The sequence below is a fragment of the Sminthopsis crassicaudata genome, chromosome 5 (genome assembly GCF_048593235.1).
Source record: "Sminthopsis crassicaudata isolate SCR6 chromosome 5, ASM4859323v1, whole genome shotgun sequence".
Lineage (NCBI taxonomy): Eukaryota > Metazoa > Chordata > Mammalia > Dasyuromorphia > Dasyuridae > Sminthopsis > Sminthopsis crassicaudata.
In genome coordinates, this window is record NC_133621.1 from 88,820,451 (window position 1) to 88,892,539 (window position 72,089).

At 34.8% G+C, this 72,089-nt stretch overlaps 1 protein-coding gene and 1 pseudogene across 1 annotated transcript; both read left to right on the plus strand.

Moving 5' to 3' along the window:
* The first annotated feature begins 13,393 nt into the window (after positions 1-13,393).
* Positions 13,394-51,427, plus strand: XRCC2 (X-ray repair cross complementing 2). Its single transcript, XM_074267411.1, has 3 exons — positions 13,394-13,555; positions 31,100-31,181; positions 50,449-51,427. The coding sequence occupies exons 1-3, from the start codon at positions 13,517-13,519 to the stop codon at positions 51,171-51,173; spliced, it is 846 nt and encodes a 281-aa protein (XP_074123512.1). The 5' UTR covers positions 13,394-13,516; the 3' UTR covers positions 51,174-51,427.
* On the plus strand, positions 32,981-41,824 carry LOC141542681 (sialomucin core protein 24 pseudogene; annotated as a pseudogene).
* Positions 51,428-72,089: the final 20,662 nt, after the last annotated feature.

Here is a 72,089-nt window from a genome sequence, read left to right on the forward strand (position 1 = left end):
CATATATGCACAAAGTGATGTAGCATCTAAATTCTTAAAAGAGAAATTAAGAAAGGTGCAAGAAGAAATAGACAGCAAAACTATAATAGTGGGAAATCTCAACCTTGCACTCTCAGAATTAGATAAATCAAACCACAAAATAAATAAGAAAGAAGTCAAAGAGGTAAATAGAATACTAGAAAAGTTAGGTATGATAGATCTTTGGAGAAAACTAAATGAAGACAGAAAGGAGTACACTTTCTTCTCAGCAGTTCATGGAACCTATACAAAAATTGACCATATATTAGGACATTAAAAACTTCAAATTAAAATACAGAAAGGCAAAAATAGTAAATGCATCCTTTTCAGATCACAATGCAATGAAAATTGCATTCAATAAAAAGCCAGGGGAAAATAGACCAAAAAATAATTGGAAACTAAATAATCTCATAGTAAAGGATGATTGGGTGAAACAGCAAATGATAGACAAAATTAATAGCTTCACCCAAGACAATGAGAATAATGAGACATCATACCAAAATGTGTGGGATGAAGCCAAAGTGGTAATAAGGGGAAATTTTATATCTCTAGAAACCTACTTGCATAAAATAGAGAAAGAAAAGGTCAATGAATTGGGTTGGCAATTAAAAATGCTAGAAAAACAGTAAAGTTGAAATTCTAAAAATAAAAGGAGACATTAATAAAAATTGAAAGTAAAAAAAACTATTGAATTAATTAATAAAACTAAAAGTTGGTTCTATGAAAAAAATCAACAAAATAGATAAACCCTTAGTAAATCTGATTAAAAAAAAGGAAAGAGGAAAATCAAATTGTCTTAAAAATGAAAAGCAAGATCTCACTATTAATGAAGAGGAAATTAGAGCAATAATTAGGAGTTACTTTGTCCAACTTTATGCTAATAAATTCGATAATTTAAATGAAATGGAAGAATACCTTCAAAAATATAGCTTGCCCAGATTAACAGAGGAAGAAGTAAATTGGTTAAATAGTTCCATCTTAGAAAAAGAAATAGAACAAGCTATTAATTAATTCCCTAAGAAAAAATCCCCAGGACCATGTGGATTTGCATGTGAATTCTACCAAACATTTAAATAACAATTAACTCCAATGCTATATAAACTATTTGAAAAAATAAGATTGAAGCAGTCTTACCAAATTCCTTTTATGACACAGACATGGTACTGATACCTAAACCAGGTAGGTTGAAAATAGAGAAAGAAAATTATAAACCAATCTCCCTAATGAATACTGATGCTAAAATCTTGAATAAAATATTAGCAAAAAGATTACAGAAAATCACCCCCGGGATAATACACTATGATCCAGTAGGATTTACACTAGGAATGCAGGGCTGGTTCAATATTAGGAAAACCATTAGTATAATTGACTATGTCAATAAACTAATTAACAAAAACCATATGATCATCTCAATAGATGCAGAAAAAGCATTTGATAAAATCCAACATCCATTCTTAATAAAAACACTTGAGAGCATAGGACTAAACGGACTTTTCCTTAAAATAGTCAGGAGCATATATTTAAAACCATTAGTAAGAATCATATATAATGGGGGGAAACTGGAGCCATTCCCAGTAAGATCAGAAATGAAACAAGGTTGCCCACTATCACCATTACTATTCAATATTGTATTAGAAATGCTAGCCTTGGCAATAAGAGTTGAGAAAGAGCTTAAAGGAATTAGAGTAAGTAATAAGGAAACCAAACTATCGCTCTTTATAGATGATATGATAGCATACTTAGAGAACTCCAGAAATTCATTAAAAAGCTATTAGAAATAATTCACAACTTTAGCAAAGTTGCAAGATACAAAATAAATCCACATAAATCCTCAGCATTTTTATACATCACCAACAAAATCCAACAGCAAGAGATACAAAGAGAAATTCCATTCAAAATAACTGTCAGTAGCAGAAAATATTTGGGAATCTATCTACCAAAGAAAAGTCAGGAATTATATGAACCAAATTACAAAACACTTTCCACACAAATAAAGTCAGATTTAAATAATTGGAAAAATATTAAGTGCTCTTGGATAGGCCTAGCAAATATAATAAAGATGACAATACTATCTAATCTATTTATTTAGTGCTATACCAATCAGACTCCCAAGAAACTATTTTAATGACCTAGAAAAAAATAACAACAGAATTCATATGGAACAATAAAAGGTGGAAAATTTCAAGGGAAGTAATGAAAAAAAAATTAAATGAAGGTGATCTAGCTGTACCTGACCTAGAACTATATTGTAAAGCAACAGTCACCAAAATCATTTGGTATTGGTTAAGAAATAGACTAGTTGATTAGTGGATTAGGTTAGGTTCACAGGGCAAGATAGTGAATAAAAATAGCAATCTAGTGTTTGACAAACCCAAAGATCCCAACTTTTAAGATAAGAATTCATTATTTGACAAAAACTGCTGGGAAAACTGGAAATTAGGATGGCAGAAACTAGGCATAGACCCACATTTAATACCACATACTAAGATAAGATCAAAATGGGTCCATGATTTAGGCATAAAGAAGAAGATCGTAAATAAATTAGAGGAACATAGGATAGTTTACTTCTCAGACTTGTGGAGGAATAAGGAATTGGTGACCTAAGGAGAACTAGAGATCATTATTGATCACAAAATAGAAAATTTTGATTACATCAAATTAAAAAGCTTTTGTACAAACAAAACTAATGCAAACAAGATTAGAAGGGAAGTAACAAATTGGGAAAACATTTTTACAGTTAAAGGTTCTGATAAAGGCCTCATCTCCAAAATATACAGAGTATTGACTCTAATTTATAAGAAATCAAGCCATTCTCCAATTGATAAATGGTCAAAGGATATGAACAGACAATTTTCAGATGATGAAATTGAAACTATTTCCACACATATGAAAGAGTGTTCCGATTCAATATTGATCAGAGAAATGGAAATTAAGACACCTCTGAGATACCACTACACACCTGTCAGATTGGCTAAGATGACAGGAACTAATAACGATGAATGTTGGTGGGGCTGTGGGAAAACTGTGACACTGATGCATTGTTGGTGGAGTTGTGAAAGAATCCAATCATTCGGGAGAGCAATCTGGAATTATGCCCAAAAGGTTATCAAACTGTGAATACCCTTTGATCCAGCAGTGCTACTACTGGGCTTATATCCCAAAGAAATACTAAAGAAGGGAAAGGGACCTGTATGTGCCAAAATATGTGTGGCAGCCCTTTTTGTAGTGGCTAGAAACTGGAAAATGAGTGGATGCCCATCAATTGGAGAATGGTTGGGTAAATTATGGTATATGAATGTTATGGAATATTATTGTTCTGTAAGAAATGACCAGCAGGATGAATACAGAGAGGCTTGGAGAGACTTACATCAACTGATGCTTAGTGAAATGAGCAGAACTAGGAGATCATTTACTTCAACAACAATACTCTATGAGGATGTATTCTGATGGAAGTGAATATCTTCAACATAGAGAAGCGCTAATCCAAATCCAATTGATCAATGATGGACAGAATCAGCTACACCCAGAGGAGAAACACTGGGAAATGAGTATAAACTGTTAGCATTTTTTGTTTTTCTCTCCAGGTTATTGTTACCTTCCAAATCCAATTCTTCCTTTGCAACAACAACAACAATAACCGCAAAATTTGGATCTACACATATATATTGTACCTAGGATATACTATAGCATATTTAATATGTTTGGAAATGCCTGCCATCTAGGGGAGGGGGTGAAGGGAAGGAGGGGAAAATTCAGAACAGAAGGGAGTACAAAGGATAATGTTGTAAAAAATTACCTATGCATATGTACTGTCAAAAAATGTTATAATTATAAAATTAAAAAAAAAAAGTCATGGGGAAAGGAAAAAAAAAAAAAAAAAAAGAATTTCAAGGGAATTAATGGAAAAAAAAAATCAAATGAAGGAGGCCTACCTGTACCTGATCTAAAACTATATTATAAAACAGCAGTCACCAAAACCATTTGATATTGACTAAGAAATAGATTAGTTGATCAATGGAATAGGTTAGGTTCACAGGACAAAATAGTCAATAACTATAGTAATCTACTATTTGACAAACCCAAAGATCCCAACATTTGGGATAAAAATTAACAAAAACTGATAGGAAAACTAGAAATTTGTATGGCAGAAACTAGGCATGGACCCTCACTTAACACCGTACATCAAGATAAGATCAAAATGAGTCCATGATTTAGGCATAAAGAATGAAATTATAAATAAATTAGAGGAACATAAGATAGTTTACTTCTCAGACTTGTGGAGGAGGAAGGAATTTGTGACCAAAGAAGAGGTTGAGATCTTTATTGATCACAAAATTGAAAATGTTGATTATATCAAATTAAAAAGCCTTTGTACAAATAAAACTAATGCAAACAAGATTAGAAGGGATGTAACAAATTGGGAAAACATTTTTACAGTTAAAGGTTCTGATAAAGGCCTCATCTCCAAAATATACAGAGAATTGACTCTAATTTATAAGAAATCAAGCCATTCTCCAATTGATAAATGGTCAAAGGATATGAACAGACAATTTTCGAATGATGAAATTGAAACTATTTCCACACATATGAAAGATTGATTAGAGAAATGCAAATTAAGAAAACTCTGACATACCACTACACACCTGTCAGATTGGCTAAGATGACAGGAAAAAATAATGATGAATGTTGGAGGGGATGTGGGAAAACTGGGACACTGATGCATTGTTGGTGGAGTTGTGAAAGAATCCAATCATTCTGGAGAGTAATCTGGAATTATGCCTAAAAAGTTATCAAACTCTTTACCCTGGCTCCCTAGCCTGGGCGGCCAAGCCAAGATGGGTAGCCAAAAGAAGTAAGGATTTTGGTAGTGAACACATGGGTCTTCTGACCAGGTGTTCACTCAGGAACCAACAAGTCAGGGCATCAGTCAGAGCATTACGTAAGTAGGTATAATAAAGGCTTTTAAGATTACATGTGGCTGTTCTTGAGTGCGCTACCGGTTATTAAGCTATAGATTCAAGAGATCGTAGCCAGAGACCTTTGAAGGCCTCAGAGGAGGTGAGCCGGGTAGAGTTCACACTGCAAAGGTCAGTGGTCAAAGGTACTCTGTTGGGCCTAGGGCAGACTAGTAATTGTAACTGCCAGGAGAGCACGTTACAAAAGGCCAGCTTTGATCCAGCAGTGCTACTACTGGGCTTATATCCCAAAGAAATACTAAAGAAGGGAAAGGGACCTGTATGTGCCAAAATATTTGTGGCAGCCCTTTTTGTAGTGGCTAGAAACTGGAAAATGAATGGATGCCCATCAATTGGAGAATGGTTGGATAAATTATGGTATATGAATGTTATGGAATATTATTGTTCTGTAAGAAATGGCAGGATGAATACAGAGAAGCTTGGAGAGACTTACATGAACTGATGCTGAGTGAAATGAGCAGAACCAGGAGATCATTACACACTTCAATAATAATACTATATAAGGATGTATTCTGATGGAAGTGGATATCTTCAACAAAGAGAAGATCTAATCCAGTTCCAATTGATCAATGATGGACAGAATCAGCTACACCCAGAGAAGGAACACTAGAAAATGAGTGGAAATTGTTTGCATTTTTGTTTTTCTTCCCAGGTTATTGTTACCTTCTGAATCCAATTCTTCGGGTGCAACAAGAAATTCGGTTCTGCACACATATATTGTATCTAGGATATACTTATACCATATTTAACGTGTATGGGACTGCCTGCCATTTGGGGAGGGGGTGAAGGGAAGGAGGGGAAAATTAAAAATAGAAGTGAGTGCAAGAGATAATATTGTAAAAAATTACCCATGCATATGTACTGTCAAAAAAATTGTAATTATAAAATTAATTTTAAAAAAAGATAGGAACAGACAAATTTTAGATGATGAAATTGAAACTATTTCTACTCATATGAAAGATTGTTCCAAATCACTATTGATTAGAGGAATGCAAATTAAGACACTACACACCTGTCAGATTGGCTAAGATGACAGGAAAAAATAATCATGAATGTTGGAGGGGATGTGGGAAAACTGGGACACTGATTCAGTATTGGTGGAGTTGTGAAAGAATCCAACCATTCTGGAGAGCAATCTGGAATTATGCCCAATAAGTTATCAAACTGTGTATACCCTTTGATCCAGCAATGCTACTACTGGGCTTATATCCCAAGAAATACTAAAGAAGGGAAAGGGACCTGTATGTGCCAAAATGTTTGTGGCAGCCCTTTTTGTAGTGGCTGGAAACTGGACAATGAATGGATGCCTGTAAAGTTCTGTTGTCTCCAGAAACTGCTGATTGCTCTCTGGAAGGAGATCTGCTGTCTCAACTCAATCTCTTGGCCAGATTCTTCTTCCTGAAGAGAGCCGCCAATTCTGACCTAGAGTAGAGACTTCTCCTCCTCCAGAGTGCAGCCCTCTTTTGTCCTCCCAGAGAATGGGGGTGGGATAATGCAAGGGCTTGTAGGAAGATTACTTCTACCAATGAACTTGCTCCTTTCAAACATTAAGCTCCTCCCCAGAAGTTCAAAGAGGTAAAATTCCCTTTAAAGGCCGGAACTAGAGAATTGTTAAGTACCAACTGAGCACTTAATAAGAACCTAATATCTCATTATCTCATTAGCACTTAGTAAGAACCTAACATCTCCCCCTTTCTTTTGATTTAGAACATAGGGTGGTCATGACCTTGAAACATAAATCCATCAATATGGGAGGTATTACACTAATTACATAGATTACATAAGCACATAGTACATGCTAGAAGTATGTAATAAATAACATAATCAAATAATCATAAATTGAGAATTTATAAATGTCCATAAGTCCATTGTCCATTAGTCTCATCTTGTGTTAGGAAATCCAATGATTCCTGATGGTTTTAAAGTTCTTTAACAGTCTTCTTATTAGCCATGCTCTTCCATTATCAGATGTTTCTTAGATTTTCTCCTTTGTTTTGAGGTCTTTCTCTTTTTCTGTCTCTCTTCAGGTGCTTGTTGCCACCTATCTGTTTCCTTCTTCATCTGTTTCCTTCTGTCTTTTAAAATACAAGCTAACTCTCTCTCCCAGGCAGTTAACCTATCTAATTTCCTTCTATTTACCACTTTCTAAATCTCTTCTCATCATCTGGCAATTACATTGGAGTTGTTTGCACTGGACACAGCCCTGTTGATTTAAAAGGCCTGAATTCTCCCCAACTGTAATCCATTTTTGCAATCTGATTGCCTTTTGGCTGACTTATTAGGTAATCCCTTTCTGCCATGTGATTGCTTTTCTGCTGGTTGATCAAATCAGAGTCCTGATCTTCTAAAGGCTCTTTGAATGTAACATCAGCTTCCATCATGCTCCAAGTCTTTTTTGCCTGGGGCCCTGGACCTGGCCCCTCATCCCGTTTCCCTGAATTAGTCTACACTCTGATGCCCAATGGAATCCTCTGTTGTATTTTGGACGTGGGGTATTGGGTCTTGTTCTCCTACCCTGTCTTCTCACTCTATCTCCATATGTACACTGAGCTCTTAGATGTCCAATTTTTCTACATTGGAAACATTGACGAATTTCTCTAGAAGTCCTTTGCCAAGAGGGACCCTGTCTTTCCATGTTCATCATAATCTGGGTGTAAAAAGCATTTATTCCCACTGTAGCACATCGTCTTATGATTTCCTCTAAAGGAGCATCTTTGTCTAATCCCCATATAATTCTTTTGCAAATCTCATTGGCATTTTCCTTAGCCAGATGTCTGGTCATGATTTCTGTAGCTACATTTTCTCCAATAGTTCTTTTGACAGCAGTTTGCAGACGTCCCACAAAATCCGCAAAAGGTTCATTAGGACCTTGTTCTATTTTAGTGAAAGCCTTTCTCCGATCTTTCTGTCCAGGGAGGACATTCCAAGCTTTTATTGCAGCCTTAGCAATTTGTTCATACACTGTCATAGTATAATTAATCTGTTTTGAATTCTCTCCATATTGACCTTCACCAGCTAATTGCTCAAAAGTGAATTGTGTGTTAACTCCTGTTTCTATATTGCATCTTACTTGGATTTTACAAAATTCATGAAACTCCGCAAGCCATAACAAATTTTGTCCAGATTCTAAACATGTCCTTGCTATGGATTTCCAATCATTCGGGGTTAGAACTTCATAAGACAAACCATCTAGTAACATTTTAACATAAACTGAGGTAGCCCCATAAAGGGTACAACCTTTTTTCAAATCTTTAATTTTATTCAAATCTAAAGGTGCATATCTTCTCCTTTTTTGACCTACAGAGTCAGTCTCTTTAATCACAGGATATGCATGTATAAAATCACTTATATCCTGTCCTTCTCTCTTAGCTTTAACCAATGCTTTTTCTCATCTTGTCATAGGCTGCTTCACAGGTGATTCTGTTTGTATTTCTGCCTCTTCCCCTCCTCCTTCTTGCTCCACTCCTGAAGGGTTAATTGAGGGAGGAGATGGAAAATGCTCCTGTTGCTCAGAATTGTACTTACCTTCATTGTTATCTGATTCATCCTTTTCACCTAGTTTAGTTGACACCTCCCCATTTTGCTCCTTCTTCTCTTCCTTTAGAATAACAATTTTTAAAGCCATTTAGATTAAATTGTAGGTATGAAGTGTATCTTTGGAAATTAAGTTTGGTTTGGAATTGTAGTGTTCACCTAATTGCTTTCCTACTAATTCCCATTCATCTAGATCCAATTCTTCTTCCAGAGAAAAACAAGGACATATGACCTGTACAGTTTTTAAAAGTTCAGTAATCTCCTCCAAAATTATAATCAATCCTTGGCTTTTCATAACCTTGATAATGCTCTCTAAACATTTTCCTTGAACAGAAGGCATTTGCCCCATTTCACTGAAATTCTACTTTAGTGCTTTAACAAAGTTAAACAAAGTTTAACAAAAGTTTAACAAAGTTTCCTTGTTACTCACGCTTCTGGGTCAGAGACTTTTCCACTGAAATCTGGATCGGAGGCTTTTCCACTTGAATCAGGATCTTGTCTGTCCCTGTTCGGGTGCCAAATTGCAAAGGTCTGGGCTAGCTCCTCTGAAGGGCTCAGAATCAGTCCTTGTCAGGATAAGCAAAAGTCCTTGCCCCACGTTGGGCGCCAATATGTAATGTTCTGTTTTATATATATATATATATATTCTGTAAAGTTCTGTTGCCTCCAGAAACTGCTGATTGCCCTCTGGGAGGAGATCTGCTGTCTCAACTCAATCTCTCGGCCAGATTCTTCTTCCTGTAGAGAGCCGCCAACTCTGACCTAGAGTAGAGACTTCTCCTCCTCCAGAGTGCCATCCTCTTTTATCCTCCCAGAGAATGGGCATGGGATAATGCAAGGGCTTGTGGGAAGATTACTTCTACCAATAAACTTGCTCCTTTTAAACATTAAGCTCCTCCCCAGAAGTTCAAAGGGGTAAAACTCCCTTTAAAGGCCAGAACTAGAGAATTGTTAAGTATTGACTTAGCATTAGTAAGAACCTAATATCTCATTATCTCATTAGCACTTCTTAAGAACCTAACAGATGTCCATCAATTGGAGCATGGTTGGATAAATTGTGGTATATGAATGTTATGGAATATTATTGTTCTGTAAGAAATGACCAGCAGAATGAATACAGAGAGGCTTGGAGAGACTTGTATGAACTGATGCTGAGTGAAATGCACAGAACCAGGAGATCATTGTACACTTCACCAACAATACTGTATGAAGATGTATTCTGATGGAAGTGGATAACTTCAACAAAGAGAAGATCTAATTCAGTTCCAAATGATCAGTGATGGCCATAATCAGCTACACTCAGTGAAGGGAAATGAATTTGGACTATATGCATTTTTGTTTTTCTTCCCAGGTTATTTTTGCCTTCTGAATCCAATTCTTCTTGTGAAACAAGAGAACTGTATGGTTCTGCATTAACTCCCGCTGCTCACTTCAACAGGGTCAACTGGCTCTTAGATTCACCAGGTCTTCAGATGTCACGGTTTCGATTATCTGAATGAAGAATGACTTCAAGAGGTCCCTCACAGAACACCTGATACACATGAATATGCAGCAACAAATCTTTATTCTACTACTTCACTACATATAGTTCCCTCAATCCTAATGCTCTAATCCTAAAGCATAATGAATCTAATCTATTTTCTACAACTCCTTTTTCTATAGTCCCCAGGTCACATGTCAGAGAGTATCAGAGTCAAGTGCATAATCAATCAAGAGTGAGGAGGGCTTCCACCTCGTTGGATGAGGCTTACTCAATGCCATCAACTCCCTGTTGGGCTCAGGCAGAGGAAGCCTCGGAGTGCCTCAAACTCTGCTCTTGAGATTTGCCCTCAACCCTAACAGTTCTGCATATATATATTGTATTTACGATATACTATAACATATTTAACATGTATAAGACTGCCTGTCATTTAGGGGAGGGGGTGTAGGGAGGGAACGGAAAAGTCAGAACAGAAGTGTGTGCAAGAGATAATGTTGTAAAAAAATTACCCATACATGTGTTCTGCCAATAAAAAGTTATAATAATAAATAAATAAATAAAAGAAAAGCATAATTTTTAAATTCAGTGGGTCAGAATCACAGAATCTCAAGAGCTGGAAAGAATCTTAGAAGGCATCAAATCTAAACAGCATCTAAACAAGAAATTCTAGGATATATGAAAGAAGTCTTTATCCAAACTTGGCTTGAAGGAAAGTTAGAATTGTCCTTAATCAATCAACTAAAGAACACAAGCTCTTCTTATGTGTCTGATATAATGCTAGCCCCTGAGGCTATAAAGACAAAAAAGGAGACAGTCCAAACCCTTCAGGAGTTTACTATGATTTTTAAAGAAGTTGACATAGGAAATATATATATATACATATATATATATATATATTTTTTTTTTAATTCAAGATAATGGGAGGGGAACTTTATTTGGGAGAATGTTTTCAATACTTTTGGGCAACAGTTTAGGATGGAATGGAAAAAGGAAAGAGAATACTGGGAGACCTGGTATGAGTTTAGTGCAAAAGTGCAGATGAAAGATAATGAGAGTAAAGTAGAGAAACACTTTTGTGAGTAGAGAGAAGTGGAGGTAGGTTTTATAAGACCTTATCTAAAACAGAAAGGATATAGAAGGTTGATGAAAAAGAAAAAAACAAGAATTATTTTAAGGTTACAAATTTGGGTGGCCAAAAAGACAGCAGTGCCCTCAATAAAAATGAGAAGGAAAGGATATAGGCAGATTTACATAAAATAATGAAGAGCAAAATGAGCAGAACCAAGAAAATGTTATATACAGTAACAGCAATATTGTTTTTAGAACAACTTTAAATAACTAAGACTTTTTTTTGAGGCAGTTGGAGTTGTGACTTGCCCAGAATCACACAGCTAGGAAGTGTTCAATGTCTAAAACCATACTTGAACTCAGATCCTCCTGACTCCAGGGCTAGAACTCTATCCACTTCACCATTGTACTGTCTCATCCATGGACAATGTCATTTTGACTATTATAAATACTTAAAGACAAAGGACCTATGAAGAATAATGCTATCTGTATCCAGAGAAAGAACTAATAAACAGCACTGTATATAGTATGGGTTTACATATATATATATATATATATATACTATACACATATATGTGTGTGTGTGTGTGTATGTGTGTGTGTGCACTTATTTGTGTCTAATGGTTGCCATCTAAGGGGAAGAGGAGAGGAAAAAGAAAGTTATATGATAACTATGATATATATTTAAAGGAAAAGAAAGTTTTATATATAATAGATTTATAGTTTCATGTACAGTCCCCTTTTTTTCTAGCCTAACATTGTTATGAAGCTGCTTGGTTTTTTTCCCTTAAGCTTTCTTAAGTTTTTAAGGAAAAAAAACATAATTTGCAGCTCTAGTTTTTGCTCAGCAATTTTCATTCACTAAAAAAAAAAAAAAAAAAAAAAAAAAGTGATGTTTTGGAAGGTGAATAAGAGTTCAGAGGTCTTTGGGTTATGGTAGAGGTATTTACCAGACAGTAGATAATACAGAACTGTAGTTGAGGAGAGGTCAATATAGGCTAAAGACATTTAGGAGTCACTATGAGAGATGACAATTGGACCCATAAGAGCTGATGGAATTACCAATTATAGTTTACCAGTATAAAGAGAGCAAAAGATCTAAGATTGATGGAGGTAGTTGAAAACTGTGATAGGACATTCAGTGAGTCTGAGGAGGATGATGCGAAAACACATAGTTGTTACAGTGCAAAAGTGTCTTAAGAGGGATAGTCTTCAGTCAAAAACTACAAATAAACCGAGGGCAAAACCCTTCAAGAATTGGACAAAGGATAGGACAAATGCATCATATATGGTGGATCCATTTTCCCCCCACTTAATAGTATCTATCAATATAGTTTTCAACATACCTTTATTTTAAGATTTTTAGCTTCTTTTCTTCCTTCCTCCCCTTTACTCCTCCCTAAGACAGCAACAATCTGATTTACATTATATACAATTAATTTAAATCTATTTCCGTATGTCATGTGAGAAAAACCAAGAGTAAAATTCAGATTCCATAGTTCTTTTTCTAGATGTAGACGGCATTTTCCATGAGTCTTAATTCAGTGTGTTGTTGAGAACAGCTAAGTCTGTAATAGATGATCATTGCAGAATGTTGCTGTTACTGTGTACAATGTTCTCCTGGTTCTGCTGGCTTCGAGTAACATCAGTTCAACACATGGTAGATCCTTAACAGATATGTATTGAATGAATGCAAATAAATAGGACACATTGACTGGGGAAAAGGGAAGTGGAAAAACCTCAAACTGGAATTTTTTTTCTTTTAGTCTAGGTACAAATGAGTTCTAAAAGCCATTTTGCCAGGCAGGTACTTCTCTAATAATTAACCACCATTTTTTTCCCCTCTAAAAACTCCAATGTTCCATGTCACTCTGGAAGTGAAAGGCATGGTAAAGTATGTGCAGTTTCAATGGTGTGGGGATATCTTGTGAAAGAAACTTTATATGTAAATTATATACATATATATTCTTATTTTTTTTTAAAAGTAACCATTTCACATGCACATACAATTGCTTTTATTAAGAATGGAGAAAAAAAGACCTACTTGTTTATGGAGCGTATGTTAAATGGTAAACATTCATAAAGCTCCTCGTCTTATTCAAGAAATATTAGCTGATACTGAGGACGAAAAAAAGGAAACAGTATCACAGTCTGTTTCAGTTCATCTACCCAGGAAACCGACTACAATTGCAGCTGGGGAGCAGAGCCAGATGTCAGGATAGGGGTAGGAGGAGCCAGCGAGGCCAGCGCTGGGGCAGAGAGGGGGCCCAGAATTCGAAAACGCGCGTGCGCAGGACCCCTCCTCCCAGGGCATCGCTCAACGCAACGCGCATGCTCGCCGCAGGGCTGCTGCGCTTCCCGGGGCTCACCCGCCCGGGAATCAATAAATGGCGCAGAAGGAAGGAAAGTTGACTCTCGGGTCTCTAGAGCCGCTGGGGCGATGAGCGGCGACTTCCGGAAGGCGGAGTCAGGGACCGAGGTGAGCCCCGGAGTGTTTGTTTTTTTTTTTTCTTTTTTACGTGGTGAAGAAAGGTTAAAATCCAGAGCTACGCGCGGTCCCCCTAGAGCTTTGAATCAGTCGCCTCGGTCCCATCCCCGCCGCGGGGCACCTTGGGAGAGACCTGCTGGGGGCGGAGGCGGGAATTGTAACCCCTCCTAGGGGAGCTTCCGAATGGGAGGGGCTGCAGCTCCTTTCCTCCCCTTCCTCCCCCACTTCTGCCCCGCCCTTTCCCCTTCGCTCCGATCTCATCCCTCTAGTCCTCCTCTCTTTTCCCTTTCCATTCTCTCTTTTTCCCCTTCTCCCTCTTCCTCCTCCTCCTTTTATTTCCTCATACTCTCTTCCCCCCCCCTCCTCTCTTCTCTCGCTCTCCCTCTCTTTTCTGCCCCTGTCTTTCCTCCGCACTGAGACTTGAAACCTCTTGCTGCGCTCTAAGCTGCTTCCGTGTGACTACCTGAGGGGAGAGGAGATATGGTGCCATTCTGCTTCCACTAAGATTTGCCCCTCCCCTTCCCCCGAGGCATCCTGGGTGCAAGTGGATGAAAATTGGAAGGAGTGGGGAGTGGAGTGGGGAGGCTAGGGAAGAGACCGGGAAAGAGCTAGTATTAACGTACTGAGCAGTTATCCATCGAGAGTGTGCTCTGTGCAAGGGCGCTGTGCCAGATGAGGCAGATCAATAATCTATTTCACAAACGTTTCACAGAATCATAAAGTCTGGAAGAAGTCATAGAATGTTACAAAACCTAACCAGACGTGGTTGTGCAGATAAAGAAATGTAGTCTCAGGACCTGAGACTTGGCCAGCGTCGCGGAAGTATGAGTCAGGTTTTGAACACAGCTCTTCTGGCGTCCAAATACATCGCCCTGTCCACATGCTAGAAGTACAACTTTGAAAAATGACGTCACTGTCCCTAGGGAACCTTCTGTGTAGTGGCTGGTTAGTAAGATTGACACACAACTAGAATAAAAGTTATTATGGGACAAAGTTTTTTTTGGGGAAAAAAAAGGATGAAATATAAAGGAAAGATTGCCCGTGCCGAGAGTAATCAAGAAAAGTTTCATGGAAAAAACTGAAGTTCCTAATCTTATACTGAAGAGGAAGATTTTGATTGGATGGGAGGGAGGAGGAATATGATACTGCCCCTCCCTCAAAGAGTTACATTCAAATATTTACTGTTTATTGAACCTTTTGTGATCACACAAATCATAATTTTTGTCATATTCCTCAATTCTTCCTTTTCTCTCAATCCCCATTGAGTGGGACTGATTGGATGAAGTATTTCTTAGCATTGTCACATGATCCCTGTTACCTGAACTCTGGGACCTTGGGGAGGTCATTTGATCTCTGAAGGGATAAACTTTGAACCCTGTGATACCGGAAGTTGCAGGAAGTGACATGACCTTTGGGAGGCAGCCAGCATTGGCGATTATTGGTCAGGGATGGTAAGGCCTTCCTTGTTGTGTATCCAATGAGAAGCTCTAGTCTTTTGCTTTTAAACCCTGGACTAGCCGGAAGCTGGCCAGGTTCCAGGAGCACACAGTGGGAGTTGGGATGGCTCCCAGGTGTGTCTGGGCCTCTCCCAGCAGGGATTAAATAAATGCTTTCTCTTTGTACCTGACGGTGTCTCTGATTAGTTCATTGGGAAGGAGGGGAGGGCCAGGGGCCTTGCACCAGATCTGCCCCACACATTATTTTCTAACATTTATGAAAGGTGTGAAGTAGGGGGAAACATGTCTAACTTGGGGGTTTCCAGTTTCCGAGAGTTTAGTTTACTTAAGCACTCATTAAGTACAAAGGAAAGTAGAAGGAGGAGATGGGCAGAAGGAGTTAATAGCTTCCCTGTTGCCTCTAGAATAAAATCCAGATTCTCCTCTTACTGTTTAAAAGCCTTCCTAATTTGGCTCCCATCAGCATTACCATTTGTGTTTCATTATATTTGCAATGCACTATGTCAATTCTAGTCAAACAGGCCTGCTAACATGATGTTCCATCTTGCTTTTGTGCCTTTGCATATTCCCTATGATTAGAATGAGTGAAATTACTTTATATGACTATATATTTGCTTTTTTTTTTTTTCTTTTGTGTCTTGTGTCCACTTCTCCCTTCAATTCCTTGAACAGGAGGACTGTAGCTTTTTTCTTTATATTCTGAGTGCCTGCCACAATCCCTTGCACAAAACAGGCATTTCATAAAATGTTTTTTGAATTGAGTTTATGGAGGGATTAACAACTGAGCTAAATTTTGAAAAGGGGAATGGTGTGAAGGGCAGAGTTCCAGGTTAGGGATGAGGGGATGGCATAAGCACATATACAAAGTCTGAAAATGCAAACTTTATAGAGAGAATGGACAGTAAACTCTGAGTCACTGGACTCATGTACTTGGAAATAAGACTTGAAGGAGGTAAAACTTACACTTTTCAAGTAACCTTGCATGGTGACCTAAGTAGTGTGTAAGTGGATAGATTTTATTCAATGAAGGAGAGATTTGAAGGAATTTAGAGGTTATTTGATAGGTAATAGGAGCCTTTGGAGGTGTTTGAACAGATTAATATGAATTGCTAAAATTTTACCTTCTCTTAGCAAGTCCCAGGCTTTCTCCTTCCATGCTAGAGATGGCTGCAGTAAATCTACCATTTTTATTTCACCTTTCCAACTCTAGTTTCTCTTTACAAAGAATTGTATTAGAATATGAACTTTTTAAGGCTGTTTTGCTTGTTTGTTATTGTAACCCTCCCTAGCTCTTAACACAGTTCCTGACACCATATGTGTTAACTGGTATCATTATAAAGAAGTGGGAAAAACTTCTTAAAGTAGGTGGAACTTTAGCTGATATTTGAAGGAAGCCAGGAAAACTAGGAGAAGGTGAACAGGAAGTGTTCCAAGCATGAAGTATACCCAGTGAAAATACTCAGAGACAGGAAATGATTTGTCTTCTTTGAGAAATAGCAAGGATGCCAGTCACAGTCAGGTACTGTTGTAAGCACTGGGAGTTCAAAGAAAGACAAAAACACATTGCTTACCCTAATAAAGTTTATTAGAGGAATGAAAGACCAGAGGCAGGGAGCAACTGGAAATCCAGGGGAGAAGTGAAGAAGGTCTGGACCAGGGTGTCAGAAGAGAGGAGGCATATATAATAAAGAGTGAAAGTAGAACCAACAGGCCTTGGCAAAAGATTGAGTACGGGAAGAAGGGAGAGTAAGGAGTCGATCCCATGACCCCTAGATCGCCCAGCCTAAGTGACTGAAAAGAGTGGTGTACCGGAGACAGTAAGTCATAGGGGATGTTACTGTCTCTTTCCTTTCCTTCTTCCCTTCCTCTCCCTCTTTTTTTCCTCTCCTCCTCCAGTGGCTCCTTATTGCCTCCAGGATCAAATATAACTTCAACCTCTTACTATCTTTTCAGTCTTAAACCTTAATTCTCTCCATCTACTCACAAATCCAATGACGAGTCTCCTTGCACAGTTCACTCTGTCTCAGAAATGTTAGATAAAATCTCACCTTCTCTAAGAAGACTTTTCCAGTTCCCCTTAATCCTATCACCTTCTCTAAAATTTATATTCTTAGTTTCCTAGAGCATTGAACTATTAAGTGAATTATCCAGGGTCATGAGGCCAATACTAAATTTCTGATAGATGTTGGATTAAATTGGAATTTTGTGGGTTGACCTAGGAAAGAACTGTCCAGTGTAACATTTTTTCAAGGAGAAAATGAATTTAGAGTTCCAAAATTCACTTGCACACAAACTTTTGGAACAGAACCCTTTTGTAAGCTAAGCATAGCTGTACTTCATTAACGATTGAGTTAGAACTTAGCAAAAGTGTAAGTAAGCATGGTTTCCTCACCATTTGCCTCTCATGAAATTGAGCTAATTGAATTTGCTTTAAATTTATTCTGTCATCTGTGTCTTCATAATTATATTCTTTCTTTTATCACTGCCCTCCTCAAAACAACTACTTTCAATTCATTTCAGTTTTATCTTCTTTTCTTCTTTGCTCATTCTTTTTTTGCCTTAGAAATTTTGCTGATAAGTCATATGAAAAAATGTTCCAAATCATTATTGATCAGAGAAATGCAAATTAAGACAACTCTGCGATACCACTACACACCTGTCAGATTGGCTAAGATGAAAGGAAAAGATAATGATGAATGTGGAAAGGATGTGGGAAAACTGGGACACTAATATATTGTTGGTGGAGTTGTGAAAGAATCCAGCCATTCTGGAAAGCAATTTTGAATTATGCCCAAGGGCTATCAAACTGTGCAAATACCCTTTGATCTAGCAGTATCTCTACTGGGCCTGTATCCCCAAAAAAGTATTTTCATCTTTTTTATTGTTGTTTGCTTGCTTTTTTTTCTTTCTCTTTTTTCCCTTTTTGATTTGATTTTTCTTATGCAGAATGATAATTGTGGAAATATATAGAGAGAAGAATTGCACATGTTTAACAACTAAGGGGAAAAAAAAAGTGGAGAGAAGAGAAGGGGAAAAAACTCTAGAACACAAGGTTTTGCAAGGGTGAAAGTTGGAAAATATGCATATATTTTTTTATTTTTTTTATTCATTTTTCCAAATTATCCCCTCCCTCCCTCAACTCCCTCCCCCCATGGCAGGTAATCCCATACATTTTACATGTGTTACAATATAATCTAGATACAATATATGTGTATAAATACCATTTTCTTGTTGCACATTAATTATTAGCTTCCGAAGGTATAAGTAACCTGGGTAGATAGACAGTAGTGCTAACAATTTACATTCGCTTCCCAGTGTTCCTTCTCTGGGTATAGTTATTTCTGTCCATCATTGATCAACTGGAAGTGAGTTGGATCTTCTTTATGTTGAAGATTTCCACTTGCATCAGAATACATCCTCATACAGTATTGTTGTTGAAGTGTACAGTGATCTTCTGGTTCTGCTCATTTCACTCAGCAACAGTTGATTTAAGTCTCTCCAAGCCTCTCTGTATTCCTCCTGCTGGTCATTTCTTACAGAGCAATAATATTCCATAACCTTCATATACCACAATTTACCCAACCATTCTCCAATTGATGGACATCCATTCATCTTCCAGTTTCTAGCTACAACAAAAAGAGCTGCCACAAACATTTTGGCACATACAGGTCCCTTTCCACTCTTTAGTATTTCTTTGGGATATAATCCCAATAACAATATGCATATATTTTGAAAATAAATAGCTTTAATCAAAAAAAATTTTTTACTGATAACACTAAAGCTATATTCTTTCTGTTTTCTCAGCTGTGTTTCTCCATTTCTTTAAATCTTTCTTTATCCTTAGCTATCTTCTTTCTTTTTCCCATCTCAACAGATAAGTGACTCTTCTGGTCAAAGTCCTCCAAAAAAATATCCTTTTGATGCTGAAGGTCCCTTAAACTGTTACCATCTGTCTCTTATTTTTTAGCCACATTTCTAGAAGAAGTAAACTATATAAATTGTGTCTGCTTTCTTTTTATCTACACAATCCTTAAGCCTCATCATATCTGATTTCCCAGCCAACCATTCTTTTCAAGATCATTAATGACTCAAATTGCCAAATTCTGTGGGTTTTTCACTCATCTATCTTGATCTTTCTTCAGTATTTGACACTAACAATCCCTTTTTGATATCATCTTTTTCCAGGGGCATTGTTGGCACTGCTTTGTGCTGGTTCTTTTTTGATAACCTCCTTGAAAACTCATCTAATTTTTTCTCTTTCTAGTCCCATTGATTGTGGGCAGCTTCAGGCTTATCCTTAGTCTTTTTATATCTTTCCCTTGGAAATTCTGTTTACTTCTACCTCCTTACTACTTGTAAGTAGATGATAACTTGTAGCTCTACTCATTATTTTTCTCCTGAGCCTAACTCATTTAGTTCTCTTTGTTAGCTCAGGATGTCCAACAATCTGAAACTGCATTTGTCCTTCCCAATTTTTTTATTAGATTTTTTTTTATTAGACCCATTAGATATGGGTCTGTTTTAGGGCAAAGTTTGACCTGGTTAAAGAAGAGAGTTTTTTCAGAGATGATCTCTAGTGCCTTTCTCTTATTTAATTCTGAATCCTATTCACTTCCTACTTATAGTTTCTAAGATCCACACACAAAAACACACACACACACACAAATAATGGATAAGTTACAATTAGATTGAACATTTAATCTCATGTAATAGTCTATATATAGGAATACATGTAGGAGTATCAGAAAATAATTGGTTTTTTCCTCTGTCTAAACTGGAATCCCTCTTTAGCTTGGATTCTGTGCCAATTCTCTTCAATGACAGTAAAATATCTTTGACAGGATGATATTAGGCAATTCATGAATGCTTAATTAATTGAATAATTGTCTTTTTTTTTTTCCTAAGAAAAAAGATTGACTTTTGTAACTGGGGGTTAAGTTAACCACACACAGGCTTAAATCTAGGCAAATAGAAAGGCTGAAAGTTAAGATAATTAATTCAATGGTATGCTCTTGTTGTAAGATCAAATAATTGTTTGTCTTCTTTTGTTTCATTTAGCATTTTTAAAAAAGGAAAAAATAGATAAAACTTTTCTACATCATTTTTCTTTGTGAATCTTCATATATATGATTGAGACACATACACATACACACAAAAAAAAAAACCCCTGTTACTGTATACGTCTGTTATTTTTGATGTTATAGTTCTAGAAACAACATTTTAGAGTTGAGTTTGAGAAATACTCTAGGATCAGAAAAAAAATAACAACAAAATTCATCTGGAAGAACAAAAGGTCAAGACTTTCAAGGGAACTAATGAAAAAAAAAAAATCAAACGAAGGCGGCCTAGCTGTACCAGATCAAAAATTATATTATAAAGCAGCGGTTACCAAAACCATTTGGTATTGGCTAAGAAATAGACTAGTTGATCAGTGGAATAGGTTAGGTTCACAGGACAAGATAGTGAATAAAAATAGCAATCTAGTGTTTGACAAACCCAAAGACCCCAGTTTTTGGGATAAGAATTCACTGTTTGACAAAAACTGCTGGGAAAATTGGAAATTAGTATGGCAGAAACTAGGCATTGACCCACACTTAACACTGTACTCCAAGATAAGGTCAAAATGGGTTCATGACCTAGGCAAAAAGAATGAGAATATAAATAAAATTAGAAGAACATAGGATAGTTTACCTCTCAGACCTGTGGAGGAGGAAGGAATTTGTGACCAAAGAAGAACTAGAGATCATTTTTGATCACAAAATAGAAAATTTTGATTATATTAAATTGAAAAGCTTTTGTACAAACAAAGCTAATACAGACAAGATTAGAAAGGAAGCAATAAACTGGGAAAACATTTTTATAGTCAAAGGTTCTGATAAAAGCCTCATTTCCAAAATACATAGAGAATTTACTCTAATTTGTAAGAAATCAAGCCATTCTCCAATTGATAAATGGTCAAAAGATATGAACAGACAATTTTCAGATGAAGAAATTGAAACTATTTCTAGCCATATGAAAAGATGCTCCAAGTCATTATTAATCAAAGAAATGTAAATTAAACAACTCTGAGATACCACTACACACCTGCCAGATTGGCTAAGATGACAGGAAAAGATAATGCTGAATGTTGGAGAGGATGTGGGAAAACTGGGACACTAATACATTATTAATGGAACTTTGTACGGAGCCAACCATGCTGGAGAGTGATTTGGAACTATGCACAATATGTTATCAAACTGTGCATACCCTTTGACCCAGCAGTGTTACTACTGGGCTTATATTCCAAAGAGATCTTAAAGAAGGGAAAGGGACCTGTATGTGCCAGAATGTTTGTGGTAGTCCTCTTTGTAGTAGCCAGAAACTGGAAACTGAGTGGATGCTCATCAATTGGAGAATGGCTGAATAAATTGTGGTATATGAATGTTATGGAATATTATTGTTCTATAAGAAATGACCAACAGGATGATTTCATAAAGGCCTGGAGAGACTTACATGAACTGATGCAGAGTGAAATGAGCAGGACCAGGAGATCATTTTATACTTCAACAACAATACTATATGATGATCAATTCTGATGGACGTGGCCCTCTTCAACAATGAAATGAAACAAATCAGTTCCAATAGTGCAGTATCGAACTGAACCAGCTACACCCAGCGAAAGAACTTTGGGAGATGACTATGAACCACTACATAGAATTCCCAATCCCTCTATTTTTGTCCACCTGTATTTTTTATTTTCTTCATAGGTTAATTGTACATTATTTCAAAGTCTGATTCTTCTTGTGCAGCAAAATAACTATGGATATGTGTATATATAATTATGGACATGTATACATATATTGTATTTAACATATACTTTAACATATTTAACATGTATTGGCCTACCTGCCATCTGGGGGAGGGGGTGGGGAGAAGGAGGAGAAAAATTGGAAAAAAAGCATATATTTTGTAAATAAAAAGCTATAATAAAAATAAATAAATGGATAAATGAATGAATGAATAAGTAAATAAATTAAAAAAAATTTTTTTAAAGAAATATTCTAGGATCTGATCCAACTCCTTATTTCACAGAAGAGAAAACTAAAACCCAGAGAAAATATGACTTGTCCAAAGTCCTGTAGTGGCTTATGGAATGAAGTCTGGAATCTATGGTTCAAATCTCACTTTTTTTTTTGTTTTCCCCCTGAGGCTGGGAGGTTAAGTGACTTGCCCAGGGTCACACAGCTAGGAAGTGTTCATTGTCTGAGACCAGATTTGAACTCGGGTCCTCCTGAATTCAGGGATGGTGCTCTATCCACTGTGCCACCTAGCTACCCCCAAATCTCACTTTTTTAAAGTGTCTTGTGTCTTTAGTATTTAGCAGTAAACTGCCCAATACATTATAGGAATAATGTACATTGTTTTTTTGAAAATAAATACCTTGGGGGGCAGCTAGGTGGTGCAGTGGATAGAGCACCAGCCTTGAATTCAGGAGGACATGAGTTCAAATGTGGTCTCAGACACTTAACACTTCCTAGCTGTGTGACCCTGGGCAAGTCACTTAACCCCAGCCTCAGAAAGAAGGGGGGGGGGGGGAACATATATATATATATACCTTGTATAAACCTGAAGGGGTAAGAGTCAGAAAAAACTAATGAGTATAATTTATTTTTAATTGTCAGCTCAGAAATTGCTCTCAGAAAATATTATACTTTATGAAGTCTGATTATTAAAATTCATGTTGATAATTACTACTTCTTTTACTACCTAGAAACTAGCCTTATGGAAAGCTTCATATAATTTTTTTCTTCCTCTAGTAGCTTGCAAATTACTAACTATATATAAAATGTTTAACAATTTTCTTTTTTTAATCTCTTTTTTTAATTATTAAAGGTTTTTATTTTCAAAATATATGCATAGATAATTTTTCAACATTGACCCTTGTAAAACCTTGTGTTCCAAATTTTCCTCCTTTCCCCCCACTTCCTCCCCTAGATGGCAAATAATCCAGTATAGTTTAACAATTTTCTATTTGGGTCTTTTAATGAATCCATTTTATTAGAATAGTTGGGGTTTTTTTTTAAGGGATTTTTCAAACTAAAAAGAAGTGTTCAGTTTTTTTTGAAGTACCAATGAAAATTTCTATTAGAAAATTTTGCAACCTAAAGTTACCTCAGTTTTATAAACTGATAAATAGGTTACTTTTATTTTTTTCCTTTTCTATTAAATGTTCCATGAACTGTCCTCAGAGTATATGCTTAGAAACAATGCAGTTTAGCAGTGTAGTCAGAGAGTATTGATTTCCATCTTATTTAGATAAAAACTGTTTTGAACAGATGGTCTTATTCAGTACCCTGAAGGCAAATATTCTTTAAAGCAGCAAAGGAAACCTAAATTCAAATATATAGATCATGCCTTAAAAGGTAGAGAAGTATTATTAGAGCAGCCAAAAGTTAGTCAGCTGTTATTAACCATTGCCTGCATTCTCCCTTCCTATTATTTATTGCCACTCCACTTAGCTTTCCCCTATTACAAGGCTCAGAGAACTTGAACTTCTGCCTGTTATAAAATTTCCTCAGCTAGGATCTTTCCCCTTATCCCATTTACTAAATATCTTCAGTTATCCCATTTCCAACATCTAGTACCTCAGTCTTACTCTATAAATAGTTTATTTTTCTAATTCTACCAGTTATGTACTTTTTTTTTTCCCCTTTTCTGCCTTCTTTTCAATTCTTTTGTGAGACTTTCTCAACTTTTATAAAAGTAGCAACTTCCCTTTGGTCATGTCTATACATTTAACTCCTATAAGATCATACTTCAATTTTAAAATGTCCTTTCATTAATGTGATGCAAATTTTAACTTTATGCTTGTTCATTGTTTTAGGGATAGTCTAGATTTGTATCTTCCTTCAGACACAGTACAACTAGATGAATCTAGAAAGTCCCTTAATTTCTCTAAACATCAATCTTTTGTTTTTAAATTATTTTATTTACTTTGTTAAATACTTCCCAATACATGTTTAAAAAAAACTTTTTAAGTAAAACATTAAAAATAAAATAACAGAAGTATGCAGCAACCTGCATTCAGAATTTATCAGTACTGTTTCTAGAGGAAATATCATTTTCCATCATGGATTCTTTGCAATTGGCTTAGATGATTGTTTTAATCAGAATAGCAAAGTCTTGATCATCATTTCTATATTGCTATTACTATGGACAGGGAACCTCAGTTTTCTTTATCTATAAAGTGGGAATCATAATTCCCACTTTTCTTCACAGGATCATTTTGAGGAACAAATATGAGAACTATATATAAAGAACTTTGTAAATCTTAATGCATAATCTGAGCTGTGACTTACAGTTTATCTCATTCTTGTCTCTTTTGAAAGAGTTCAGTTAGAATAGGTGCTAGAACAAATTATTTATTCGGTTATTTTTTAACTGTTTTTATTGATATTGTTTTATCATCTAGTTTTCATTTTTCAACCCTTTTCCCAGAAAGTTAACCTTCATAAAAAGAATAAAAAAGAGAAAATTAGTTCAGCAAAACTAACCAGTACTTCAAATAAACATTATTTCACACCCATAGTTACCCTCCTCTGAAAAGAATTGGTGCCCTCACATATTTCCTCTTTAAATCCATTCAATCTTGCTTATTATGTTTTTTTAAATTAAATTAACTTATTAATTTTGTGTGTGTGTGTGAGGCAGTTAGGGTTGAGTGACTTGCCCAAGACCACACAGTAAATATTATGTGTCTGAGGCTGAATTTGAATTCCGGACCTCCTGGCTGCAGGACCCGTGCTATAGCTGATACGGTATCGTCTAGGTACCCCTTATTTATTTATTTGTTTGTTTAAATTTTTTTTACTTATGTAAATTAACACAAATGTATTTTCTTTTCTTCCTACCTCCTTATCTGACTCTACAAAAGGATGCGTTGGGAGTATCTCTGTATTTTCTGCTTGTGGTTTAGTGTTTCACAACATTTACTTTTGATTATGTGTATATGGTGCTTTCTTTTACCTCCTTACCTTCCTATCTGTTAAAAAGGAAACCCTTTTAACAAATGTGCTTGATCAAGCAAAACTAATTCCCATATTGGTTTTGTCCAAAAAACATCTCATTCTGTTCCAAATCTGTCATAACTCTCAGGAATCAGGAGGTGTGCAGCTTGTCTTTAACATGATTCCTTTGGGGATGATCATTGCATTGATTAGTGTTCTTAAGTCTTTAAAAGGAAACAATCATTTATTGAATACCTACTATGTGCTAGGCACAGTGCTAAGCACCTTAAAAATATTATCTGATTTGATTATCACAACTCTGGACGGTGCATTATTAAACTAAATTTCCAGTTGAAGAAACTGAAGCAAACAGAAGTTGAGAAATTGATTTCCCCTGTGTTACCTAGCTAGTACATATTTGAGACAAAATTTGATATCAAGTCTTCCTAATTCTAGGCCCTGCGTTCTATCTCCTGGGCCATTATTGCCTCTTTACATTGTCTTATTATTAGATAAGTTGTTCCAGTTCTGCTCACTTTGTTATTTATTGGTTCATACAGATTGTTTCAGGTTTCTCTGAAACTTCTCTTTATCATTTCTGATAGCACAGTAATATTCCATTACATTCACATACTATAATTTGTTCCCGATTTGTTTTAATTTTGAGCTCTTTGTCACCATGAAAAGAACAGTTACAAATATTTTTATACATATAGGTCCTTTTCATCTTTCTTTTATCTCTTTGGGGTATAAACTTATTTGGTTTCACTGGATCAAAGATCAGACAAGTCAAGTAACTTTTTAGGCATAATTCCAACTCTGTCTCTTTTGATTGTTACATTATTGTGGTCTTTGTGTGTTGTTTTTCTAGTTCTGCTCCATTTTATATCATTCATATATTTTCTCTTGTCTCTGTATTTTTTCCTTCTAGCTCAGTAATATCCCTTTACTAATATATATATATATGTACATATATATATATATATACTTTAATATATCACAATTTGTTTAGTCATTCTCCAATTTGTTTCTAGTTCTTTCCCATGTGCTACTTTTTAAGTATATGGAGCCTTTCTCTTTGTCACTGATATCCTTGGGGTATACACACACACACACACACACACACACACACACACGCATATATATTCCTAGCAGTGGAATCTCTATCTCAAAGAGTATGAATGTTTTATTTACATTCTTTTCATAATTAAAAAAAGTTTTCCAGAATAATAGTTCACAGCTCCATCCATAGTGTATTAGTTGGCCCGTCTTTACAAAAATCTCTCTGATATTACTCTTACTCTGCCCTTTTTTTCTAGGTAAAAATTCAAAAATTTTAATTTGCTAAGTCTATAATGACATTTACATTAGACTTTTAAATTTCCAAATATTATAACCTTTTCTTAGTATTAATCCTCCTTGATCATCTGTGGTCTTTGTCACTATATATCATACCCCCACACCATCTTCCTGGATAGCTCCCTTCCTTGGTCTTTGTGATATTGCTTGCTCATAGTTTTCCTGTGTGCTCCTTATTCTCTTTTAGTGGTTCATTGTCCTCTTCTCACCCCCAATTTGGGTATTCCTATGGCATTTATACCCTGATATAATTTGGCTCCAACCTACTTTTCAAGCTTTACTTCATATTATTTCCCTTGATGTTTTATCATATATATATATATATATATATATATATATACATTTCCTGAAAATCATTATTCTATCTCCTAACTTCATACATTTGCACAAACTGTTCTACACCTGCCTGAAACACATTTTGTTTTGTGCCTTTCACAGTCTGTCTCTTCCTGAAAAATGCACTCAGGTGCTGCTCTCCCTCATCTCCCCTCATCCTCTTTCAACTTAAAAAAAAATTCCTCTCCCCAAATAAACTTTCCTAGAGCTCTTTGACTGGATCTCTCCTTTGCTCTTATCACACCCTACCTGATATTGTACTTCTCTATGTCTTATCTCTCATACAGTATAACACAAGACAAGACAAGACAAGACAATACAGTTCATGTGGGGGAAACCGGGTAATGTTTCATCATTGCTTCCCTTATGACCACTTGTTAACACAGTTCCATAGTAGAAAATTTCTATTTTGAGAACTCATTTTATTAAAATAGCTCAGAGATTAAGTTTCTGTAACTCAAAGGAGTTTCTTGAGGCATATAGAAGTTAAAAGACTCAGCTAGGGTCACATATCTAGTCTGAGGAAGTGCCCAGGCCAACTATAACTCTTGGCTCCATTCTTGATTTTCTGGACTTTACCATCTTCTTCCTCTTGCCATTCTTTCTCTTTTCCCATTCCATATCATACCCCCTACCCCTATTTTCCAGCTCTGTTCTGTTTAGAATGTCAGCTGCTTGAGGAGAAGGACTGTCTTTTTGGTATTATATTTGTATTCCCAGAGTTTAACATAGTTCCTAGCATTAGTATTTAATGAATATTTTTTTGGCTTGTTTTCCTAATCTTCTCCATACTCCTATACCCAGCTTCCAGTATTCCCCCTCCCAAACAGTCTTGTATTCCTTTTGTATATATATTCTCTATATATTTAGACACATGTGGTGTCCTCCCTTTTAGAATGTAAGATGCTTGAGGGCAAGGAATGTTTCAATTTTGTCTTTGTTCCCCCAACACTTAACACAGTGACTCGTAGTAACTGATTAATAAATCTTTGTTGACTGATTAATAGTAATGATATTACTATCAATTATTACTACTAAATAAATAATATTTATAGAGAACTTTAAGAGTTGTAAAATGTTTCATATATCCAATTTGAATATCTAAAGAAACCTGAGGGAGGTATAATATGGGATGATATTATACTAAACTATTAATATTTGATAAATGAATGCCTTAAATTTATTTTTACCTTTGGTAGCAAAAATTGCCTGTAGTAAAGGCTAAGTTCCTTTTAACAGTGTTATTATATTACATTTAAAAAAAACTTCTACTGCAATAAATTATTTACCTTTACCAGATATTTATTTAGTGTCTATTTTAGTGCAAAAAATATTCTCGAAGTTCATTGCTGAGATTTAAAGAATTTATTTAGTCAGATATATCTGAAAATAATAGATCCTTTTATTTGGCCTAAAAACTAAAAGGCCAATTGGTTTAACTGGAGGCAACTAGGGGGTCAAGAGACAGAAATTAAAAAGGGGAAGATACTAAGGTAATAGCGATCTCCTTATGATAGGACTGTTTGATGAATTCCTCACATGAGGGCCATGACTACCCCAATAAACCAGAGCTTTCCAAGCTGGACTGGGGAGATCCAACAGAAAGAATTATAGCTGTGAATACGAGAAGAACTTTGGACATGATAGGCTAAAGGCCATGGCAGAAAGGATTCATAGGCCAGTTTCAATGGTCTTGTGATGGAGAGAGCTATCTGCACCCAAAGAGAGGACTTTGGGAACTGAGTGTGAATCACAACATAGTATTTTCATTCTTTTTGTTGTTGTTTGCTTGCATTTTGTTTTCTTTCTCATTTTTTTTCCTTTTTGATCTGATTTTTCTTGGGTAACATGATAACATTGGGCTACTTGCCATCTAGGGGAGGAAATTGGGGGAAGGGAAAGAAAAATTTATAACACAAGATTTTGCAGGGGTGAATGTTGAAAATTATCCAAGCATATGTTTTGAAAATAAAAGGCTTTAATCAAAACAAAAAGAAGGAAAGGAAGGAAGGAAGGAAAGAAGGGTTTTTTTTTTTTGTTGTTTGTTTGGTTTTTTGGTAAGGAGAAAAAGGGAGTTCCCCCACCTCCACCCCATCCCCTCTGATTGGTTTTTCATTTCTTAAGTCTCTGTTAGGAAAGCCCTAATCATTCAGGAGAGTATAAGTTTCTACTGTGATATTGTCCAAGTTTCTAAATATAAGGATTCCAGATAAAAGGTAAGTCAGAAGGGAGAAGAGGATACCAGGCAAGAGGAATGAACATGGGGGAAATGAGGAATAAGACTTTTCTAGACTACAGGTTAACTTTAACCTGTTTCAGAATTTTTCCAAACTAATCTGACCACAGAACACTTCTAAACTTGAATAGATTGAGAGAACCTGCACTTGCAGGTTTTTAGAAAGTTCAGAGCAAAAGAAAAGAAAATAAGCTTATTTTCACATAGAAAAACAAATATTATAGTACTAGGATACTTTCACCTCAGGGAAGGTGTTATCCTTTAGAACCTTGAACTTGTAGGTCTTCATATGGCTATGTAATTGTTCCCAGGTCGGGTCTGCAACATCTCTTGGTCTAAGAGAAGATATAAAGCTCTGTGATCCTTCCTTTTTTGCAGCTTCTTCATCTGCTTCTATTATCAGGGTATCTAGGCTACCAATCCAGTCTATCTGTACATAAGATTCATTCCCCAAATTTTGGAGTCTTTGACCAATGTAAAATTGTTGTCTCATCTTTTAGAAGTATTCTTTACTGTTTTAGTTTGTTGCCAGGACCATACTTGAGGGCTTCCCAGCATGATAGATACAATTGTATATGTAAAAAAAATTAGTATAGCAAAAGTAATATGGAAGAAGGAAGAAGGGCCTACTACTAGGGAGAATCTATACTAGTGAGAGCCCTCTTAAATGTGACACATCAAGACAAAGCCTCCTTTACCATATTTTAAAAAAGAAGAAAAGAAAAATCAGAATAAAAGGGGAAAAAAACAGGAGAAAGAAAAGGCAAACAACAAAAACAGGTGAAAATAGTATGCTTTGATCCATACTACATCTTCACAATTCTCTTTCTGGATACAAGTAGCATTTTCCATCTCAATTCTCTTGGGATTGTCTTAAATCACTGTATTGCTGAGAAGAGCTAAGTCTATCATAATTGACCGTCACATAATCTTACTGTACAATGTTCTGGTTTTGTCACTTCACTCAGCATCAAGTCACATAAATTTCCAGGCTTTTCTGAAATCAGCCTGCTCATCATTTCTTATAGAACAATAATAATCCATCATACTCATATATCGTAACTTATTCAGCTATTCCCCATTTGATAGGCATCCACTCTTAATTTCCAATTCCTTGTCACTACAAAAAGACTTTTGAATATTTTTGCACATGTTGGTCCTTTGCTTTCTTTTATAATCTCTTTGGGATACAGACCCTGTAAAGAATATTGTTAGATCAAGCAATAAGTAAAGTTTTATAGCCTCGGGCATAGGAGAATAGGATTGGTTTTGGAGGGGTTTTTTTGCCACATAAATCCCTTGTTGCTGCACTACATGTTACAGTAATGATGAGATTGATGAATTTGTTTTCTTGTTTGACTCTGAGGATAATTTTTAAAGAGGTTTCTAGGAATGTTTTTGAATGATAGAAGAATTATTGTAACAAGTTTATAATCTCTCAAGCTAAGTACTTTGAAGTGGAGTACTCATTCAGGTTAATAAATACTAGTGTGATTTTTAAAATCTCCTTTAATATTCTGTGTATGTATACAGTCACCTACAGAATATTGAATAACCTAATTTTCTTCAATGGTTCACCTATCTGTGATTTTACTGGTGAGTCCTTACTCTTGTAATGCAGATTGAAGCCCCTACAGTAGAGTTGCTGGGCTTCCTCTACCCTTAAAAAAAAATAATCACATTGTGCCTAACCTTCTGGATAGGGAGTCTCCCAGACTTGGCCAGACTGGTCCTGGAAAAAAGAAATAGAGAATCCATCACCAGATTAATACTCAAACTCTTCAATTTCACTCTGTTCCATAATGAGACCTCATAATAAAATTTTATTAGAGTTATAAAATGTTTCACACCTTTAAATATGCATCTGCTTCATGGCCAAACTAATGATTAGATTCCTCTTGATTGTCTAAAATGAAGAAAGTTCATAATCTTTTTCTCCCTCCTGGTGGTCAGTTTTTATTGTTAATGTTTTGGCATGACAAATAGCCTCCAAAATTACCTTATCATTTTACCTTGCTTTATACTTTTAGTATCTACATCACTTTATCCCAGTCCAAAGTGTAAAAAAAGGCATTGCTAACAGTCATTCACTACTCATAAATGTAGTCATTATTTATAGCTTAATGAGCCTTTTTTCTCTTTTTTTTTTTTTTTTTGAAAGCTACTTGCTCGACTTGAAGGAAGAAGTTCCCTGAAAGATATAGAACCTTTTTTGTTTGCTGATGAAGGCTCTCCTATCCATGGTAAATATATATATATATATTTTTTTTTTTTTAATTGGGGGAGGGGAGTAGATATTTTTGAAAATGTATCCTTTATGTTATTTTTGTACTTTCATTTATGAGGATGTCAAAAGTTACAAATTCTAAAGCACATAAATATCTAGCAGGTAGCAGGCTAGAAGATAAAAAGGAAAAACTAAGACAAATTCTTTATTATAACCAATACTTAGGCTAGTTTAGCATTTACTACAGTATCTCAAACATAGTATACATTTAATTAGTATTTGTTGCCTGACTTTTTGTTATTGTTTAATAATCTGTTTTTCCATTTTTTGTGGGTAGATAATGTTAATTTTATTTTTTTCTGGGGCATAATTATAATTAATAATTATTAATTATATTAATTATAATATAATATATTATAATATATTAATAATAATAATTTTGATTGTATTTTATATTTTATTTGCATTTTCATAAATTGCTATTTTGACATTTATTATACTTTACTAATATCATCCTTTCTCCAAACCAACTTTTCCTTTGGAATGGGGGATGTGAAATATTTCAATAACTCATCATTTGTAAACAAACTGTGATCTAATAGAGGAAACATTACCATTTACTATTTTCTATTCCAGGAAAACTTTGTAAGAAATACCTTTGCAAGAAAACCTTTGCATATTTGTATTAATTTAGTTTAAAAGACTTATTTGTTCTCAGAATTTTTCACTGTGATCCTCTCTGGATCCAGATGTCTCTCTCCATCACAAGTCAAACTGTGTGAATAGATAGGATAAAATACATACAGTAATACTTCATGTATCTAGGCGTCATTTATTTGGGAATTTTATGTATTTGAAAGAAAACTCAAGACCTGGACTGCCTTCCTCTTGAATATCTGCATAAAAATTCAATTCAAATACTGTCTGTTTCATGAAACTGATTCCATCTAGTCATCTCTTATACCACTATGCTTATGTTTTGCTTACAAAGTATTTGGTATTATACTTGACTGTATGTCATGTTCTTAGCCATAATGATGCCATGAAGACCATGGACCAAAGTAATGCACTTACCTTAAAGGAAAGCTAGTAAAAATTTCCACATGGAGTTTATTTGCTTGTTTCATAGATTGCCATGATCCAAGAATTCATTACCAAGTGGCCAGTTAACTGGTGTTGAAATCCTACTTAGTCAGATTGATCTTATTCTTGTTTTAGAGATTACTCTAATAGACTTGAATATCTGACTTCCCAGTTGATGATATAGTGAAACAATTGAAACCTCTTCCTAGTGAAAGAAATGATTGAAAAAAAAGTGGAAATAAGCCCCAAAAGTACAGCATTTTGGGATTATTTAGTGTATTGGAAAACAACTTTGTGTAGTTTACCAGACATTGAGGAAATTAACATATATTTCAATACGATATCCTGAATCATCAAGAAAAGGTGAGATTCTATTTTATGAGGAAACAAATTGTGTAATGCATTTTAGGAAGATTTCTACCACAGAATATATTTATTTATTTTGGTGATTGTTTTTTATTTTTCAAAATACATGCAAAGACAATTTTCAACATTTCCCTTTGCAAAACCCTATGCTCCAAATTTTTCTACTTCCCTATTTCCCCTCCCCTAGACAGTAAGCAATCCAATATAAGTCAAACATATGCAATTCTTTCTAAATATATTTCCATATAAGTCATAACTGGACAAGAAAAATTCAAAGTGGGGAAAAATGAGAAAGAAAGAAAAAAAGCAAGCAAACAACAACAGCAAAAGGTGAAAATCTTGTGATGTGATCCACATTCAGTCCCCATGGTCCTCACTCTGGATGCTCCCTACATCGCAAGTATATTGAAATTGCCCTGAATCACCTCTCATTGTTGAAAAGAACCAAGTCCATCACAGTTGATCATCACACAGTCTTGTTGCTATGTACAATGTTCTCTTGGTTCTACTCACTTCACTTAGCTTTAATCTAAATCTCTCCAGACTTTCCTGAAATCAGCCTGCTGATTGTTATAGAACAATAATATTCCATAACATTTGTATTTACCATAACTTATTCAGCCATGGCCCAACTGATCCGCATCCACTCAGTTTCCACTTTCTAGCCACTATAAAAAGGGATGCTACAAACATTTTTGCACATGTGGGTCCTTTTTCTTTTTTTAATGATCTCTTTGGGATACATACCCAGTAGGATCATTGCTGGATCAAAGGGTATGCAGTTTGATAGCCCTTTGGGCATAGTTCCATATTGCTCTCCAGAATCATTTCACAATTCCACCAATAATGTTTTGGTGTCCCAGTTTTTCATATCCCCCTCCAACATTTATCATTATCTTTCTCTGTCATCTTAGCTAATTTGAGAAGTGTGAAGTATCTGCCATAGAATTTAGAACTAAAAGGAATTCTGGAAGTGAGCTAGCCTAAACCCCTTTATTTTTCAAAGGTAATTTTTAAGGGGGACAGAGTTTAGTTATCTAAAAAGTTAATTCCATATTAATATTTTTAAGGCTTGCTTTACTAGCTCCTTATGCATTACGGTATATTCAAAAAGTACAGAAACAGTATGAATAAAAACATAGTTGGTTTTTTGCTATTGATTTGATTCTACTTATAAATAATGTATATACCTTTATACATGTTAGTGTGGGGGAAAAAAACAACAGGAATTTAAAACATGCTCTCCGCCTGTTGAAATTCTATCCCTATTTTAAGACCAAACCAGTTGGTAAGTGTTGGCTTGCTTTATGCTTCTACTTATTTTATGCATTTAAAAGCATTCTAAAGAGGGGTTCATGACCTCTCCCAATTTGAGAGTCTCAATGTGATAAGCATATTATACATGAATAAATAGCATCTGAATCTTATTGAATAAATGAAAACCATTTGTTTAAATAGTTGCTAGTAGTTACTTGTGGAAAAGGAAGAAACATTATCCAAATGCTGTTAAGAAAATGTCAATAACTGTTACCTTTGAGAAGAATTATGAAATAACAGGGCATTGTACTAGGAAATAAATGCCAAGTTTAGATAAGATGTCTCTCCAATCATGAAGCATTATAGTCTAATAAGGGAGTATAACGTGTAGTCAAGCATAATACAAAATGCCATATAAGTGAGTATAGGGCTCTTATTGTTGTTTGTCCCTCATTCTCAAAGAAGACCATGACATCAGGGAGGTAATGTCATGACACACAAGTGAATTGGATTGAAGTGAGGGAAAGCTGTGCAGTCACCTGCCTCACTTTCCCTCCAGAGCCATCTGGGGCCAGTGGAAAGATGTAGATCAGGACAACTGGAGAGGGGTCTGGATGTAATGGGAGATTTTGGCCTTTTTTAAGCTGAGGTTTTTGTCTGAGGCCACATCCATTCACTGATTAAGGATAGGTAGCAATTTAGGCAAAAAATGGCCTGCTTCACCTGTCAGAAAAAAAAAATACACACACACACACACACACACACACACACACACACACACACACACACACACACACACAAAATCTGGGAGGGGAATACTCCCAGGGTTTCTGGCCAAAATAGATTTCCATTCACTCTATCTGGACTCAAACTCTGATCCACTGGGGGTTGGCCTGGGACCTTTTGCTGACCAATCAATGAAACTCAAAGTGGCTTTGGTTTAAGGCTTGGTTCTTAAGAAAGAAATCTAATCAGTAAACCTGTGTTGAGGTGGGTAAAGGATGAGAGAGTAAAAGTCACAACATATTTAGAGAGGGTATTAGGAAAGGCTTCTTCAAAAAAATAGCACTTGAATTAGATTTTAAAGGAGGTATATGTGGGGCAGCTAGGTGGTGCAGTGGATAGAGCACCAGCCTTGAATTCAGGAGGACCGGAGTTCAAATTTTGTTTCAGATACTTAATACTTCCTAGCTGTATGACTCTGGGCAAGTCATTTAACCTCAGCCTCAGGGAAAAAAAAATAAATAAAGGAGGTATATAGGGGAGGAGGGCATTCCAGGCATAGATAATACAATGAGCAAATACAGACATATAGACGAGTACTAACTGTTGGAGAAAAGGGATGATCAGTAGTCTAGTTTTGACTGAAGTGCAAATGTCATGGACAGATGTAATTTAAAAAATAGAAAAGTAAACTGGATGAACAAGGATGCCCATTATCCCCACTATTATTCAACACAGTACTAGAAATGTTGGCTTTAACAATAAAAAAAGAAAAAGACATTAAAGGAATTAGAATAGGCAGTAAGGAAATAAAACTCACTCTTTGCAGATGATATGATGATGTACTTAGAAAATCCTAAAAAATCATTCAAAAAACCTACTAAAAACAATTCACAGCTTTAGCAAAGTTGCAGGGTATCAAGCAAACCCAGAAAAATCACCAGAGTTTCTATATATTATTGGCAAAGTCAATTAGCAAGAGATTTCTTTTTCTATCAGTTGGAGAATGGCTGAATAAGTTATGGTATATGAATGTTATGGAATATTGTTCTTCTATGAGAAATGATCAAGAGGATGACTTCAGAGAGATCTGGAGAGATTTACATGAACTAATGCTAAGTTAAGTAAGGAGAACCAGGAGATTGTTGTACACAACAAAGAGATTATATGAAGATCAATTCTGATGGACATAGCTCTTTTCAACAATATGATTCAATCCAGTTCTACTGATCTTGTGATGATGAGAGCTATCTACACCCAGAGAGAGACTGTGGGAACTGATGGTGGATCACGACATAACATTTTCACTCTTCTGTTGTGGTTTGATTGGATTTTATTTTTTTCTCATTAAAAAAAAAAAAAGTTTAATCTAATTCTGATGGATGTGGCCCTCTTTCAACAATGAGATGAACCAAATCAGTTCCAATAGATCAGTGATGAATTGAACCGGCTACACCCAGCGAAAGAACTCTGGGAAATGAGTATGAACCACTTCATAGAATTCCCAATCCCTCTATTTTTGTCCACCTGCATTTTTTATTTCCTTCACAGGTTAATTGTACACTATTTCAAAGCCAATTCTTTTTGTATAGCAAAATAACTGTATGGTCACATATACATATGTTGTATTTGACTTATACTTTAACATGTGTAACATGTATTGGTCAACCTGCCATCTGGGGGAGGGAGTGGGGGGAAGGAGGGGAAAAGTTGGAACAAAAGGTTTTGCAATTGTCAATACTAAAAAATTACCCATGCATATATGTTGTAAATAAAAAGTTATAAAAACAAATGTTTGATCTGATTTTTCTTGTGCAGCAAGATGATTGTATAAATATGTTTGCCTATGTTGGATTTAACATATATTTTACCATGCTTAGCATATATTACATGCCATCTAGGGGAAAACTGGGGGGGAAATTGGAACATAAGGTTTTTCAAGGGTAAGTGTTGAAAATTATCCTTGCCTATGTTTTGAAAACAAAAAACTTCAATAAAAAAAAAAATTCATTTAAAATTACTGGAGACAGGATAAAATACTTGAGGGTTTACCTACCAAGACAAACCCAAGAACTATGTGAACAAAACTACAAAACACTTTTCACACAAACAAAATCAGATCTTAATAATTGGATATATATATATATATATATGATAAATGATATCACAAGGCAGTGTTTGATAAATGCCAAATGACTGGCACAACTTTGGGAGTTCAAAAGAGCGATGATTTCTATATAAGGAGAGGAAATAAGATTTAAGCTAGCTCTACTCATGCATAACTATTGGAAAGTATTATGTTGTTATGCACAAACAAAACCAACAGAAACAAGATTAAAAAGGAAGTACAAAACTGGGGAAAAAATCTTTCAGCCAATGTTTCTGAGAAAGGTCTCATTTCTCAAATTTGAAGAACTAATTTCATTTCTAAGAACTAACTCATTTCTAAAAAATGAAGAACTGTGTGAAATCTATGAGATTACAAAGTCAAACCTCAATTAACAAATGGTCAGAGGATATGGACACAATTTTCAGATGACAAAATTAAAGCCATTTATAGTTATATGAAAAATGCTCTAAATCACTCAGTTGGAGAAATGCAAATTAAAACAATTCTGAGGTACCACCTCACACCTCTCATATTGGCTAAGATGACTGGAAAAGATGATAAACATTGGAAGGGATGTGGGAAAACTGGGATGCTAATGCGTTGTTGGTGAAGTTGTGAACTGATCCAACCATTCTGGAGAGCAATTTGGAATTATTAGTTGCCCAACAGGGATAGAAAACTGTCCATACCCTTTGATTAACCAGTGTCACTTGAGGGTCTGTATACCAGGGAAATCATAAAGGAGGGAAAAGGACCCACATGTGCAAAAATGTTTGTAGCCGCTTTTTGTGGTGGCAAAAGATTGGAAAAAGAGTGGATGCCTATTAACTGGGGAATGGCTGAACAAATTGTGATGTATGAAGTTAATAGAATATTATTGCTCTTTAAAAAATGATGAACAAGCTGATTTTTAGAAAAGCCTGGAAAGATTTACATGAGCTGAAGCTGAGTGAAACAAGCAGAATCAGGAATACATTGTACACATTAACAGCAAGAATGTGATCAGCTATGAAAGACTTGTTTCTTCTCAGTAGTTCAGTGATCCAAGCAATCCCAATAGCCTTGGGACAGAAAATGCCATCTGCATCTAGAACAAGAACTAAGGAGACTGAATATAAATCAACACGTGCTATGTTCTCTTCTTTTTTCACTCTCTCCCATGGTTTTCCCTTTTACTCTGTTCTCTTCTAACATGATTCATTAAGCAATGTGTATTAAAAATAAACTTACTATCAAACTGTGCATACCCTTTGACCCAGCAGTACTACTAGGCTTATATCCCAAAGAAATACTAAAGTGCGGAAAGAGACCTATATGTGCCAAAATGTTTGTGGCAGCTCTTTTTGTTGTAGCTAGAAACTGGAAGTTGAATGGATACCCATCAATTGGAGAATGGTTGGGCAAATTATGGTATATGAAGGTTATAGAATACTATTGCTCTGTAAGAAATGACCAGCAGGAGGAATACAGAAAGGCCTGGAGAGACTTACATCAACTGTTGCTGAGTGAAATGAATAGAACCAGAAGATCTCTGTACACTTCAATGCTGTATGAGGATGTATTCTGATGGAAGTGGATATCTTCAACATAAAGAAGATCCAACTCACTTCCAGTTGATCAATGATGGACAGAAACAACTACACCCAGAGAAGAAACACTGGGAAGTAAATGTAAATTGTTAGCACTAATATCTGTCTGCCCAGGTTACATGTACCTTCGGAATCTAATACTTAATGTGCAACAAGAAAATGGCATTTACACACATATATTGTATCTAGGTTATATTGTAACACATGTAAAATGTATGGGATTACCTGCCATCGGGGGGAGGGAGTAGAGGGAGGGGGGATAATTTGGAAAAATGAATACAAGGGATAATATTATAAAAAATATATAATAAAAAAAATAATAAAAATTAAAAAATAAACTTACTACAAAAAAAAAGGTAAACTGGTATCCTATTGTAGGTAACTTCAGATGCCAAAATAGGTGTTTGAACTACAAAGATAGATCAATAGTAATAGACTTTACCAAAACCAAATCACAACAATGTGATTTCTTTGAACATAGAAAAATAATAAATTTCTGGAGGCGGCACCGCAGGGGGACGGAGCTTCTTCCGCAGCAGCGGCAGACCGTCTCCTGAGTACCAGCGCCATGAGCGGAATACGGGCCTTCCGGGCCGCTCTTCTGGGGCGCTGCTACCTGCCTGACCGTGCTTTGCATGCTGAGCGCCGCTGAAAACTCTGCATACGGCCCACTTAACTGTGGAGTCCGCATGGCCAGGACCACCGCCCACGACGAAATCCACTCCCGAAACCACGACCCTCACTCCCGAGCCCAAGACAGAGCCGGCCACGACCTCCGGCACAAGAAAGCTGTGCAGTACACACTAACTGCACTTCTGTGTTGAGAGCAAAAATACCACAAGCTTTTGGACAGTATGTAACAGTGGTGGCTACTGCTCAGAAAATGCAACAACTCCAAATTGTACTGTAGTTAACATCTCAAGTAACTGTTTAGTGGAACCTGCTACCAGTCCGTCTCCCACTAATTCTACAGCTAACCCTTCTCCTGCAGTCTCAGCCGAGCCAACTGTCACCGCAATTGTCACATCAGGTGCACCGAATACTGCTGTGATTGCTACCCCTGCTACAAGGAAATCTGCTTTTGATGCAGCTAGTTTCATTGGAGGAATTATTCTTGTGCTGAGTGTACAGGCTTAGTTTTCTTTCTCTATAAATTCTGCAAGTCCAAAGAAAGAAAATACCACACTCTTTAAGAACGACATTATAAAATGCACTAGTAGTTTTACGTGTGTTGTTTATTGAAACCGAAATATTATCTTTTGAGATATCCTACATGGAAGACAGTGTTTCAAAATCTTTAAATCTCCAAAGGATGCATACTAGGATATTTTGGAGCATCTTCCTTTAAAGAAAAAGCAATTCAATCACTTGTACTCAACAGGAGAACTTAAAATATTCTGCCTGAATCCTTGTGGCTATCTTATTTTAAGTGGCTGCTGCTGTGGGATTTTTTTTTTTTTCTCTTACCATAGCATCCCTGATATAGATTTATTTATTTGTTTGTTTGTTTGTTTGTTTGTTTATTTTTGAGGCTGAGGTTAAGTGACTTGCCCAGGTCACACAGCTAGGAAGTGTTAAGTGTCTGAGACCAGATTTGAACTGGGGTCCTCCTGAATTCAGGGCTGGTGCTCTATCCACTGCGCCACCTACCTGCCCCCCTAATATAGATTAAAAAAAAAAAAAAAAATTAGTGGATTCACTGTCCTGAGCTGATAGTTTCGTAACTGTCAGTGATTTAAATTTAGTCATTTTAAAGCTTGAAAGCTGCATTATTCCCATTTTCACTCAGGATGTATGTCTATAGACTAAATTGTGAAAAGAATGTGCCAAATGATGAGTTGATGGATTTTTGACTATTGGTTCAAAAGTAGAGTTAATTGTGGGAAAACAATACTATTACTGTTTATCCCTGAAATGGAATTTAGTACTCGACAAACCTGTATTTTTTTTCCTACATTAGAAATAAGATGACATGCAGGAAGTAACATTCCAGATTTAATGCAAAGGGTACAAACTATAAACATGTAGCAGGTATTGTCCTTTCTTTAAAAGCATCTTCTCATTGGGAAAACAAATAACAGTGCCTTAAAGACAAGACAAAAACAAGATAGTGTAACTTTAAATGTTTATGTGATTTCTCATATTCTCATTAAGAAAGGTAATTTGAGCTTAACTTTATGATCAGTAATGCATACTCAAATTTGGTAGAAACTCAACAACATACTATTATGTAATTTATAAGTCTCAGCTACTTTTTTTTGAAACTTAAGGAATGTTCTAGGAAGTTAAAAACATTCATAAGTTAAATTCTTCAATATTTTGTGTGTATCTGCTAAAACATTTTGATGAGATTTTATTTTTAAAGGTACAGGATAATTTCAGGAAAATATTAGGCATAACTTGCTTTACATTTATTTAATAAAATTTAATAAATAAAAATTTTATTTAATAAAAGTATGTAGCCACTGTACCTTTTAAGCATTCCAATTAAATTGCTTTCATAGAAATTTTCAATTTGTTTTATAAGGCAAAGAGGAAACAAGTACTAAAGTTTGGGAATCATTTTCAAGTTCATTCCTTATTAAAAAGAAACAATCAGAGTTTTCAGACAGCAGGTATAATTGGTGAAATTTTAGGAAATGACAGCTTTTTTTTTTTTTTTCTGTTGGAGCAGATTCCTATAAGTCTTAAAATTGTTTTCGTGGTGATTTCCCTTAAGATTATCTTTTTTAATCTTTGTACCTGTAAGGAAACACATACACTTTAGAATACATCTTTTGTTAAATACTAATTTTTTCAATCTTGAAACAAATTAGTGGTTTTTAATAATGGTTTTCTTTACAGTTTTTTTTTTCCATTGATACTCAATTGTATTTAGCCAATAAGAGGCTTAAAATAGGTTGGGGATTTTTTTTTTCCTAGTTCATTATTACACTTGTCATTTGGTCCTTGGTGGTTTGTTTCTAGCATTATCTGCAGCAGCAAATGGTATTACATTGATTTATTTTTTGTTAGGGGTGGTAGAACAACTGAAAACTTTTGCTCCAATTAATGGAATTACATTAAAAGCTTTAAAATGAAGTTTTACTGTTTTCTGTGTTACTTGCTGATACAGATTTGTATGTCTAACTTGATCAAGTGCCTTAATTGTTTGAAATTTCTGGTTTCAAAGATTTTTTTGAAGGGAAAAGTTAGAATGGTTTACCTGACTAAATTATGGCTTTGTTGTCATGAGTGGAAACAAATACATTGGGAAAATCTGGGTTTTGGGATCCATGAGTGTCAGAATTTTATTCAAGTGCTACTAGACTTGATAAGAAAATGTGATACAATTCCATGTGTACACTGGAGAAAGGAGTAAAAATTAGCAGGAACCATGAGTCCTTGTTATTTCTAAAACCTCTTAAAATTCTTGCCTAAAAATTTTGGTTTTGCCACATAATTTATCAGTGCTAAATGTAGCAGCTTAATAAAACTAGTTTGGTTTGAAGGACTTAAACTCTTATTCCGGGTACTACTGCTTTGATTATTTAAGAAACTGTGCAAAAGTTAGTTTACAGAATAGCTCTTAGTATAGAGCTTTGCCTTTCTAAAATCCATTTCTCTCTCCATGTAATGGTTTGGTATTTTCTTAAGTCATCAAGACTTTGTAATTTTTTTTAATTTATAAGATATGCAATGACCTTTTCAGACTTTGGTTTTGTTCCTAAAGCCAATTCAAACAAATGTTTTCTTTCCCATGAGACCTTGTACTTTACAGTTGTTTGTTACATAGTCAGATTGCTATATTTTGACTTTCAATTTCATGTTTTCGGTGAAGACAATGATAAATCAATCTGTAGTCATGACCTGACTGACTTAAAATAAATTCACATGTTGAATTTAAAAAGAAAAGAAAAGAAAAATAATAAATTTCTTTAAAAGTTCCCCATTTGAAGCAAAATATGTGTATTATGTGTATAAGTATATGAAGTAATGGATTATATAAATATAAGAAATATGATTTTTTAAATTAAGAGTAGACATTTTCTAATAATGCTTTTCATATGGAAATGTTAAAATTCTGGATTTTTTATATTTTGTTCTGTATGTAAATATTTTATCTTCTTAATTTTCTTGATACTCCTACAAGGAGTTATTTTGTTTTGATATATTGTTATTCAAAGGATTATAATGCTAATTATTTCTCTTACATTTCTGTATTTTTTAAATTGAACTGAAAGATGTGAGATATTAAAAATATTAAAGCTAAACAGCAAAAATTAGTCATATTAATTTCATCATCGTGATGTTTAATTTTATTTGCACTTAAGATTTGGCTTTTTTAATATAAATGTTTCCCTGATGAGAGAGGGTTTTTATTTAATTATTATTTAGTTGGAATGGTGATCTCATTGGTGTGGGTTTCTCTCATCCATACATATTTCAACTCCTGCTTCTCCATCTGCAGACTTCCATTTAGAACATTAGTCAGCGTGCTATATGCTAGGTACTTTCCTCTGCTTCTTTTAACATCTCAAAAATACCATTGTAGCAATCAGGTTGTGCATCTTTTCATCTTTTTCGCACTACATAATCAAATCATCTTCCTTTTCTGGTGATATATGTCCTTGACACATAACTAGCAGGTCAGGTTGGATATGAACTCAAGACCTCCTGACTCTGAGGGCATTGTTCTATCCACAATATCACAGAATTGCCCCTGAGTTTATAATCTATAGAGGAAAACAGTATGACTATAAAGACAGGGCCAGATTTGTGGTTTTATTGATATAAGGAAATATAATTGATTCCATTTTTAGTAAAATTGGACATACAAGCTGAAGCTCATGCTAATGAATTATGATAAAATATTAAAATTACAAAATTTATATATGTTTTGGATAAGAAATTAGTCTCCTCCATCGTACAAATAGCATACTTATTTACACCTTAGTATTTTTGTGATACTACCTGCTCAGATTGTTTTCTTCTCTAGCCACTCACTCCTTCCTGACAAGAAAAATCAAATCAAAAAGAAAAAAAAAAATGAGAAAGAAAACAAAAGGCAAGCAAACAACAAAGATTGAGAAAGCTATGTTATGATTCACACTCAGTCCCCATTGTCCTCTCTTTGGGTATAAATGACTCATCATCACAAGATCATTGGAACTGGCCTGAATCACTTCACACATCCATCTGAATTGATCATCATATAATATTGATGTTGCTATGTACAATGATCTCCTGGTTCTCCTTACTTCACTTAGCATCCGTTCATATAAGTCTCTCCAAGCCTCTCTGAAATCATCCTATTGGTCATTTCTTACAGAACAATAATATTCCATAACATTCATATACCATAACTTATTCAGCCATTCTCCTTTTAAAACATTAATTCATTATCTGTGATTATATCAAATGAGAGGGGGCTGAAATCATGTAGCCTAAAGACCACATATAATTTGTACCAACTCCAACTAAAGATGTATTGAAAGAGTTATTGTATATGCACTTTATCAAAATGAAATTAGCAGAACAAGGAAAATAGTATCTATAGTAATAATACTGCCATACATAAAGAACGAGATCATAAATAAATTAGAGGAACATAGGATAGTTTACCTCTCAGACCTGTGGAGGAGAAAGGAATTTGTGACCAAAGGAGAACTAGAGATCATTATTGATCACAAAATAGAAAATTTTGATTACATCAAATTAAAAAGCTTTTGCACAAACAAAACTAATGCAAACAAGATTAGAAGGGAAGTAACAAATTGGGAAAATATTTTTACAGTTAAAGGTTCTGATAAAGGCCTCATTTCCAAAATATACAGAGAATTTACTCTAATTTATAAGAAATCAAGCCATTCTCCAATTGATAAATGGTCAAAGGATATGAATAGACAATTTTCAGATGATGAAATTGAAACTATTTCCACTCATATGAAAGAGTGTTCCAAATCACTATTGATCAGAGAAATGCAAATTAAGACAACTCTGAGATATCATTACACACCTCTCAGATTGGCTAAGATGACAGGAAAAAATAATGATGAATGTTGGAGGGGATGTGGAAAAACTGGGACACTGATGCATTGTTGGTGGAGTTGTGAAAGAATCCAACCATTCTGGAGAGCAATCTGGAATTATGCCCAAAAAGTTATCAAAGTGTGCATACTCTTTGATCCAGCAGTGCTGCTACTGGACTTATATCCCAAAGAAATACTAAAGAAGGGAAATGGATCTGTATGTGCCAAAATGTTTGTGGCAGCCCTTTTTGTAGTGGCTGGAAACTAGAAGATGAATGGATGTCCATCAATTGGAGAATGGTTGGGTAAATTATGGTATATGAATGTTATGGAATACTATTGTTCTGTAAGAAATGACCAACAGGAGGAATACAGAGAGGCTTGGAGAGACTTACATCAAGTGATGCTGAGTGAAACGAGCAGAACTAGGAGATCATTATACACTTCAACAATGATACTGTATGAGAATGTATTCTGATGGAAGTGGATCTCTTCAACATAGAGAAGAGCTAATCCAATTCCAATTGATCAATGATGGACAGAATCAGCTACACCCAGAAAAGGAACACTGGGAAATGAGTGTAAACTGTTAGCATTTTTTTTTTCTTCCCAGATTATTTTTACCTTCTGAATCCAATTCTTCCTTTGCCACAACAACAAAAAAATTCGGTTCTGCACGTATATATTGTACCTAGGACATACTATAACATATTTAATATGTGTGGGAATGCCTGCCATCTAGAGGAGGGGGTGGAGGGAAGGAGGAGAAAAATTCGGAACAGAAGGGAATACAAGGGATAATGTTGTAAAAAAATTACCTATGCATATGTACTGTCAAAAAAAAAGTTATAATTATAAAATTAATTTTTTAAAAAAGTACAGTTAGGTTCTATGGGGAAGATATTCTAGGAAGCTATGGAGAGATATTTTCATCTAATAGGTATGATTTATTGATATAATTAATCTAAACTTTTCTCTTAAATGATTTTAGTTATCTATGTTATCCTATATCATTTTATGTTGTTATGTTATGTTGTATAAATAAAACAATAAACACCAAAAAAAAAAAAAATGGAAAAAAAAAAAAAACCACTGCCATAAAAAGAAAGAACAGCAACAATTGAAACTGAACACTGAACTTTTGAGGTAACAAAGAACAGGAAATGAATAGATGTCTACAAATTATAGTATATGACTTTAATGGAATATTAATGTGCTGTAAGAAATGACAAATACAATGAATACAGAGAAGCATAGAAAATTTATAGAAACTAATATGGAATAAAGTGGACCCCAGAAGACAATTTACAGAGTATCTGACAATTTAAGTGCAAAGAACAATAACTACGGTTTAATTGAAAATTAATGCTGCAGAATTACAAAGAAATAGCATTGTCCCAAATAAGATTTGAAAATGCCTCCCTCAACTCCTTTGCATAGGTAGAAAGTGCATGGATATGGAACATTTTCTATATTTTAAAACTTTTCCAATGTATTGATAGATTTTGCTGATTTTTTTTTCCTTTTTCTTTTTTTAAAAAACATTGTTATATAAAATGACTTTCTAGAAAGGGAGTGTAAGAACTGTCAAGAGAAAATTTAGACAGTGTACAAACAAAAGATATCAATAAAAGTTTATTTTTTAAAAACTCAAATATCATGAAATTATAATGATCAAATGTGGGCCTCCCCCCATATATGTAAATGTGAGAGATTTATATCTACCTTCTTTATAGAAAAAGGCTCTGTAAGGGAATATTACAATGTCAGACTTTTTCCAAGTTGATTAGTTTTGCTAAACTTTTCTCTTTGTTATTGTCTATTATTAGTGATGGTTCTTTGGGAGGGAGAGAGTGGTTTAAAAATATGATACAGTACTGATACAAGAACATGTTATCTGTAAAAAAAATTTTTTTTAAAGTATACTTTGAAATTACTTAATGTTTTAAACATGAAGTGTTTAAGACATTTAGGTATTTAAGGTAAATGCTTATGCAATAATGTGTTCTTATTAGCCTCTATTATGATGTTAGTAATTAATAAATTCATAATAAAGATATGTTAGATTTAATAGATATATACACTTAAAACACTTGAGAATTTTAAAAATATAATTACAGGTATGTAATTATTTGTAATCAATAAATGTTTGTGTAATGGGGAATAATATTTGATGTAATCTTACCTTGTAAGATCTTCACAGTAATTTTCACCCTCAAATTTACTTAGATAAGCCTGTTTGGAAGGGTATTCTTTAATTCACATTTTCTGCTAAAAATGTTTCTAAATTAGTTCTTTGTCAATCATTCCTCATATAATTTATGTACAGTTGGGAGTGGTGGGAAATAGTGTATCAGGATCCCATGAAATAAACCTCATATGAAAATAGCTCTTTTCATATTTATATTTCTTCGGTAGTTGAGATTTACTCTTCAAATTCAGTTTATGTATATTTGTTTTGTCTTAAAAGTCTTTATTTTTAAAACTTTTACAACTTTTTCATTTTCCTGTTTCTTCATACTTCCTAATTATTAAAATTAGTTGTTAGTACAAAATTTATATGAGTTTAAAATACTACAGAGAATGAATATAAAGGAGCATAGATTATTTTATACATGCTATATATACTATTTAGATAAGTACCTGGGTTTTTTGGGGGGGTTGCATACAGTATTAAATTTTAGGCCAATAAGAAACCAATTTTTCATTCATGTTTAATTTTAACCAGTCCCTAGTGGTTATCCACTTCATCTTAATTTATACATCATGTGAAAAGTTTGTAGACATCAGAGTGAATGGATTTGCCTTGGATCCTCAATCCCCATTACAACTTTTTTTTCCCCTTCAGAATCTCTTGGACTTGTTCATGAAAATCCATGATACTGTAGCTTCTGATTTTAGTTGTTTAAAAACTTCAGGTTTATTTATCTCTGTTTGTATAATTGAAAAAATGGGGAGGGGAAACTTGTTTCAGCTGAATCAGGATGAAAACATCAGCCACATGTGATACGCCTTCTAATTCTAAAAGTTCTTTTGTGTTTATTGTTCTTTGAGTGAACAATACTCTGGACTGTGTGGTCAGAAGAAGTGCCTTGATAAGAAATAATGCAGAAATAACTTGTCTGCCTCAGTGTCTTCAGCTGTAAAATGGGAATAATGATAGCATTTACTTTCTTTCTTTCTTTTTTTTTTTTTTTTATTTATTTCTCTCAGTTTCTTCATTTTTATTTTTTTTTATTATAGCTTTTTATTTACAAGATATATGCATGGGTAATTTTACAGCATTGACAATTGCCAAGCCTTTTGTTACAGTTTTTCCCCTCCTCCCCACCCCCCTCCCCCAGATGGCAGGTTGACCAATACATGTTACATATGTATAAGTATATATAAGTATAAATTAAATACAAAATATGTATACATGTCCAAACAATTATTTTGCTGTACAGAAAGAATCGGACTTTGAAATAATGTACAATTAGCCTGTGAAGGAAATAAAAAATGCAAGTGGACAAAAATAGGGGTATTGGGAATTCTGTGTAGTGGTTCATAGTCATCTCCCAGAGTTCTTTTGCTGAGTGTAGCTGGTTCAGTTCATTACTGCTCTATTGGAACTGATTTGGTTCATCTCATTGTTGAAGATGGCCACTTCCATCAGAATTGATCATCATACAGTATTGTTGTTGAAGTATATAATGATCTCCTGGTCCTGCTCATTTCACTCAGTATCAATTCATCTAAGTCTCTCCAGGCTTTTCTGAAATCATCCTGTTGGTCATTTTTTACAGAACAATAATATTCCATAATATTCATATACCACAATTTATTCATCTATTCTCCAATTGATGGGTATCCACTCAGTTTCCAGTTTCTGGCCACTATAAAGGGGGCTGCCACAAACATTTTGATAGCATTTACTTTCCAGGGTTGTTGTGAGGATCAAATAAGATAAAATTTGTAAAATGCTTAAGCATATTGCCTGGTACATAGAGGCACTAAAAAAATGCTTGTTCTTTTACGCTAGTAAAGACAGTAGACACTTCAAATGAACAAAAATTGTTTAAAATAAACTTTTGTAGTTTTGATATTATTTACATTTGATCAAAAATTTTCTTTACATAAATTCTTTAGTATCTTCTCAGTCTATAGTTAAACAGCATTAGAAACCATATAGTCAGCTCCAGCATCTTTTTTTTTTTTTTTTTTTTTCCCTGAGGTTGGGGTTAAGTGACTTGCCCAGGGTTTCACAGCTAGGAGCTCCAGCATCTTTCCATGAGAAATTAAAGATCTGAGTTTATTGACTTTGATATGATCACATAGAAGTGATACAGCCAAGATTAGAACCCAGGTTTTCTTTATTCTTTTAATCCAATACTTTGTCAAATTGAAGGCTATCTTAGTAATGGAGCTACTAGTCATTATCATGTTAAAGTTGTCATGATTATATTTCAATGTATTGGATATATTCAATGTAACTCCCCCCCCCTTCCTAGAAATTAAATAAGTAATAGCACATAAGCTTCCTGGGGGCAGGGGCTATTTTTGTTTCTGTCTTTATTTTTCATACTATTTGGCAGTACTAGCACAGTTTAGCTGCTTAATAAAGTTTTGTTGAATGAACTCTCTAATTCTTATCTTTTAGGGGAATTAGCAAAGAAGCTTGGGGTCCTTTCAGGTAGAGCTTATTCTATTATGCATAAAAATTTCTTCATTTGGTTTTATTTTTTTTAACTATTAACTAGGAAGTTATCAAAATGGTAACCTCAATTGAAATTCTGTCAATTCTTATTTTTTTTATGCTTGCAAAATGGAACAGAGATATAAATGATCAAAACAGTAACAGTCTCAAAAAATTGTATTTGTTATGTTGATTCTGAAAACTTACTTTTATATGATGGTGTCATATATTTTAGGAATTAATATGTGTACTCTGAGTACATGCTGTCGTTTTTCATTCTGGCTTGTCTAAGACCCGAGAACAACATATAATTGTCATTTTAGTAAGAGACATAAAGAGAATAAAAAGGACAGTAACACAGACCAGAGACACTAAATATATGTAAATTAAGGACTTTTATTTAAATGCAAAGAAATAGGAGAAGGGGTAGTTTAGTAGATATGTTTTTGCCATATAAGTTTTTCAGTACAAAACAGCCTGCACCTAGATAGTTGCCTTCACCTCTTAAATTGAAGAAGGTATTGATTTTATCTGAACTCATGCTTTTCAAAGAAGGTTTACCTTACTTACATGAACTGATACTGAGTGAAATGAAGAGGACCAGGAGATCATTATATACTTTATACATTATATACTTCAACAACGATACTATATGATGATCAATTCTGATGGAAGTGGCCATCTTCAACAATGAGATGAACCAAATCAGTTCCAATAGAGCAGTAATGAATTGAACCAGCTACACTCAGTGAAAGAACTCTGGGAGATGAATATGAACCACTACATAGAATTCCCAATCCCTCTATTTTTGTCTGTCTGCATTTTTTATTTCTTCACAGGCTAATTGCATACTATTTCAAAGTACAATTCTTTTTGTACAGCAAAATAACTATGGACATGTATACATATATTGTATTTAACTTATACTTTAACATATTTAACATGTATTGGTCAACCTGCTATCTGGGGGAGGAGGGTAGGAGGAAGAAAGGGAAAAGTTGGAATAAAAGGTTTTGCAACTGTCAATGCTGAAAAATTACCCATGCATATATCTTGTAAATAAAAAGCTATAATTAAAAAAAGAAAAAGAAAAGACTCCAGGAGGCCAAGGAAGAAAGAGCAAGATTAAGAATCAACACAAAGACTTTTATAATAAGTTGTATGATGTTTTCAGCAAAGAATTTTAAAATAGAATTGACCAAAAATAAACTGAAATGCTTTTAATCTGCTTGAGGATAATTGATAACTAATTTGTTCTCATTTGGTTGTTATTTATTCCTTTTTTAGTTCTTGCTGATAAGTTTCACTTATAATTTTGACAAAATGTAAGTATTTTTTCTCATGGTCCAAGAAGCCTCCTTTAAAAAAAAAAATAGGCAAAAAAGTATATTTTAATCATTGTCTGAATTTTTTCATCAACTACAGCTCTGACTACTATATTCCAATTAGCATTTCTTCATTTTTTACAGGTGATATACTTGAATTCCATGGTCCAGAAGGAACAGGAAAAACAGAAATGCTCTATCATCTGACTGCAAGATGTATCCTTCCAAAATCAGAAGGTGGATTAGAAGTCGAAGTCTTATTTATTGACACAGACTACCACTTTGATATGCTTCGGCTAGTTACAATTCTTGAACATAGACTGTCCCAAAGCACAGAAGATATAATAAAACATTGTCTTGGAAGATTTTTTCTCGTAAATTGCAGCAGCAGTAATCAATTACTTATCACCCTTTACTCACTGGAAACTATGTTTTGTAGCCACCCATCCCTCTGCCTTTTCATTTTAGATAGTTTATCAGCCTTCTATTGGATAGACCGGGTCAATGGAGGAGAAAGCCTTCACTTACAAGAAGTTACTCTGAAAAAATGTTCAAAATTCATGGAGAAGCTTGTAAAAGAATATCACTTGGTTCTCTTTGCAACAACACAAACTATAATGCAAAAAAGTTCAAATTCAACAGAAAGATCATCTTCCTTAAAACTTTCTTATGAAGAAGTAGATATAGACTATAGACCCTATCTTTGTAAGTCATGGCAACAAATGGTAAACCATAGAATATTTTTTTCCAGACATGATAATTCTGAAAGCAACAACCAAATGTTTTCAATAGTGTCGTGTCATCTAAAAAGCAACAATCTAATAAAGCGTTTATTTAGTATTAGAGAAAGTGGAATTCATTTTTGTTAATCTATATGAAAATCCTTTGATGATATATCAACTTTTCTGAATTTTAAAGACTAAAAAAGTTAACATCAATTTTTCTACATAAATTGCAGTGATTCTTAAATAATCATGAATTTCAGGTATAAGGAAATACATTTTTATATTCTTAGGTTATCATGGGCTAAATAACTTAATGTCAGTGCTTTGATGTTGATTAAAATCTGTGCAAAAAAAAGTGTATTTCAGTTTAAATAAAAGATTTTATACTTTTGTATCATATCTTTGGATGTTTAATTAAGTAACCACAATCTTTTATTCTTTTAGAAAAGTATAAATTTATAAAATATTGAAATGAAACCATTTGTATATATGTACTTTAAATAGCATTGTTATATAACAAATGATATTAATCAGCTGCCTACTTGCTTTGTTATGCTTAGAATACCATACAGATAAAGGGATGCTTAAAATATCTATTTTAAGTAAGTAAGTAAAGTAAGACCAGTAGATTCAGTTCTACTATGATAGAAAGTAGATTCAGGTCCTTACTATACTGTGTAATTTATTTTTAAGTACATATACTATAACCATAGTTATAAAAGGTACCCCATGTGATATTTACTTTTTATCTTGTTACTGCTGTTAACAAGTTAACAATAACAATAACAATTGACCCAATTCTAAAAGAGCATATTCTACTGGTCTTTTCAAAAACTGTAGATTAATCAAGACTAACCTGAGCTCTGGTGCTCTTTTTAGGATAATTGAAGTACTTGTTGTAGTTCATGTAGGATCAGAAACACAGAGGGAATTGTGATTTTAAACATACTTAGACCATCCCTTAGCAATAAGATTAGACCTAAAGGCTTTATTTTACCTTTAGATTTTGTATTATTATAATTTTGGCTTTGAACATGTCATAAGATTTTTCCATTTCTGCCATTTAGGCATTGTTTAGATAGATAAAGCAATTTTATTAAGCCGCTATTATATGGCATTGTACCACAAATTTATGTCTTATTCTTCAGGAATTAGTGATAAGATGAACTTTTCTGTTAACTTACAAATTATCATAGGTTGTATAACTACTAGTATCAATACAACTATCGATGACTTGAAGTCATAATAAATGTTTGTTATGTGAGGAAATGAGACATGTTTAGTCAAAAATTGTATTGAAATTAATTGAAAATTGTACTAATGGTAACTTAAGAGTTAATATGCAAGAGTAGAAAAGAGCCAACTCTGGTTAAAGAAAACAATTTGATTTGAATAACATAAGGTAATTCTGCCCTTCCCAACCCTTGGTTAATAAGTGATATGCTTGGTTATCTTAATTGTGTCAAATGTTTAAACTTTATTTAATTTTGGTTGTGAAAATCATTCTTAATAATTTAGAAGGAAGACAAAAAAACTTTATGAGAGAAATAATGGATTTGTTAACTAAACCAAACAGGGATTAAAGTAGAGAATGATCACTAAAAAATTAGTCACTATGGAATATTAATGCAAAAAATAAATATTTTCATGGTATCAGGCTATATTCATATGCCTATTTTCTCCCTACAGTAAACAAGACAGAAGAGGGATAGTTCGCAATTAAGTAAATAACTAGCATAACCATTTTTTAAAACCACATACTTGTATCAGTACATGTAAGAAAAAGTCTTTGACAAAATATAGCACTCATATACATTAATCTAAAATGGATTGGCATGGAAGGTCACTTCTTTAACATGATCAAAAAGCATTTAGAAGCAAGAGCCAGTATCTATAAAAATGAAATACAAAACTCTGATATGAGCACAAGGGTGAAATAAGATGATTTCTTTTTATTTCCCCTTTAATAATTTATTGTTTATTTTTAGTATTTTTTTTTTTAAATATTGAGTTCCAAATTCTCTCCCTCCCGTTCACATTTCCTCTACCCACTAAGAAGGCATGCAAATGATATCAATTATACATGTAATACTCATGCACATATTTCCATATTACTGATACAACAACAATAAAAGCAAAAAATTTTTTCCTCACTTTGCTCTCAAGAGTTTATCAGTTTTCCCTCTGGAGATGGATAACATCATTGTATTGTTCAGAGGAGCCAGGTCTTTCACAGTTGACCTTCATTACAACATGCTGTTACTGTACAGTGATCTTCTGCCACTGTTGTAGCCCCCTCCAAGGTCCACTGCTGGTGTTTCTGAGTGGGTGCCCACCGTAGGGTCACATATCTCTTCCTGCTGATCATGTTGTTTCACTCTGGAAAAATGTCTCATTCTCATCTCTTTTTGGCTTTGTTCCAAAATTTTATTTGAGGAGTTATTTTTAAATTATTTGAAAGGGAATATTGGGAAAGCAACTGGGTTGCTGCCTTTACTCTACCCATATGCTAGTTTCTTGCAGCAGTTCTTAAAGGGATAAAGAAATTAAAGTTACAAACATTGGCCAAAAAAAATCCCTCTTAAACAATATTATAGTTTTCTTTGAAAACTCCAGAGCATCAGTAAAGAAACTAATTGAGACAATAGCATCATTAAAGTTAACAGGCTATTAAAATTATAAAAGTCATCATTATTTCTGCATACCACTAATGAAATCATGCAGAAATAGTCCAAGATATCTACAAAATGTATGAATTAACCCCAATAGTGCACTTTCAAGACATAATACAATTATAAAACATTTTATATAAATAAATAATAGTTGGAGGAAATTTTATTGTTCATGGGAGATGAGTTGTTATTTGTCATTTAGGTCAGTATGATGAAAGAAAGAATGAGTTAGTTCCCATCTGGCTTTAAACAATATCTTTCAGTGACCAAGTCACTTAAACTATGTACTTTGGTTTATTCATCTATAAAATGGGAGTAATAACAATTAGTTTCAGGAAAGTTGTGAGGATAAAATAAGATTTGTAAAATGTTTTATAAGTCATGTGTGTGTGTGTGTGTACATATACACGTTTATATATATATTTGTATACATATGGCCCTATGTGTATACACACACACACACACACACACACACACAAAATCACTTGTCTTATAAGATCTGTAGATACTTTTTTTTTGTAGTATCTATATATAGATATCTTTTAGCCTAATTGAGTGCTAAGTAGTGAAACTTTTGGAAGCAACTATTCTTAGAGACCATCAGGGAAGCAAGTAATAGTTATTGGGATACTATCTGAAATCTTTGAAGACAAGCTATTCAAGGAAGGATTATCCATATGGCATAACAGAAAGAATAGTTGGGAGTAAAGAAGATATAATCTCTAGACACAGTTCTGTCTCATCTGTAAAACAGGAAAATATTTGCTGTGCCTCAGGGCTTTTAAACACAAAATGAGCTTGGGAGCTTATGTATCAGTCTTTTATATGTATCAATTTCATTGCTTGTTTTAATTCCTCCAACATGGATGCTCTAGGATGCTCATCACCAAAAATCTCATCATCATGGAAACTGCATTAGCTTTGGTTCTCAATCCTCTATAGGGCAGGAGGGCAGAGTAAAACTCTCCTCCCAAAACCTCTTTATATTCTAGCAACCTTTCCATTTCCCACCACTTGCTATGCTAGATTTCAATTCCATAAAAAGCCAGTACTTATCCTTGAGGATAGAAACTCTCTTTTTCTCCAATACTTGGTACTAGCATATACTACTAGTATACTAGTATACTAGCATAGAGGAGTTGCTTAAAAAATGTTTTTGACTATTAACTATTTAAATTGGTGATCTTATCAGCTTCTGTGGATTCAATTATCATTTCTATGCTGATAATTCTCAGATCTATTCATCAAATCTCTGCTTATCCCCAGAACTACATTTCCAAGTGCATCTCAAAATAAATGCCCAGTAGATTTCTTATAAGACAACTAAGTATGAGTGGATAGTGTGCCAGGCTTCAAATCGGGAAAACTCATATTCCTTAGTTCAAATCTGTCCTTCAACAATTAGAAGCTGTGTAACCCTAAGTCACTAAAACCCTGTTTTTCTGTATTCATTTGAAAAAGGAGCTGAAGAATAAAATGGCTGACTACTCAGTATCTTTGCCAAGAAAGAGGTCATGAAGAGTCAGATATAACATATACAGAACTAAATTTCTACTAAAGAAGGGAAAGGGACCTGTATGTGCCAAAATGTTTGTGGCAGCCCTTTTTGTAGTGGCTAGAAACTGAAAAATGAACGGATGTCCATCAATTGGAGAATGGTTGGGTAAATTATGGTATATGAATGTTATGGAATATTATTGTTTTGTAAAAAATGACCAACAGGAGGAATACAGAGAGGCTTGGAGAGACTTACATCAACTGATGCTGAGTGAAACAAGCAGAACTAGGAGATCATTATACACTTCAACAATGATACTGTATGAGGATGTATTCTCATGGAAGTGGATATCTTCATCATAGAGAAGAGCTAATTCAATTCCAATTGATCAATGATGGACAGAATCAGCTACATCCAGAAAAGGAACACTGGGAAATGAGTGTAAACTGTGAGCTTTTTTTTTTTTTCTTCCCAGATTATTTTTACCTTCCGAATACAATGCTTCCTTTGCAACAACAACAACAAAATTCGGTTCTGCACGTATATATTGTACCAAGCATATACTATAAGATATTTAATATGTATGGTAATGCCTGCCATTTAGGGGAGGGGGTGGAGGGAAGGAGGGGGAAAATTCGGAACAGAGGGAAGTACAAGGGATAATGTTGTAAAAAAAAAAAAAATTACCTATGCATATGTACTGTCAAAAAAAAAAGTTATAATTATAAAATTAATTTTTAAAAAATATAGGGGAAAGCTTAAAAAAAAAAAAAAAAAAGAACTAAATTCTTGATTTTTTTCCCAACCTTCCACTCTCCCTAATTTCCTGGTGCTATTGAACATACCACCATCTTCCCAGTCATTGAGGCACCCAACCTAATGTCATCCGGGCTCCTCTCTCATCCTTCATATCCAGTCTGTTGCCAAGACTTGTCAAATTTACTTAACTCTCACATATTGTCTCCTTTTCTTACACTGACACCATCAAGCGGTGATCCCTCATCCCCACATATCTGAGCCTTTGCAACAACCTGCTAATTGGTAGGATGACCAATCTCTCCCTACCCACAAAGTCTTTTCCCACTCCAGTCTATTCTCTCATCTGTCAAAGTAATACTCTTAAAGTACATGTTTGAAAACTTCATTCTTTACTCAGTAATCCCAGTGGCTCCCTATCACCTTCAGAAGCAGATATAAAATCTTTTGTTTGGCATTCATAACTCTGCATAACCTTCATTCCCTTCCTTTCCAGTCTTCTTACATCTTATTCTCATAATTATACTCTGAACTGGTGACATTCTGTTTCTACTCTCCAGGAATTTCCTCTACCATCCCCCAGGTCTGAATTGCTCCCTTCCTCCATCTCCTGGCTACCCTGCCTTCTTTCCAGTCTCAGCTTCTAATGATGGGGATATGGTGAGAAGACAGCATACAAACAAGCTATATATCGGGATTATACTGAAAAATAATCAACAAGGATGGCACAATGGTGGGTGTAGGACATGGAGACAGGATGACCTGAGTTCCAGTCCTCCCACAGATGCTAGCTAGCTTTGTGACTTGGAAAAGGTCATTTAACCTCTGCCTCAGTTTCCTCATATGTAAAATAGGGATGATAATAGCAACTGCTTTCTAGGATTTTTGTGAAGATCAAATAAGACAATTGCAAAGTCCTTAGCACAGTGCCTAGTACATAATAAATACCTATAAACATTCATATTATTGCCTAAGGTAAAACAGATAATATCAGAAATTGAATTGAATTCAAATCCTCTTATTCCAAATCCAGGGTTCTTTCCACTGTACCATATTTAGCTTAATCTAGATTTTTAATATTTGATCAGACCTTAGAGCCTGATCTCCTCATTTTACAGATGAGAAAAGTGAGGCCCAGAAAGGTAAAAGGATTTACCCAAAGTCATGTGACTAATAAGTAAAAGTAGAGGCAAGAGGGCCAAATAGGTCAAATGCTCTTGCCTCATATCTAAGGTGTTTCACATTAAAAAGATGATAATTTTCATTTGCAATCAGATTTGCCTAATGAAAAAGAAATAGAATTCCCCAAAGGAATTTTTTTTAAGCTGCAGTTGTATTACTGATTTGCTCTTTTGAAATGAAGAGTTTTTTTCATTTCTGTATTACTTTTTTTTTTTTTTTAATCAGTTCAAGGTTATGTTACTAATGAATTTGCACCATGCACTGGAATCTGGTATATTACTGTAAAATTTGAATGTTTTTAATTTCCATTGAATTGTTTGTAACCTTGATTTGAAATATTAGATTCAAAAGCCTCTTTAAAATACACATACACACAAACACTGATATACACATACACAACAGGATGTTCTGGTATTTACTTCCTTTTAAATTATTCTTTGGAAAAAATTCTGTGCTTTGAACTAAAGTAAGGTCTAAATAGGAAGCATTTATTGTAAGAAAACCAGTTCTACTAAATATTGAATAAAATGAATTGACAAAATGAGATGCTAGTTCCTTTTTTCAACTTTGAACTTCAGGAACTGTCAAACTAGGGTTAAAAAGTGGTGTCTGCTGAAGTGTGACATTAGGTTTTTATGAAGTATTAGTCTAAGATTCTCTTAGATGTTCTGTTAGACCCAGACAAATGGACAGAGAAGGGAATTAAGCTCTCATATTGAGTCAAATTTTAGGAATTTCTTGTGACATGACATAAATTCCAGTCATCTAAATGAAGTAGGAAAGAGAGTAAAAAATCACAACAGCAATTGGGAAATCACCAAGAAGCAATCCCATGCTGAGCTGGTATGCCTTCTTTCAGTATCCAAGCTCTGGCTATCATGGCCTATTCCCTGCCAAAAGTTTTCAAAACACTATATTTTGGAGGGTGTTTTTCCATAAGAACTTCTCCCTGATCTTGTTATGGAAATCAAGGAAAATAGTACTCTCTTTATGGAAATATACTTCATAGTCAGCTTCATTTGCAAGTTTCCCACTTACTATCTGAATAACCATGGATGAAACTTTGAGTCTTTCTATCCTTATTTCTGCATCTGCAAAATTAAGTGGTTGGACTAATGAAGTACTTCTCTGAGTTCCTTCCACTTGTAAATCTATGATTACTTTCATAAATCAAAGACAATTTTTGTAGTAAAGTTTTACCATTTATAAGAATGAATTTCCTGTTTTTAGAAATTTAGAATCCATATTTATAAGCAGCATATTCTAATGTTACTTTGTTTTTTAAATTATATAGTCTCTATAAATTACTGAGGAATTGCCAATGAACGCTGAAAGAGGGAAGTTCCCTCATTAGAATTCAAAGTAAAAAGAACCATATTGGGGAAATTTTTGTTTATGCAGCTCTTTGAAATAAGTTCACAGATGTTATCAGATCATAAAAATGTCTTTTATCACTGAAGAAATAGGAGAGGGATAACTAATTGGATTGTCTAAAGGGTATCCTTTGACTAAACCAGCAAAATTGTTTACTAAAATCAAGGAAGCAAGAGCTAGTTGAAAGGTAGGTCCATATTTTTGGGAATACATAAGTATTAATATTTTAGGTCATTGACAAGTTTGACAGGATATCATCCCAAATTAAGGAAACCTCTATATGTTGTAATCAGTAATTAGTAAGAGATTTTTAAATGAACTTCAGACCCTATGTGGTGTGGGAAGGAATATTGTATCAGTACTCCTAATGTTGTGGTATCTCAGGGGGACTATATCTGAGTCATTTCCCTTTCTTCCCATTTACTCTTCCTATAATCCCAGACTTCATTTCTTCTACTGATTCTGTCCTTCCTTCTTCCCATATTCCACCCTATACTTCCAAGCTCCACCATAAGTAGGTCACAAGCTTACTTGCTTGAGTATTGGGGACTAGAAAGGAGAAGCGAACTGTGTGGAAAAATCAAACAATAAGTTTGAGTTTTAGTTATCAAATCATACTTTTTAAAAACCTTCACATTCACATCTAAGTGAATTTTAGGATAATAATTTGTAAATATCTAATGTCCACATTAAACGAAATGTCAGTTTAAAGCTAAATTTTCCATTTATAGAAATTTGAAATCCATGTTTGCAAGCAGTATGATCTGCTATTATTTTGGGGTTTTTGTTGTTGCTTTCATTTTGTTTTTTGGTTTTTTTCCCCAAAATAAAGTTACCCCCAAAACTACTGTAACTTTTATAGTGGAGAACCTGCTTTTATAGCAGGGCTTCTTAAACCTTTTCTACTCACAACCCTTTATTGAGGAAGAAATTTTTGCATGACTTTGGGCATATAAGCATATAAAGTAGATCTACAAATCAAACATTTACTAACATTAAATCATAAAGAAACTTACTTTAAAACAATTCTTTAGTATAATCTTGTCATTTATTAAAGATGAAAGCAAATTTGCATATTAATGAGATGGATGTCCTAGTTTATTTTTACATAAAGAATTAAATCTTGAAGACTATTTGATACTATTTGATACAATGAATATATACCCGTAGCGGGTATAGAGCATTCATATATTCATTGTATCAAATAGTATCAAATAGTCTTCAAGATTTAATTCTTTATGTAAAATTTTTTTATTTTATTTGATACTACCGATATAGAGCAACCTTTTACTGTTGACAAATTTTTTGCAACCCCTATCCACAGTTTAAGAAGCTTTACTTTATATCAAAAGGCCATAGGCTTTTTCACTAGAAGCAACCTTAAAGATAATCTAGCTGTATTTCTTAATTGCACAAATGAAGAAACTGGGTCCAAAGAAATCAATCCATTCACCCACACACAAACTGGTAACCAGTGGCATTGTGGTTAAAGTAATCCAAAATTCTAAAATGTGATGCTATGAGAAGTAAAGTAGCTCCCTGAATAAAATATTTTCAATCAAAATTAAATTTAAAAAGACAAAAGGGAAAGTCCTTCCCTTCAAGGAGATTACATTCTATAGGAGGGAGGGGGAGCTAGAACAACATGTATAACAAGTTACCAAACCAAAGTCTACCTAAAATGAATGATTTTCAGAGGAAAAGAGCCATGAAGGGAAAGATCAAGAAAGGCCTTTTACTTGTGATGGAAAGTGCCACATCCAGAGAGAGAACTATAGAGACTCAATGTGGATCAAAGCTAATTTTTGTTGTTTTTTGCTTGTTTGTTTTTTTTTTTCCCTTTCTCGTGTTTGTTTGTTTGTTTGTTTTTTTTCTTTTGATTTTTTGGAACAGCATGATGAATATGGTGATATGTTTAGAAGAGTTGTACATTTTGACCCTATTAAAAATTGCTTGCTGCCTTAGGGAAGAAGAAAAAGGGAAGAAAGGGAAAAAAATTCAGAACCCAAGATTTTCTAAAGGTGAATACTGAAAACTATCTTTGCATGTATTGGGGGGAAAAATACTATTAATTTTTTTAAAAGGTCTCTTAGAAAAAGTACTATCTGAGCTTTGCTTTATTGTTATTAATGATAATAATTATCATTTATATATTGCTTTAAGATTTGCAAAGCACTTTACAAATATCTCATTTTATCCTTTAACAAACCTGTATTATTGTCCAAATTTCAGAGATGAAGAAATTGAGGCACAGACTAAATGACTTGCCCAGGTCATCATCCTACTAATAAGCAGTGGAGGCTAAATTTAACTCAGAACTTCCCTTCTCCAAGGCTTACTCTCTTGACTAGGTAAAAGAGACATTCTTTGCCTCAATTGCTACCTAGACTTAATCACTAAAGGGCAGCCTCAGTCAAACTGAGACTTGTTGAAGGTTTTAGCTTACAAAGGCCAAGGTCTCCAATTACATCCAGGGCCATCTCCCAGTGTCCTGATCTCTATTTGGTACAGGACCAGCTGGCTCTGGAGGGGAAAGTGAGGCAGGTGAGCTTGCCCAGCCCTCCCTCACTGAAATCCAGCTCACTTGTGTGTCATGGCAGCACCTCCCTGATGTCATGTCCTCTTCAAGAACAAAGAATAAACAGCAATTTCCTGTACCATCCACCTGCTTCAATATCATCTTTGAATACTATCTGTGAGAAATGGATGGGCATTTGTTTGTTTTCCAAAATTAAGAAAATCAAATTGGAAAAATGAAACTTAAATTAGAAAACTGAAACCCACAAGGACATCAAAGAATAACCTAGGGAGGTTACCTTCCCTCAGAAGAATGGAAGCTCCTCTGAGGCAGAGACTGTCTATTTTAGCAAAGGTGGAGATTTAAGTCATGTAACTTCCAATAGATGGGGAATCAGGGGAGGGATTTGGGCTTCAGGATAGGAAATAATAATGCTGCCTTTGGAGTTTTAAAGGTGTTTCTACCAACCTAGGCACCTATTCTTGCAAGAATGTAAAATCTTGGTAAGATAGTTTGTTCTTTACATTGTCCATGCTATATAAGCAGCACAGACAGTTGATAGTGATACAGAAAAAAGACATCAAGTAAACTACGTGTCCCAAAGGAACATGACAGTAAACCCCTTAGTAAACTGAAGTACTAAGCTTCAATTTAAAGAAAATGAACTTTATTGCTGAAAAAAGCATAATGTTGAGCTTTCTGAGCTCATTAGATTCTCTTGTTAGCTAGTACTTAGTACTTAGAATTTTCAGTGGCCATTCTCTATACCGAGAGCTCTCCTCAATTCAGTCTTCTGGCTTCCCTGGCTTTCTTCAAGACTTAAATAAAGTCACATCTTTTTGCAAGAAGTCCTTCCCAGTCCTTCTTAATCTTAGTTCTTATTTATCTTGTATAAATTGTCCTGTATATTTACAATATCCTGTATATAGCCTTTTGTCAGTTGCCTCGTCCATTAGACTGTGACATGTTGGGAGCAGGGACTATTTCTGACTTTTGATTTTAACCCCGAGCTTGGCACAGTGCCTGGCACATACATACTTGGCAAATGCTAATTGATTGGTTAATTGAAAAAGGACCTTTTGCCAGGAAGTCTTATTAACCTGCCTAGTTTGCCATCTTTTGGGGGGAGGAAGAAACAATCCTTTTTTTAGTCCAACTACTACTAAGTTGCATATGCCAAGAGAATGTCTTACAGTGAAATATCGAGGCAGCTGCTATATCATTTAAGTCATTTCTTGTCAGCAGCATTCAAATTCGTTTTGGATAAATGAATGACTGATATGCAGTACAGAAAGAATGCTGGCCATGCATTGACCTTTCCAGTTATAGCTTTTACATGACTCTTTACTCTTCTTATGTCTGTCTTCAAGATGAAAGATGATGTTATAGCACACCTAAAAAATGTGGCCCATTTGTAACCTTGCCAGGGTGTCCAGAAACTCTGAAAGATGAAATGTATTACAAATGTCATGTTGTTCCTTGACTTAGATTAATAAGCAAGTTTAGCAAAACATTGAACATATTAGAAAGTGGCCAATTTGAAATTTTTGTTTTAATGAGTTTGGACAGATCCATTTCCCATTTTAGTAAGTTTTGTTTGCTCTGTTGAGTTTAACCTAATAAAGGCCAAATAGTGAATTGTCCTAAATGACCCCTTCAGTTTTACTCTTATCTATAAATACATTTCTGGGTGAGTTCTAAAATTTAACATTTTCCAATCACATTCTGACAACAAGTCATAGATATTTTATTGATTATACATTAGTACTTAAAAAAGAAATGCTTTGTAGAGGGAGTAATATCTCAAATATAATGTCTACCTACTGCTACATTTTAACATGCAAACCATATTCTCTACTGAGTAAAAACAACTTTCATTAATTTTTTTAATTTTAAAAATAAGGAGTTTGGGGAGGGATTAGATCTTTTTGTTTTGGGTTCATTTGTCTTTTAGCACTACTATTAGCCATTTTAGATCATAAATAAATACTTAACTTTTGCACTTTTCCCCTCAGATATAGAGCTACATGTAGATGAAAATGACCTTCCCCAAGTGATGTATTTTTCCTTTTCCTTTGACCTACGCAGACCTCAGCCTTCCTTTCTAAACTATTTGGTTCATTAATCTCAGTACATTATCTTCCTCAAACATCTGATAGTCAGGATGGTGAACTTAAGTAGCTTTATTGGAGATTTCAGCTGAGATAAGACCCCGGACATTTGGTGGAGGGAAGTCCTTGTAATAGACCACACCTGCCCTCACTCCTGGGAGTGGCTCAGGGTGTAACAGCCTAGAGGTTTATACTGACTCTCTTCATTTAAAAAAAAAAAAAAAAAAAAAAATTCTTTCCCTTGCCTGGGAGGATGGAAGGAGTAAATAACTTCTAGGCCTGTTGGTGAAAGTGATTCCAAATCTGTGAGATGATAAGATGAATTGGTAGGGGGTTTTAATTGGAGCAAAGGTCCCACTTCCATTTGATTTCCTTTCTCTGCAAAACTAAAAACTTTTTTTTTCAAAGCTTCTTATTTTCAAAACATATGCAAGGATAATTTTTCAATATTGACCCTTGCATAGCCTTGTATTCCAAATTTCCCCCTCCTTTTCCCATCCCCTCCCCTAGGCAGCAAGCAATTTGTGTTATTATACAAGTTAAAATATATGTTATATCCAATACATATAAACATGTTTACACTTGCTACATAAGAAAAATCAAATCAAAAAGGAAAGAAAATAAGTAAGAAAACAAAATGAAAGCAAACAAAAAAAAAGAGTAAAACTGCTATGCCCAAATTCAGTTCCCTCTGGGTGTAGATGGCTCTCTTCACCACAAGATCATTGGAACTAGACTGAATCATCTCATTGTTGAAAAGAATCACATCCATCAAAATTGATCATCATATAATCTTGTTATTGCCTTGTATAATGATCTCCTGGTTCTGCTCATTTCACTCAACATCAGCTCATGTAGGGTCTTCAGGCCTTTCTGAAATCATCCTGCTGGTTGTTTCTTACAGAACAATAATATTCCATTACATTCATATACCACAATTTATTCAGCCATTCTCCAAATGATGGGCATCCACTCAGGTTCCAGTTCCTCACCACTACAAAAAGGGCTGCCACAAACATTTTTGCATATGTGGGTTTCTTTCTCTCCTTTAAGATCTCTTTGGGATATAGACCCAATAAGAACTAAAAACTTAAAAATAATCTATTTTAAATAAAATTTATAAGATGTTCTAAGTCTCCAGGCAAACAGTTTTGCCAAGACAGTGATGAGAGAAAGGAAAGGGGGAACCCCATTTGCCGGCACGAAGATAGTAAGATGATCCCATGAGGCGCAGTGTCCCTTGTAAATGAATTTACAGGCCTGAAAACCTAGATTGATTAAAAAGAGGTTTATTGTAGGCTTTGGAAGTAAGGTTCAGTAAGAAAGACGCCAGGGCCAAAGGTGGCCACTGGGCGTGCAGGAATCCTTACATGGCCGGAAGGATACCATGTGTTGGGGGGAAGGGCTCCTGCAAAGAGAGAGAGCTCCACTTGGCTCTTTTATACTTAAAAGGGGCTTTGTGGGCAGTACCCCAAGTTCTTGGCAGGCTTTTCAGTTAGCTCAGATCAGGTGAGGGTTGGGGGAAGCTGAGGTGATGGTGGGGCTGGGCCCGGATATTCAAAAGGGTGCTTTTGACCAGGATTTGTGAATCAAGGTCAGCCATGGGGGTTGGGCAATCAGAAAGGAATCTTATAGGGACCTCAACCCCCATCAACAGGAGGGTGGTTCCCAATACCTCTTAAATTTAGTGTAATCAGTTATCCATAGGTTCTCCCAGATTCCAGTCTTCCCCCAATAATCACACTCTATAGCTAAAGCTCAAACTCAGGATGCAATTAAAATTATTTTACATATGTAATAATATCTAACAATAAATAATATAGTAAACCACTGGTAAAAAAAAAAAAAAAAAAAACACTAGTAAGTAAAATTTAAAATAGCAAACACAGTATGAGCCATGCCATCCATGCAAGTAGCACTAAAACAAGAGATACAGAGTAGTGCATATTTACCACTGACTCAGATGATATGTGTACAAAAGTGCTTAGCACTGTGCCTAGCATATACTAGGTGCTTTCCCCCCCCCCCCCTGAGGCTGGGGTTAAGTGACTTGCCCAGGGTCACACAGCTAGGAAGTGTTAATTGTCTGAGACCAGATTTGAACTCTGGTCCTCCTGAATTCCAGGCTGGTGCTCTACCCACTGCGCCACCTAGCTGGCCTTACTAGGTGCTTAATAAAAGCTTGTTCTTCTCCCCTTCCTCATCACCTTTTCATTGTTGCAGCATTTTTATTTTCAAAGTGACCATGACAACTATATTTAACTGAACTGTGAACCACTAACTGTAATGCCAAAGAAACTGATGCAAGATAGAGATTAGAGAGTATTTAATAATTTATATTATATTAGAGATTTACTGGGACCAAATGGATCCATGGTTTGTCCCAGGGCTAAATGAGACTATCATCTTCAAGAATCCAGCAAACAATGTGAATTCTCAATGAGCTATATACACATGGCTCAGACTCAGGGGGGGTAGACTGAGACAGGGGAGGAGTTCAGGTGCTAAGAGCGGGAACAGGACTCTGACAATCCGGTTCTGACAGGGTGAGGAGAGGCACCCCGGACATGGAGAGAGGCATCTTGATAAGACAGTATCTGACATTCTGAGAGCTTGAGATGGGGAGAGACCACGAATTCTTTGGGCATGGCTACCCATGAAACAGGTAGGCAGTGAGGGCATAAAGTGCTGTGCTTAGCTGTGTGACCCTGGCAAGTCACTTAACCCCTCTTGACTTAATTTTACTCATCCTACTTGGGACAACTTGGGGGGGTGCAGAGGGGTTGGATGAAAGAGACTGGGGCAGCTGAGTGGCCCAAGAATAGAACTCCAAGCCTAGAGTCAGGAAGACTCAGACACCTACTAGCTTTGTGACCATGGGTAAGTCACTTAATCCCAGCTGCCTCACTTCCTTATCTGTAAAATAACTTGGAGAAAGAAATGGAAAACTACTCCAGTATTTTTGCCAAGAAAACCCCAAATAAGGTCATGAAGAGTGGACACAACAGAAGCTAGTGAACTACTACCACCACCCCCACAATTAGGAAGTTTTCTCTTACATTAAGCCTAAATCTGTCTCTGCGACTTTCATCCACGGCTTGGAGCAGTGCTCTGGCAGCAAGCAGACTGAATTTTAATGCTATCCTACCTTCCAATCCAGAAGTGAACTTGCTCTGACTGTCTCCTATATTCTCAACATTATGCAGGTCTATCTAATCCAAAAGCAATGCTTTCCCTGCTGAGAGAATTAGATGGGTAGTTAGTTTCTACAAAGTTAAAAAAATTAGAGAAATGACACAAATTAGGAAAATAAAATTGAAACCTAAGAAATAGAGGCAAGACAGGGAAGCAGGAAACCAAACTAATAAAAGGAAGATATAATCAGGGGTGGGGATTCAGAAGAAGGAACACATTGTAAAATATAATTAAAGGTGGAGATTTGGAAGGAAGGTGAGGCTACTTCTCAGGGGAAGAAACAACATCTAAATAATGTGAACACCAGGTGAGGAGTAATGATGTAATCAGAAGTGAAGTCTCACATTTATGGGGGGAGGGGAAGATTAAACACTCCTGATAGGTTGTGACTTCTGATACTCAGTGAATAGGGCACTAGGGGAGGGTCTTGCAAATATTAAGTCTAAGCTTTCCTGTTGTATAGGAAATTCACTTCTGCAGTTGTGTAACTAAAGAGTTTTAATTTCATCCCTCCCAAATCCAATGGAGTTATTTCTCATACCACCATAACATTGTTTGTAAACAGTGAAAAAAAAACTTATTCACTTATCAAACCTGTCCCCTTTTCTGACATTTTGGCCACCATCATTGAAGAGATCTAAAGGGTTCATGCAGGCCTGAGGACAATGATGTAACAGCTAACATTTATATAGCACTTATGTACCATGCACTGTGATAAATTATCTCACTTTATCCTCACAATAATTCTGAGAGGTAAGTTTTATAGATGACATGGTTATCATGGGATTGTTTTTTTTCAGTAGTGTCTAATTATTCATGACCCCATTTGGGGTTTTGCTGGCAAAAATACTGGAATAATTTGCCATTTCCTTCTTCAGATCCTTTTATACATGTGGAACTGAGGCAAACAGGATTAAAGATGAGTCTTCCTGATTTCAGGCCTGGATCACTCAGATGCCTAAACATTGGAGCTGTCCAAAACGGGGAACAGGCTGCCTCAGGAGTAATAGGTTTCTCCCTCACTGAAAGTTATCAAGAGGAAATTGAATGATCTTGTATTGGGTTATTTTATAGGGAATTATTGGTCAAGTACAGGCTAGAATACACATCCTCTGAGCTGCTATTTAACTGTAAGATTTAGAGGAGATAGTTGATAAAGTATAGGTTGGAATACTCTTTGATTTACTTCAAAAATGCTGCAATTCCTTGAAGCAGAATACATGGGTTCTAGATCAGCTCTACCATTAACTTGATTTATATGTACTGTGACTTGTTAATAACAAAGCACATTAAGTTCTTGCTATGTGCCAGATACTGGAAATGCAAAAATAAAAAAAAATAAAAAAACAGCTTGCCTTCAGGAAGCTTACTTTCACTGAAGGAAAACATCTACTCAGATATGTCCATATTATAATATGTACAAAATAAATACAAAATGACTTAGAAGACCCAAGGTGGAAAGAACCAACAATGTGGGGATCATGAACAAGCTTTGGTAATAGATAGTGTCTGAGCTAAGCCAGTTTATTTGGCACAGAGGTTACTCCTACTTTTAAATATTGTGATTTCATGACCCCAAATGCATACAACTTTTAGAAAATTGCTGGTCTCCTTTATCTCCAGTCATCTTTCCTTATACCTGATAGCCTCATCCATATGAATATTTAAAATTAAAAAAACAAAAACAAAAACAGCTAACATTTATACAGTGCTTTGAAGTAGACACAGCTGTTTATATGTAGTATCCCTGTGGAAGACAGGTACTATTTATTCTCCCCATTTTATAGATGAGGAAGTTGAGACAAAGAGAACTTAAGGAACTTACTAAAAATATCTGAAGCCAAATTTAAAACCAATTTTCTCAACTCCAAGCCCAGTGTTCTATTTTATCACCTAGCCAATTTTTTAGAAATTCAAAATTTGATAAATCTGACTTAATTGAGCAAGAACTGAGACATTTTTCAGAATCTCAGTAACATTCATAATTTTCATACCAAAAAAATGCTTTTAAAAGCAGAAATCTGCAAAATGGTATGATTCATGTGAATAGCACCACCTTAATGCACAATATCTGTGAACCTTCTATTAATTTCATGAAGTTAAGCCTATATTTATTGAGTAAATGTTTGCCAAATAATATTTTATGTGAACCTGTAACGAATAACCCTATTACAATGCAGAAGCAAAAAGTGTAGTTACAGTTGCCATGGGAACTTTCATATTATATTTCTTACTTTGATTTAAATTTCATCCTTAATATTGCATTAACATTTTTGCATTTAATGGAGGAATATTTGAATTAATATTGAAGTATCTTTCTAATATAAATAAAATATAGGAAATGAAAATGTGATTTTTCTTAGAATGTACAGGAACTGAAATCTTGTAGTAATAACAGCAAAGAGGTTTTTTGATATTGGAATCTAGTCATTTATTTGTGGGATTTTACAGAATCCCTGTCAAAAGGGGAGAAAGTATGTTTAATGCTTTAATAGTAGCTAAATCAGTGTTTCTTAATTTCTAACATTGTAAAGAAGGACCTGAAGAATACTTAATTGCCTTACTAATAATTTAAAAGGCTATTCACTTAAAAGAAAATTACATTTAATAATAATAGCTAATGATTAAATAGAGCTTTCTGCTTATAATTGTTTTTTACGCATATTAAATTTAGATACAAGACAGGACCTTAAACCCCCCCTATTCTATACCTTTATTTCTATAATTGAGAAAATTCCCATACAAAGAAAATAATATGCCTAAGGTCACATCCAAGTAGAAAAGGAGAGTATTAGTCAATTTTACAGATAAGGAAACTGAGGTCCAAAGACTTGTCCAAGGTCACATAGCTCATAAATAATACTGATGATTTGTAAGTGGGATCTTTTCAAATGAGGCACTATAGTGAACCACTACATAGCATTTCCAACCCCTCTATTTTTGTCTGCCTCCATTTTTTATTTCCTTCACAAGTTAAGTGTACAGTATTTCAAAGTCCGATTCTTCTTGTGCAGCAAAACAACTGTTTGGACATGTATACATATATTGTATTTAACATATACTTTAACATATTTAACATGTATTGGTCTACCTGCCATCTGGGGGAAGGGATTGGGGGAAAGGAGGGGAAAAGTTGGAACAGAAGGTTTTGCAATTGTCAATACTGAAAAATTACCCATGCATGTATTTTGTAAATAAAAAGCTATAATTAAAATAAATAAAAATAAATGAGGCACTGTAGATATACCTCAGAGCAAATCTGTTTTTTTTTAGGAAATTAATTTTTTTTACTTTTTAAAGTAATAATATATGTATTTTTATTATTTTTCAAAATACATGCAAAGATAATTTAACATTTACACTTGCAAAACATTGTCTTCTAAATTTTTTTGCATTTTTGTTTTTCTTCCCAGGTTATTTTTACCTTCTGAATCCAATTCTTCCTGTGCAATAAGAAATTCTGTTCTGCAAACATATATTGTATCTAGGATATACTATAACACATTTAACATGTATGGGACTGCCTGCCATCTAGGAGAGGGGGTGGAGGGAAGGAGGGAAAATTTGGAATAGAAGTGAGTGCAAGAGATAATGTTGTAAAAAAATTACCCAAGCATATGTCAATAAAAAGTTATTAAAAAAAGAAAAAAGAAAATTTCCTTTGCATTCAAGATCCATTTTTCCCCTTAGGGAAGACATTTAACTATACAGGGGAAGTTGCTCTTGGTTATGAGATCCTATCTTTTGCCTTTAGAGTATTGTATTCTAGTTATAAAATATTATTGTTCTGTGTTTCTTACAGAAACAGCAGGGTGATTTCAGAAAGGCCTGGAGAGACTTACATGAAGTGCTGCTGTTGAGGTGAGAAAAATGAGGGTTAAAAGATCCTCTGATAGCAATGGGATTCCTTTTGGCTGGTGGCAGGCTTTTTTTCACAAACCCCAATGAATACATGCTCAAGATTTGTGGCAAGAATGGGTTTATTACACTGAGAAGAGCAACTATCTTCATCAGAAGGCAAAATCCTGTTAGCACTTTGGTTAAGATTGGTTGACACTAGGAAGCAATTCAATGGCCATTCCTGATTAGGAATTAACAGAGCTGGATTGACAGGCCTTCAGTTACATCTGCTTTGTTTTGGCCTGGATCTCCAATTCAATAGAAGATTACTATCTGGGAGTTTTCCCTATGAACAGGAGGGTGGGGTCTTTTCCAGAGGCCTGGAGGATTTGAGACTCAGGACTACCCTTCCCTCTACAATTAAAGGGGACACAGTTTACATATATGCTAAGTGAAGTGAGCAAGACCTGGAGATCATTATACACAGCAACAACAAGACTATATGATAATCAGTTCTGAGGGATGTGGCCCTCTTCCAACAGTGAGGTGATTCAGACCAGTTCCAATGGTCTTGTGATGAAGAAAACAATCCATAACCAGAGCTACTGTGGAAATGATGAGGAGTAACTGAGGCTCTAACCGGAGATAGATCAGCTCCTTTTCTGGTGGTGTGATTACCTCTCTCTCCATCTCCAAAGTACCAAGGGCCAGGTCTGGATAGGGAATGAATTCGCTACTCAATGCTGTGTCAAAACAAAGTCTTTATTGATTGTAAAGGGATAGACAGGCATTTGGCTTCTAGAAAGGCCAAACTGCCTGGCAAGGGGACACCAGTTGGCGGGCACAAGGCAAGTATAAACCGAGTGCTAGAAATACAATTTTAGAAATTCATTTTATATATAACCAGGGTCATAAAACAAAGTTTGTATAGAGATGTTATCCAAGAGGTTCCAGAGAGATTTGTAAATAAGACAAGAATTTCTAAAATTCTATTAATTATTTTTCTCAAGTTATCTTCTTTAATCTCTCCTAAAACAGGAATTTCCTGTCACTTATTTGTATTTTGGGCTACCTCTTTTGACCTTATCAGAAACTGAATATGGATCACAACATAGCATTTTCACTCTTCTTGTTTCCTTATATTTTGTTTTTACTCATTTTTTTCTTTTTTGATCTGATTTTTCTTGTGCAGCATGATAATTGTGGAAATATGTATAGAAGAATTGCACATGTTGAACATACATTGGATTATTTGCCATCTAGGAGAGGAGATGGGTAGAAGGAAGGGAAAAAATTTGGAACACAAGATTTTGCAAGGTGAATGTTGAAAATTATCCATGAAAAAAAAAAAAAAGAATACAGTATTCGAGACTCTCTTTTCATTTATAACACAGCTGCCAGATCTCGCCTCTTAGAGAGCTTGACTTTGAGTATTTGGTACTTGAACTCCTTTGCGGTTATTTGAATTATTTTTTTGTGTGTGAAAATTGTACATTTTGACTGGGACATTCCAGGAATTTTTATTTTTTCAAGAGGTGATCAATAGATTCTTTTTATCTTTTCCCTTTGGTTCTAATAGATCTAAGTGGTTTTCTTTATGATTTCTTGAAATATACCACTCAGATATTCTTTTGTGTGTGTCTGTGGTTTTTAGGAATCTAGCAGTTATTAAATTATCTTTGGTGTTTTGCAGGTGAGTTGGATTTTTATATATTACATCTTATATCTTTAATTTTTTCAATCTTTGATGGAAGTGGATATCTTCAACATAGAGAAGAGCTAATCCAATTCCAATTGATCAATGATGGACAGAATCAGCTACACCCAGAGAAGGAACACTGGGAAATGAGTGTAAACTGTGAACACTGTTTTGTTTTGTTTTTCTTCCCAGATTATTTTTAACTTCCGAATACA

Bases quoted from the DNA above. Each gene is read 5' to 3' on its own strand.
- XRCC2 (XM_074267411.1), top strand. From the start codon at position 13,517: ATGAGCGGCGACTTCCGGAAGGCGGAGTCAGGGACCGAG. The intron at 13,556-31,099 runs GTGAGCCCCGGA...TTTTTTTGAAAG, and splicing joins AGGCGGAGTCAGGGACCGAG to CTACTTGCTCGACTTGAAGG. The intron at 31,182-50,448 runs GTAAATATATAT...CATTTTTTACAG, and splicing joins TGAAGGCTCTCCTATCCATG to GTGATATACTTGAATTCCAT.